Source organism: Nipponia nippon, unplaced genomic scaffold (genome assembly GCF_047370975.1).
Source record: "Nipponia nippon isolate SJK-2023a ecotype South Korea unplaced genomic scaffold, ASM4737097v1 scaffold_4, whole genome shotgun sequence".
Classification (NCBI taxonomy): Eukaryota; Metazoa; Chordata; class Aves; order Pelecaniformes; family Threskiornithidae; genus Nipponia; species Nipponia nippon.
Genome location: NW_028262358.1, coordinates 22,103,837 through 22,175,925, shown reverse-complemented (window position 1 = coordinate 22,175,925; position 72,089 = coordinate 22,103,837). Strand labels below are relative to the sequence as shown.

Here is a 72,089-nt window from a genome sequence, read left to right as displayed (position 1 = left end):
ACATCTTCAAAAAAGATTTATTTTTGAAACATTGTGTGACATATTTACCAAAATGGAAAGCTAAATGAGGTAAAATCACAAAGTTGGTATGAGACAAGATGAAACATACCTTCATCTATCCAGTTCCTTATCAATTCCCATAAATCATGTTGATTTACCTTTAGAAATTCACAAATGCCTTCAATGTGCCACAGTGCTTAGTCACTATGACAGTGTACAGACTGGGAAACAAGTCACTGTGCTACAGAACACCCTTCTGAAAGCACACCCACGACTCTCTTCCAAATTCTCATCCAGGATGACTTCTCACTTCAAAGCAGTTGTCATGATCTTCTTGCTCCCCTTCATTTTTCAAAAGAGAATGTAAAGAAAATTTCACCTAAGCTGACAAGTCTACTTTATGATAACTCTGCTGGTGAACTACTTGTAAGGACTTTTGCAAGCACTTAATCTTGGTTGCCAAAAACATTATTCTGACCATCTGGAAACACGGCTCACCATCAGAAAAGACTAAAACAAACCTGATTGCAATTAATATGCTGTCATTATTTTGGTCACATGAACATTCTGTTGCAATGTGGCCCTCTTTTATGCACATCAACCCATCAACTCGATTGGGTCGCTTCTACTGTAACTCCAAGTATCTCACTAAAACTCATACAACCCATATTACATCTCTAGAATAGAAAAAATCTGCTATTTTAATAGCATATACAAAACAAAACTCCAAATCCTGTGTCTGCTTAAAGTGATAAAGGAAAATGTGACTATTGATGACTCCAGGATAATTAGAAGTGAAAGAACTTTAGCTTGCCAAAATTACCCTATCAGGAGCCTTATACTTCCTTAGACTTTTAAAAATACGATCTTGCTGACCTTCCTTCCTATTCTTACAGCTTATAGCCAAAATTCTGGGATGGCAGCATCATGAGTTGTACTGTAAAGCATATTTAAGGACAGAAATCCAGTATATATAATATGTTTGAACTCTGTAAGTAACTAATAAAGTAAAACATACAACCCTTTCAGGCAAAGAAAAGCTATTTGTGATTCCTATTTACCACTCCAAAATAAAGTGAAAAAATAACATATTCTCCATATAAAAATGCAGAGACAAGCCCTATGTACAGAGATCACTTCAGCATAATCTTTGAAGAACCTGCATGAGGCGAGGGATAGCTATAAATAAGCATGTATTCAATACTTAGTGTTACCTTTTGATGCTGCTTTGAAATGCCAGATATGCCCAATATAAACAGAATGGAAAAACAAAATTGCATCTAGTGGTGTCAGATGCAATCATTTTCTTGAACACCACAATCCACGTGCTTAAACACTCAGCATTTCTAACTTGCCTTCTCTGCTGAAACACTGAAATACCTCACAAATATATAATGTAATAATGTATTAGCAACACTCAGCTATGTTCACGATAGCATTTGCATTGACTTGGTATCTGGAAGTGCCCATCAAAGTCAGACCCCATACAAGGCACTACTCAAAGAAAAGAGAAAAAAATGTTATCAAACTAAGACAAGATGCCATAAGAGCATGAAAAGAATGGTGCAGCCAAGATGACAGAAGCAGTATGAGAATCTGCTTTTATGGCATCACTGAATGTCTACAGGTAAAGAGGGGCAATCTATACCATCCTCTGCTGCTACATCTTTGTACTGGAGCCTGATGTCTAGAAAGGGGGATAGACAGTTGTTTTCTTAAAGGAAGTGACTTTTTTAGGGGAAAAGCAGTGACTTCTTTATTCCATTATATTATTTTTTTGTCTCTGACAAAATAAGGTATATTGATGATGCAAAAATTCTGTGGGCATTTATGTTGTGAACCAGAATGGTAGAGCACACTTTGAGACGGTCTAAAAAACCAGATGATTTCCCTACAGTCCTTTAAGAAACTAATCTCGAGCTTAAATCACTGATTATCTCTTGCATAATTTATCTGTTCCATAGAACTGGAATTACTCCATAGAATTGTGGCCTGCAATCTCAATGAGAAACCATATGCAAACTTTATCCAAACATTTACAAAGGGCCCATTTGTTTTTAGCTTCTGTCGTCTTCTTCAGCCTTCTTTAATGTGAGAGTATCGTGATCCATTATGTTACTAAGACAAGGCAACCATCTTTGCGCTATCTTAATATGACTAATGGCTACTCCATCCCTGAAATTGTTATTTTATGTAATTGAGAAGAACTGACCAGGACTGTATTGTTCAGAGCTCATGGAAACTTCCTCCTTGAGGTCACTGCCTAGTTCATATCTAGTCCAGGCAGATCCCGACTGGTATTTGAATGCATAATGCCGACAGAGGCTCTGACATATGATCTTATAGATATATATATATAATTGATAATGGCAATACTGATCTACAAGGTACTTCTGTTCCTTCAGGAGATCTGTTGCCATGTATCAGATTCAACTTGCTCAAACATGGGACACAGCGTTTATGAGCAATGCTAGAATTTGCATCTCTGCTATGTTCGCCTGCATCGAGTGGGGATGTCTAGAGTTGTTTGAGAACATCAGCCAAATATCCCATGCCAGGAAACATGGAATAATTTTGTAAGTATTGTAACGCAAAGTGAATATAGTTTTGCTAATCATTCCCTTCTATTTGGCTTTCCTGAGGGTGCATTTGGAATACTATGTCTAATTTTGTCCCTTCCTCCATGCAAGAAAGACACTGACAAACTGGAGTGAGTGCAATGGAGAGCCAACAAGATGGTGAGACTGGAGCACACGAAGTAAAAGGAGAAACCGAGAAGGTTAGGTTTGTTCAGCCTGGAGAAAAAGAGGCTAAGGATGGGATTTAACTCCTGCCTGCCACTCCCTTATGAAAGGGTGATCATAGAAGAGACAGAGCCAGACTCTTCTCAAGGCACACAGCAAAAGGAAAAGAGGCAACAGTCACAGGTTATAGGGAACAAAATTCTGTCTGGACATTAGAAAAAAAAAAAATCACAGTGAAGGTAGTGCAGCACTGGAAGAGTCCACAGGTGTAAAATTAGACACCTTCACTGTTGTGAGAGGAGCCCAGTCACGGTTCACCAGCAGACATTCTGGTCTGCAGGGCCTGATTTTCTCAGAGGGAGTAAACACCAGCTGTTTCCACTGAAGTCTGTAATATGTGTCAACCTTTATTACTTTGAGGAAATTAAAGATAGGTCACTGAAGATTCAAGGAACAGATTTTTAAAACTCCTTTATGGAAGGTACTGAACATTGAGGACAATTGCAGACACATCTATCTGTTTAGATACCCTAAAACTGTTGCTAAAACACCACAGAAAATTAGGCCCTCATTGTTTTACATGTCTCTTTTGTTAGTTACAGATCAGATTTCTTTTGCTATCCCACAGTGCTATACGCAGTGCTGTGTTTATTTTCCAGGTCAAGTAGTTTCATGCACTGGAAATTTAACTTTGAAGAAATAATATGAGAAAAAAAAAGATAATCTTAAATCTACCAAGTTTAAAGGGAAGGGAAAAAAAGTTCAGTTCACATGATTAACTGTCATAAGCACAGTACATACCATCAGAGGTGCCAAAGCCCAGCTTGAAAGGTTTTAAATGTTTCAAGCTGTGCAAGCATGCGTTTCTTCAAACAGGCAGAACTGATTATGATGATCACAGGCAAAACCTTAGTTAAACAGAGGATGTGCAATTTTTGTAAATCGTTATACAGCGATTACTAACTATTGAAATAAATGGCTTGCATGTTTATTAGCATTAGAGTCTTTTTTCTCCCCTATGTATCCCTGGGAAGAATAAGGAATGTTGCAGGTGATGAAGACAATTTTCGTCATCAGCACCGGACAGGCAATGAGTCTGGAGAAAATCAAACTTGGTCAAGTGTTCTTTAGATTTCAAAAAGTTTGGTAAACTTTGGGATAGTTTTCATTGCTGAATAACTCTTTTCTAACAGTTAAGGTCAAAATGCCACAAAAATGCTATTTTTTAATTTTTTTTTTTTTTTTACCCCTTTATTACCAAAAATATATACATTCTGGTCATACCAAGGAGCTGAATGAACATTGTTCCTCACTGTGGCAGTAGCTGTACACACTCCTGTACGCTCAACATTTTAGATGAATGAATGGAAAGAAGCACAGGAAATGTTGAAAATAGGGATAAGGTCATGAAATCCATATTATATTTTACTGTTCATGTTCCTAACTCTAAACAAAACCTTACTCAGCTGAGCTATATATATTTTTAAAAAACAATGTATTTAAACTGGCACAGATCATTGTTTGGACACTCCTAAATCTTGTTTAACTTGCACAAGAGACTGAATTGACAAAAAGGTATGAAGCAAGCTAAGAGTTTAAACAGAGCTTCGTAAGGGCTCTGTCAATTTGTCAATTTAAAACTTAAGTTAAACTGGCATCGCTTAAAGACTGTAAAGGCGTGTATTATTCTAGCCATGTTGTACCTCCAAAACAGTTAAATGCTCACAGCCTGCCTCCAAAACACCATCTTCACCATTCACCAGCAGATCAGAGAGATGAAAACATCTGGAAGTGGACAAGGAAAACAACTGAAGATGGAAAACCTCTTTACCTAGAAGATGATGGGAGTTTACATCTTCAATTTAGGTGACGGCTAGTTCTCATCCTTGCTGGCAGCCTCCTCCCAACCTACAGCCAAATGAATCAGTAGTTCCCAGGAACAGAAAGGTCTGCCTGGGCAGATCAGGTTGCAAACTGAGGCTTAAACATGTGCTTGCTGTGTTGTATATCCCAGAAAATTTAGGAACAACATTGTGAACTTCAACCTATCAAAACAACAAATGATCAACATAACTTGCTTTCCACAGAAAGACAAGGGTTTTTCCTGAAGGGTCTTGTTTTATTGTCTTACCATTTGCTCTCCCAGATGGAGACACCTGAACGAGGTCTGATTTTCAATAAATGGGGAGTACCTGCCCTTCTTTTTAAAATGCTGCAGCCGTCACCATTTCAGATTACAATGCAGCACTCAGGTTGTGATTCACAGAACTGTCCCGTGTTAGGATGGACCATGTTTAAGTCCACTGAAATAAGGAGGTGTTCAAACACTATCCTCATTAAGATATGTTTAATGTTTTCCTGGTAGGGATTCCTGACCAGTTAGATTCAGAGCACCTTGAATAAGCTGGAATTATTTGCTCCATTTTTTGGAATATGAGCAAATTTGATTTGTTCAGGGTGACAAAACATCCTGACTCCTATGCCTGGCTCTTAGTCATAGTTTCTCCTTCCTTCCATTTCATGATCTATTATGTGAAATAGGATCTGTAACCAGCAATAAAAGACTGGGTTTGTTTTATTCTGTAGACTGAGCATCTCATAGTGAACTGATGCACCACTTTGCCAGCATCTCACCTCCTCTCTAAATACAGAGACACACACTTCCATCTATCTATACTTAGTTCTTTCTCATACATGTACTCTTTACAAATATGTATCAATTTCTGCGTGCGTTATTCAGAAGAATATACAACCTATAGTATATTGAAGTTGTCATTCTGCAGTATCCTTAAATATGTAATGGAAAAAGCCAGATCCAAAGGGAAATCTAAGAGGTTGATTAATACCAGAAAAGGAATAAATAAGATTGGAAACAGAGTGGATGCCTGAAAATCTTACTTGTTTCTACCTAGGGTCACTAATTTAATTTTCTCCTACCGTCCATGTGGTTTTTGTTTTTTAATTTCCAGGAATTCTTGACTGTTTATTCTATAGAAAACCAATGGGATTCTGAGGCCATGGTATGTTGTGGGAAATGTCTCAGTAGTATATGTTCTTTGTTAAATGTTGCTGAGGAGCTGCATTGGTGTAATTGAATAAACACTAACTACCCCGCTTTTAAAATGGAGTGTAATCTGCACATCAATTAAAGCCAAATGTCGGCTTAATGCTTAAGACATTGCTATGTGTCATCCTCCCCGTATTCAGCAAAGAAGTGTTCCATAAGTGCCTTGAAATCAAAGTGCCAGTGTTAAAAAAAAACTTCAAATAGATGTGTGAAGGCAGATGGCTTGTTTATATACAATTTTAATGAGAACAGTGTTTTTCTAATAAAATGTTGTGTGATTCATCCAACATGTAAAGCCCAACAAAGGAAAACAAGGAGCGGGCTATACGCACACACATACCGGGTTGTGATTATGCAAAGTGCTCCAGCGCTGGCCCCAAGCCTGGCCAGCGATGTGCTCCCTGCCTCCCTCCCACCCCAGCGCCCGGGCTGCCTGGGTGAAGGCGGGGAGCTGGGGCTTCAGCCTCGCACCTGGTAAGACGATGGCCACCCTACTCACTTTTCCCCTTGCCACATCCCTCCCTGCTTCTAACAAAATCCTAACACTAAATATAGACGTAATCATGAAAGAAATAACAGAGGTGCTGCTAGTTGGTAGATGTCTATCTCTGATCTATGTCCAACTTCACTTGTCCTTCCCTGCCTCCTCCCATTGCTAATATTCCTCCCAGTGCTTCACAGATGTTTTCTTATCATGCTACTGAGTGGTTACTTTTCAAGTGGCTTCCCAGAGCAGATGTTCTACAGACACGTGCTCTTTAGCCTTCTGTTGACATTATGTCTCTTATAAAAGAAGTGTTACTGCCACACTACTTTTAAAAAAAGGAAAAATAAACCCCAGGACTTCAACTAAACAAACAAATCACTGGGGTTTTTAAATACCTGCTGATAATATTATAAAACAACCCTGATCAGCCTGGATGCTGTAGTTATTATTGTACATTTCACAAAGTAGCTCTTTCAAAATGTCTCTTGCTCAGAAAGCTCTAGTCCCTATCTAGTTGCAGGACAACTCATTGAACACTTCACAATAAAGGCTACATGAGAAATAAAATGTGGCACAAATACGTTTACTGTTTAGACATATGCTATTTCACCACTATATTTTGATTATTTGCTTTAACAGAAAAGTCCCAAAATAAAATATGCATCATTTGGTTTTATGCCAGCAGGTGAATTAATTCACACTCAGTGAATCCTGCCTCTGCTCCCTCCACCAAGTTCATATGCTGGGGCATGTTCTTTTATTTACTTGGTTCTAGCATCTTTCTATTGCACTTTTAATATAATGTTTCATTCCAGTTATTAATGCAGATATATTCACTTGCTGCAGTTCTGCTCAGGTTTTCACAGGGTGTTTGGAGGTGCTGCACTTACACCCAGCTAGTTCTCAGGTCAACACTTCAAAATTAGTGAGGAAGAACTCATTGCAGAGAAGTATTGTTGGACACTGGATTTCAAAGAGAAATGTGCAGCAAAGTAGTCATGTGGAAATAAAATTGGGTTGGAGGCACTATCTGGGTGGAGAAAATAAACAAATATTGTGTAAGTTTGGGATCTACGACCAGTGGCCAGGTTTCCCCAGAGAGTATAAAACTGGAATTGCTCCATGAATTAAAACTTGGGTTCATGTGAGCTGTACCAGTTAAAACCAGCTGAAGAGCTAGCTCACAGCCCACAGCTTTTGGCTTTGACCAAACTGCACATCCCACTACATGCCCTTGATGTGCAAGCATGGCCTTGAAGAATGAGCACAAGAGCAGAAAATCTTGACTCGAGCCACCTCATGCCTCTGCTCCAGTTGGCCTTTCTATACAACCAGTTCATTAAACAATACTTCAAGTGCCTGATTCATCCTCTTTTATGCCAGTGAAATTGCTGGATCCAAACCAGCATAAAACTGGAGCCACACAGGGCTCAATTAAGCCCACGGATTTTGAAAGGGTTGATTAGCTAATGCTTTTACAGTTCTTGTTAGTATAAAGCACCAAATGTGTTTCTCCTGCAAAGACTTTTCTGACTTCCAGAAACTTAGGACACGGGGCTGGGGGACAGCAGCAGTGTGACAATGACACATAATCAGGGAATGGGTTTTGAGATAGGCTATCCACCAGGTAGCCTTCTGTAACTCTCTGAGACTTCTGCTCTGAAAGGCAGCTTCAGTCCTGCACTCATCAGTTTAGGAAAAATGAATCCAACTTTTTCTGTTGACAGACTCTCTCTCCTTAGCCTAACACCACTCCTTTCTCACTGTCCTACATACCACCAAACCATCTGGGGTGGTGGCCTGTGCCAGAACTCACACCAAGTTGTCCAGTTGGCCAGATGTCCCAAAGGACAGGACAAATGCCTTGTATCAGATGTCTCTCCATCCCACTAATAGTTTTGCTACACTAAGAAAATAGTGCAATGGTTTAAAAAAAAAACACCCCAAAACACAACAGTGGGATACAAGCAGTTTGGAAGCCAAGGTGAGGAGAGAAAGAAAAAAAAGGCTAAATATAGTTGTGTGTGTGCATGCATGCATGTATTTACTCACAGACACACATACACACACTATATATATAACATTCTCTCAAAATATATAAGATGGCAGACAAATTTCAAGGGTGAGCACAGAATATTACCAGAAAGCATAAGAGAAATAAAGTAGCTGACTTTGAAGAGTGGAAAGTACTTTTGATTGGATTTCTACTAACTGTGGGAATGCTACTAGGGGAAAAGTGGGAAATGTTTAAGCAACTGTTGGAAAGAGTGCAGTTGAAATTCTTCCCACTTCAATCTAAACAGGGAAAAGTGCAACATAGGCCATTGTGGTTAGGTAAGGAATGAAATGCAAAGAGTTTTACAAGCAGAGAGCTGAAAGCTTTTAAAAAAGATAAACAAATCTGGTACAGAGGATTTGGAGGCACTGTATGTAAAAATAAGCAGAAGTAAGTTAAAGGATCAAATTAAAGGAGCAAATGGAATTACTGAACGCTAAACTACATAAATATTTCAGCTGACAACAATGGACTCTTTAGACATATTCACATTAAAGAAAAAGGAAAATATAATAGTGGTCTCCTAAAAATGCACAAAAAATGAGAAACAGGGACAAAGGAAATGGTCTAATAATAGTATAGAGAAGGAAGGGAAAAAACAAGGATTATATTACTGTTCCTGATTTAGAGCCCAGTCCTACAGGAATCGAAATGCATCTCTCTACTCTTTTAAGGGCAGATCTTTATCCACACCAGGTGGAGGCCAAGACAGAAAGGGCGGGACAAAGTGTGCCACTTTGTCCACCTTTTCTCCCAGTTGTGACTATGGGGCTGGTTGATGCTCCTGTGCTTGTAAAAGGAGGCATGAAACTCTTGCAAATTTTGCCTGGCTGCAGTGATCCTAAAGGCACCTTTCTGGTATTTGTGAATCACTGGGAGTCAGCTGTTTGCTGATCACGTACTAAATTCAGCCCAACTTGATGTCGGACAGCAGGGTGCTATAAAGCCTTTATAACAATGCTTTAACACCCTTTACTCCAGAGAAATCCCAAGGTAGCTCAGCAATACTTAGGTAACTCCCCACCTATTTTGTTTACACCTTGTGTCCATGAAAGGAAAAATGGATGCTAAGCACTAGGACAATATTAAACCTCAGTAAAACATAACAGGCTGTGAAGAGCTATGAATGACAGCCAGATAGTCAGCAGCCTACAACTTTTGGACCTGGAAGACTTAATTGCTTTACACAGCTCTCTTCTGTCATATGCACCTTCAAAGCAAGACACTTATGAAGAGGAGGATTTACAGAGGGAGTGGGCTGGGAAGGTTGTACCCTCCTTTGCATCAATATATGCTCATGCTGTTTGATGGAGAGACACACTGCGCTGCAGTGGATAAACTAGTATTTTTCTTTCAAGCTCCCCATCTGGCTCCACACCTGTTATGTGTTAAGCTTATTTTCAGTGACAATGGAAAACATTTAGGATGACCTAAAAAATGTGTACAAAATAATGAAGGAAGTGATAATGATGCACATGGTAAAACATTTTCCCAGCCAAGAGGCCCAAGAGCCATGAAATGTGGCAGAAGCATTCTAAACATAAACACTAATAAAATCTAGTAAGAACCTTTTTCACGAAGATAAATAAACACCTGCGATAAGCGGTCGCACTGGGCAATAAAAACAAATTACAACAGTGATTTAAGTATTTTCATACTGCAAATAAAAATGTAAAACACTGGAAAGTGGGAATGAGATAAATGTAACAAGAAAATAAAAAGAAGACACTTGGACATGACCATGTGCAGGCTGCATATGGAATAAAAGCAACTGTAAAAGAGCAACTGTTTATTCTTATTAGAGTTATCACTACTTTATTTATTCTTCTGACACTAAATTATGTGAAGCCAAAGCCAGATACTTACAGTGGAATTATAAGTACATACATGCTTACAAGGTTTGCAAGAACAAATCCTGATTTCTTATTTTGAGCTGTCACTGTTGAAAACGTTGGCACTGACATATTATGCCTGACCACTCATGAAGGATGTTAATCTTTCAGAAGTAAGATCACTGTTACCAAGAATATTTCCTGCTTTGAAAAACCCGCCTGACCTCTCAAACAGATTTGCTGTATTTAAAGTTAGCCCTGAACATGAACTCCAAATCCAAAACCTTAAAGGTATGGCTCTGTCCCTAAATTTGAAACTTAGATCCTTCTCTGGGCCTGGACCAATTGGTTTATTGGTGTCACACTGATTTACACTTGCTGAGTGTGTTGTTCTCTATGTTTATTCCCTAAACACAAACTGGAAAAGTACATATACCCTGTGCCCAAAATACGTATGTTTTGACATTGCCTTTGAAAGTAGTGTTAAATCTTTAATATCGTTAAGTACATTCGATTTCTTCTTCAACAGCTCTACTCTCTCTCAGTTCTGCTAACTTTTGCCTTGCGGCGCAATGCTCACATGTTCAGATACTGCCCAAACATGCTGGACGACAACGCTCTGTTTACACACAGCACAACTCTCAGTGCAAGTTTCTCTTCTCAGCCTTCACAAGAAGTTTTTCTGTTGTTCTCAACAGACTGTGTCTCAGGGCAAGATGCAACATGGTTTCGTTATTGCTTTGCTTGGATGATTGCTGATTACCGCCCACTATGAATGTGGGGGTTTGTGCCGTGTTTTGGCCCAAGTGTGCTGCGGCTCTTGCCCCATGTCCCACAGCCAAACCAGCAGAAGATAGTGATGGCTGTCATTCCCCATTGTCCTCTGCCAGCTTGGAAACCAGCCGCTGAGAAGCTGCACCTCACTACTGCCACTGGACAGTGCTGAGCTATGTTTCCATACAGTGATTAATTCAATGAATTTGGTATGCAGAAATGTCTTGAAATTGCATTATTCCAGTGAAAACACCTGGATACCCTTAGGAAACAAATATAACAACACTAGTATTGAGAAAAAAGAATCACTAGGAATTTTAAAAGGGAGAAATAATTTGAAGTCACAGCTTTTATGTATCAGAACCAGCTTGGTTAAACAGATCCTTTTGTAGTGTTATCAAATGCTCTGGCACATGGATGATATGCAAACTGCAGGTTTCCCGTTCTGCTACAATATTAGGGCAGGACTTCATTCACTGAAGGTTTTGCTTTAATATTAAAAACTTTGATAGGTGTTTTCTATGCTGCTACGAAAGAAAACCGTATCAAAAGGAGTCATAATTGTATGCCACATAAATTAGATCAAAATCTACAATTTTGATGCACAGTCAGTAATGTCTCTCTCCTCCTTCCTCCCCCAGCTTTTTGAGAAGACAAGGCACTGGAGAACTTGAGCATCACTCAGTTTTCTTGCTTCTTCCTTAATAAAATATAGTAAAATCAAAAGCTTTAGTAAATCCACACACCCCACCCTCACGTGTCAAAAGGCTGAAAGGTACCGATAAAACTCAGAAGTCAGGGTGTCTAAACCAGTAATTCTTCTACAACAGTATCACAAATGCTCTATTATCAAACCACTTCAGCTGATTCAAAAGTGTCATAGTGGCCTGGACTTTTGGAGCCTTTCTAAAACTGAAGTTCAGAATTACAAATGGTCATACAATGCAAGAATCAGCAAAAAAGCTTTGCCTAACAGTCCCATTTAGTAGTATTTCAAATAGCTACCATACGGAATGGCAGTGACCAGGGCAGAGAGGAGTAGAAGACAATTGCACCCCAAAATCTACTCAATAGGATTTTATTTGTTGTTTTAATTAAAAAGAATAAAACTGCATTCCTAAGCACTGGCACCAGGTACATAACAATTGCATATACTCTAAGATTCCTACTATGTATCTCTCAGTTACCCATTTGAGGACCATACCATCTAATTTCAGTACTCAGTTAATCAAACCAGGGTGAGAGGGGCAAGTGTTTCCAGTACTTTTCTGTGGAAATGTCTCATGGCCCATTCTATTAAAAAAAAAGTGAGATTCTTTTTTTTTAAAAAAATATATATGTAAATCTATATATATAATATATTATATACATATATAATTTCTGTATTCAGTCAGTAGAGCTAAGTTCATATATGATGTCATGGAACAAAAGAAAAGGAATGTGATGATGTGACAAAAGTATTTATTTTCCATGTTCCATTGCTATGAAGTCCTATCTTCTGAAGCTTGCTGCCTATAACATCAATTTAAATTTGATATAACAGGACAATTCATCAAGAGCATCTTTTTCACACCAATGGTCTCTAGACCATTTCTCTACACTCATAAATTAATTAGGACCAACCATCTCCGATAACAATACAAGGGTTCAAAACCTGCAGTGTTTCTTTAACTGAAGTACAAGAACAATTTGTGCTTACAGTCACTGTGACAGCATACCCAAAGGTGTTATGTGTACATATAAAATACACCAGAATCTGAGTCGCACCAGTCTTGCCTACGCACTTGTACCTATGTGTATAGATGATAAATGCCTGTATCATGTTATGAACCTCAGGACTTTTTCATTCTCTGTATCTGAATAGCAAAACACGTGATATAAAAGCCGTATCATGATTAGTAACCGAAGCTAAGCTCAAATCCTTACACATTCAAACCGCTGTCTGAGCACTTGCAAATTAGTATTTGCTCGTTCCAGATCTTACTGCAATATTTTGGATGAGACTCTTCAGTATAAAATACTGGTTTTGTTCATTATAAAAGAAGACCATGACAGAAATCTCTTACCTGATCCTGTACTGAACTTTTGCTTAACTTAAACAAAACTTAGATAGCAGCCACTTTTACTTCCACAGTATCTCTAATAAATAAATACACTCATTTGAAAAAACTTCACCCCAAGTTCGTCTTGGTCTTCTTCTTAAAAAAAGGCATATTTTTTCTTCCTGACCTCTTTCCTAGCAAAGACAGATAGGTTGTGTGCAGAGTTTATTACAAGATTGATCAAGATAATTGAGGTATAATTTTCTCAGCTATTTCTGTCATCATTTTTAAAGGCAGAGATGATTATGTTTCTCTTTCACCCATCTGGGAAAACGCACTGTGTTCTCATGTAATTTGAACATTTCAGCAAGGATGTGAGACCATCTTTTTGGATATAGCTAATAGCTCTGCCATTAGGCCATCCTCTCTTGAGACTTCATTTTTCTTATTAATAATTGTCAACACTATCTCTTTTTCAGAAACAACCAACCACACCTAAGTCTTCTCTTCCTCTCTGGCGCAACACCAGCCAATACTAAGACCAAAATGTGGCTATGGTTCTGAAGATCCTTAGAGATTCACTTGCTCCTTATGAAAATCTTCATAGACGATCCCTTTTCTATAGCACACTTTTTCTTTTTAAGAATGATTATTGAACATTTATGTTAAAACAAGCTTCTTTTTTTTCTAAGGTCACCTTAAAATTAAACTCCAAGTCCCATATTTTTGCTGGAGTGACCATACGCAAAATTCTCTTCTCATTTATGCCAATCTTCCAGTGCCATAATTTAAGTGAATTACTCTTAATTGCATCTAACCTTTCAGAGAACAAGAACCTGACTGTCTGCTTTGTTATTTTTCATTCGATCCTTTTTTTCCCTCTGTGCTACTCTGTTTCTGGTAACTGTGATATCAGTTACCACAAGAAGCATTCCTGTTCTGAAATATACATTTTTTTGATCCAATATTAGATAATTTTCCAGATCTGAGATGATAACACTCTGTTTCACTGTGATCACTTATATTGCAATCTATTTTAACCACCAGTTTTCTACCCAGGAATTTTGTATCAGTAACCTCCATTCCTTAACGCTTCAAAAGGTTAAGACTTCAAGTCAAAGTTTTTGCCTCTGCTTACCATGAAGGTAAAACCAAGACATCAAAGAGGTCAACACATGCATGAGTGTATATTATTGCGTATATAGTTTGTATTAGTGGTTTGAACTCTGACTGCTATGTTTCTAGAACTGGCAGTGATAAAATGTTCCTACTGGATTTAAAACCAGTGATTTCCAAGTATGTTCGTGACATAAGCATATCTCAGCTTCAGTGTCCACACCATATCTAAGCATCTGTGTCCACATTAAACAAACATTCTTGGTTTTATATATATTCAGAATCTTTGATGTACCTTGTGCACCAAATCCAGTCATTTTATAAACATAAGCAAATATAGCTGCTTGCTCGGCATTTGACTTAGAGTAATAATATTAATAAATTTACACTGTTCCAGGTTACTCTTTAATAAGTTTTTTTTCTCTACTACGAAAAATAAGGCATTTGAACTAAATTGTTTTGTGAAAATAATCACAAAACTGAAAAATAAAATCAAATTAAATTGTAAGGTTTGAACATTTGGATCATAATGCTGGCTTTTAGTTAAGCAGGATATTTTCAGGACTGTAAAAATCTCTTTTAAAATGAACCACAAATTATTCACTATCTATCTGGAAAGTTCAAAGCACTTCAGCGTTTTACCCAAGATTTTGCCTATTCTGACTGGCAGCAAAATAAATATGATGGGTGGTCTGTTTAAGGCACCTGTCCAAGCCCAATCACATCACATTTTCATAGTATCAACATTTGAAAACACTATAGTTGTTGCATCAACAAAAGTGCACAGGAATATCTCCAAAGCAGATGGCAACTAGCACATCACAAAAACATGCAGATTCCTGAGCCAATTTATATAGCAAAACAGCATCTACCACAGAGCAAAGGGAAGAATAATTAGCATATTCAAACGTTCAGAACTTCCCAACATCACATGGTTTATGCTAAGGACCATGAAAAGTAATTGCTCTCACAATTCATTTGAAAATATTGCCTAAATTTTGCAGACTGGAAATCACAGAAATCCAGACAAGGATCTTCTTAATTCAAACATTTAAGTATTTTGGTGTCAGTTCTTTTAAAGCAGTATGGTTCTAATTAATGTATTACATTTTATAGTAATTCACAGGTATCTAATAAAGGCCACATATCAAGACAACAGTGAGCAATCTGCACCTATGTAACACATAACGCTTCATGCCAAATTTCTTCAGATACTGCATGCCTTGGTCTCTTTGCAATTGTTTCTGAAAACACTGATTACATTACACAAACATAACTTGCGTGTTTCACATTGTCTGAAAATCTAATTATTTAATTTTGTACATAGTTCTCTCTGTGTTAATTGACTCAGAATGGAGTCATCCAGTTATCCACAGGTGGCCCGGTTTTGCAGTTTTCACATGCACAAGAATTCATTCAGATATGTAACGGAAAAACTGCTCTACAGCTAGGCTTAGAGCAGATCCAACATCCCGGTGGGTAACCTTTCTACAGTGACCTGTTCATATTTTTCATACTCTAATTCCGTAGCTCCTCTGCTGCAGGAAACAAAACACCTTATTATTGCTGGCTTGATGGTGCTGATTTTAAAAACGTAGGTACATTTCAGGTATGACAGAACTCGGTCATAACTGTTTTGTTGTCCCTCAGCCACCATACTCCAACTCCTAGAGTATACAGATCTGAACTGGGACCCAATTAGACTTCTGAGAGACATCATTTTCAGTGGCCTGCTAATAACAGCATGGCCATGACCTGGAATCCAACAACACAAAACCAAAGTAGATATTTAGGATGTGCTTAATCTCACCTAACTTGAGATGTCCAGACTTCAGATGGATATAGCTGAGCTCATGGCCACAGGCACCCTTTACAGATCATAGAGAAGACCCCCTGCCTTTACTGACTACAGAAAAGGCCCAATCTTACAGACACCCAGAAAAAGATACCTGCATCCTTGAAGTCCCATTAAACAAAACACTAAGGACCAACCATAGATTTTATCCTTAGCGCATAGAAAAAATAGTTCATCCAGAACTTATTATCAGAGATTGCAGAACTACTCTTTTACAACATATTTCATTTTAGAAAAATAAATGAAACATAATAAATGTATATATGATAGTCACTCTGCATATTGGTTTTATATTCAATCATAAATTTATACATAGGAAAAATGTATTGATGGATATTGTATGTCCTTATACCATATCTGATCTACGCTGAAAAAGACAGACACACCACAGTGTTTTATCTTAAGGCATCACAAATTTTGTCTTAAAAGCCTGGAGTACAGTATCGCAATGTTCAGCTTACCTCAATAGTAATATTTTATATATATGTATGTATATACATGTTGGACGCTCTGTTTGGAAGAATTTGGTGCACTGACACTAAAATAATTTAAAACATAGCACATTCAATCTAAAGAAATGGGGTTTCCATTAATCCACTGTCTGAAAGTGGAACTATATATGTTTAGGACACCCTCTGATTTCCAGTCTTCCAAAGGTCTTGGTGGCTGATCTTGTCAAATAGTCACAACATTGTACTGGAAATGTGAACAAGATACACATTTTCCCAAATGAAATGCTATAAATTTAGGCCAATATAAACCTGTCAGAGTTATCCCTCTACAAGTTTCACATCAGGGTGTGGTGCTCCACAGCTGAGGAGCTGAGCTAATAAGTGTTGAAAAATGAAAAATGCTGCTTTATGGCATCACGTAAATTGGCACAAAAAAAAATGCTTGCACCTACGCCCCAGTTTTGACAAATAAATGCCAAAATGTGGAAGCCATACAAACAAAGTGCTACTGGTATGAAAGCAGGAGGAAAGCAACAAATACGTCTGTCAGGGAGTTCTGTATTATACGTTTCCAGTGTTGATATAAATTTCTACATTTTACCTGCTCAGGCTTAGAAGGGGTAAATTAACTAAAACCAATGTGAACACAGATACTGTCTACTTGCAGATTAAAAAAGTGATTTCTGCCATTTCCATGTTCTAATGTCTTTACAGGGTTGTGAATCCAAAAGACTCTTTTGTCGGGTTCAACTTATCTTTGGGTCAACCAGAGGGAGTTACTTCAGACTGACAGTAATGTAACCAAAACCAGATTTTAGCATTAAGAAAGCAAATTTAGATTTTGTTGTGATTGTATAAAGTCTTGCCAATATATTTATATGAGCAAAGCCCTCCTTCAGACTTCCAATTTATACTGGCAAAAGTACTCCACATCGACAGGAGATACTTTGGTTAGATAGATTGCATTTCTATGGAGAAAACGAGAGAGCTTGCTAGCACAGCTATGTTATTTGAGAGTGTGATATGTTTAACACGCCTGATTCACATACACGTGAATGCAGAATGGGGCAGCACAGATCTGGGCACACTCACTTATGAACTCCAGTGAGGTAATCTCACTAGAGCACTCCTGTTAATTTCAAGAATTCCTAATTCACAAATCAGAACTTAAAAAAATAAGTCAAAATTACGAGTTTTAAAATAGGAATCTTAGGGTTTTTTTCTTGTATGTCTGGATTTTAAGGTTCATGTTTTCACAGCATCTTCCTCAATTCAGAGTGCATATGTCCTTTTAAAGCGACAAGAACCTGAGATTCATATTCAGTAACATATATGCACTGGTCCTCAACAGAAATACCAAAACACAGAACGAAATCTCAAGGTGTAACAAACTTGCCAGATACACAGTTTAAATCAACGAAGGACGCTTCATTCCAAGTCCAGAAATTTTACTGAAGGCTGTAATAATATTGTGGTCCCAGTACCAACATCTTCCCACAGGCAAAGCTCTAATGGAGCCAAACCCTCCCATGGAGCTTCAAACTTCCCCTAGAAGTCCTGAACTCCCAACTCCCATGGCCAAGGTGCGTTCGCTACCCAGGGTAAGCATCTTTGAAACACTCTCTAATATCTAAAGCTGCTTCACCAGCAACTGTTAAGTCAATGTAAAACCAGTCATACCAGTTAGCAGCCATAGCTCTAATCACCAACGAATTAAATAAAAGGCAGACACCACCAGTCCACATATTAATAGAAAGCAGCTTTGCTATTTGCTGAGAATACTGTCAATGTGTTTTTGGTAAGCCCCGAGCACGTCTGTGAGATTCCTTGGGGAATTCTGGTTGAGGAACATCCCTCCATGCTCCAGCAGGCTATAAGCTGAACAAGATGGGCCAAGGAGCTTGCCTGGGAGATGACTGCAGATGCAGCAGCTGAGTGGATGTCCAAATGACTCAGAAGCAGCAAACCCACTGCAAAGAACAAGCAGAAGAAACATACAGGCACCAGTAGTGTAGCCAAGCCTGGATTTGTTCTGGCAGGCTGTTGGCTAGCTGCAGGCTCAGATTTCTGAAGAAGGGAACTGCCTCCTGTTGTCCCTGGGACTGTGCCCTCATTTGTTTTTAAATAAATTGGATGGCATGCAGTAAATATCTGGCTCCCACTAAGAAAATTATCTCACAAGACCCTAAATACCAATTATCTCTTTGGCCAAAAAGAACATGATTTGTTTATTTATTACTTGTTTACCTTGCTGTGGTAACTAGAAACATTGGGTCAAGATCCCATTGTGCCAGACAGCATTCAGATGCAGAACGCAACTTGCTTTTCTCTTTGTGGACTGATTTCCCCCACCAAACTGTATGGTAAATCATATCTGTGATGCACAATATGAGGGATGTAGCCTAGCCAGGGAGCATTTTTTCCTAGTTAGGAACAGGAGAACTCGGCACCAAAATATACTTCTAACTCGACAGGAAAACAACTTTTCAAAATCTACATACTTTTAACATTGCTCATTTGCTAAAAAACTCAGATTTTTTAATTAAAAATATCAATGGAAATACATTTTTCATTTGGCTTGGTGAGGGCATGAATAGTTTAGCATGATAAATGGACCACTACGCTGTGCACCTGAATGGCAACCCCTATAGCACGTCCTACCTCTACTGCAGCAGTTGTGCAGAGAACTGTTCACAAGAACTTTTTAGAATAAACTATGCCAAGATGTACACTGAAAGGGGAGACCTAAAAAAACCCCATGCCATATAAATTCTATGTCGAAGCACTGCCATTGATTTCCAATGAATGAAACCACCTGCAAATTTGAGGATAGTTGCTTATTTTTATCAGATCATAGCAACTGGCACGATGGTCTTAAAAACAGTGGACAGACCCTTCAGCCTGTAAAAAACTGGGAGAAAGATAGGAGAGGGAAGGAATGTACAGAAGAGTCAAAGAAATTCAGCATTTAATTTTTATGCCTTAATAATGAAGAAAGCAAGTATAGGATAGCTATCACTCAAGCAATAAAGATTAGATAATAATGATGTGGTGATGATAATGTCACAGTACTAAGAAAGAAATAAAGGGGATATGTGGAAAGATCCAAATACTTGATACTTTTACTTCCACATCAAAATCCCTGCTTCTGTCAAAAATCACCTAAATGTAAATATAATCAACTAGAAATCAGGTATACTTCTTTGTAATCATCAATGAAGCATCTGTGGATTAATTCACCTACTAAAAAAACCCAACAGTAACCATACAATACCTACAAACTACTTTTCAATGTGGGGTGCAAGAGTCTTAGTTCTGCACATAGTTATAGGAGTGTTTCTGGATGTCATATACGTACACATGCTGGACATAAAAATTACTCTGCAACATACTGTTTTCAGTTAAAGCTAATTTTAAAGTGCAAAGCCATTTTAAATGAGAAAAATATCAAAATGTTTGCAAGTAAATTAAACTCTTCTGGTTTCTTCTGAATAGAGTCAGTGTGAGAGAACGGAGTCGAAACAGTGAGCACTGTGAGCAAGAGCCTATCCTAAGGAACAAAACGCAGCCCACGCTTAACATTTACTTTCTTTAGAAAACTTAAATATGGCCACATATTTACATTTCGGTATTTGTTTAGAATTAAAGTCAAAATTTAATCCGTTTATGTCATTAAGCCCAGAAAAAAATTAAAAAGAGAAGCAATTTCAACAGAATATGTTTTTAAGGGTGTGGGAGGACATTTTATTGATGCTGTGAAATGTAACAAATTCCTTCCTTTTGGAGATGTTACATGGCAGCAGTGAAAGACTTGTAAAACACCATAAGCATCAACACTTAAGCATATGTTAGTTTAACAAAATTTGCAAGCTATTTTCATATTGTCTATAATTTTCTACAGTTATTAACATACTGTTAATTCATTCAGGATAGTCCTTTCAGTTAGTAAGGCTAGGCTTTAGCAGCAGCCATGATTTTCACAGGTTACATCTGCCTGCTTCATAGGTTTCATGGATTTGGCCCAGGGAAATAGTTATAACCCTTTTCTAGTTCTTACTCCAATCATGTTCCCTCCTTCCCCTCCTTCTTTGGGTAGAAGGCAAAGCTGGCAGGGGAGGGGACTCAGTCATCCCTCTAACAATAGAAAACTCCCAGAAATTAAAGAATCATCTCCTGGCCATTTCTGAGCACTTGATTCAGATCTAGCACAGTTAGAAGTGGTTTTTTGCTGTGCTTTTTTTTTTTTCCTACTGTCATTAAAATACATTTTTAATATTATTAACAGTCAAGATAATTAATATACTTAAAAACACCCCAAGAAAATATTTTCCTCTGGTATAAACAACAAGTTATTACAGTAAATTTGTTGTCCATCAGAATTATAACTCAGCTGTTTTCCATTTAAGTTTGTTCAGAGCTCCTATGGTCTCACAAGTTTCTATGTAGTTGTCCATTTTGTCTTTAATTTTTTAAAAATATTGGTCTTTCCCCTGAAGCCCTGGAGTCCTCTCCACTCAGGGAAAGGTAAAGATAGCCCTCTGCTTGTTTTTTAATTGAAAGGAAAGAATGAACCTTATGCCTTGACTGTTTCTCTTTAAAAAAAAAACCCACACACAAAATCCTCCAAACCTGGAGTACTATTTTTGCATGGTCTGCTATTTTATCCTTTGTTTTGTTCCTGGCACCAAGCTTTATTTGTTGGTACAAAGAAATCTTGTACCTCCAAGCTTGTAACTCAGAGGCAGGGAACGACAAACCATAAGCTTTAAGACGGCTTGATGATGGTTTGTTGCCGTACCTGTGCAGAAGAGTTATTCCAAAGCCACACATCACCTTTGTTCAGTGATCCTTCACATATAATAGCCCTCAAAAATTACAATGCTCATGAAAGATGGCAAGATAAATTATTACAAATAAGTATAATTAAATGAGTGAATATGTCCTATAATCATGATTAAACTTCCCTGCTAAGCTAATTTAAAAAAAAAAAAAAGATCCTTGATGTCTTAAATACCACAATTATTTTTGTATACTGCAAGTCAAATAAAAAGCTAGGTGAGTCTCAGCTATTAGGCAACTGGCAATACTGACTTGTTCATGGTGGCACTACTTTGCTGAGATTTTGTATTCTTGAATTGGGCAACAAAGACCGTAGAAAATTTTAGCTATCTCTCTCATCCCTCCCCACTATGCAATTTTCTCATTTCCCCAACTATCAAGATTTTTTTCCTTCGATTTACTTCTTGGACCGGCTGTAGAATGCTTCTAGATATATTAAAAAGACAGCTGCATCCATTTTGAAGGGGCATCATAACACGCCATTTGTCAATCCACGTTTAACTGCTGCCCTAAGATTTCATGGCCTAAATATATAGGAAAATAGTAGTCAGGACAGTAATTTGAACAGAAATACAAGCACAGCATGCTCTTCATATTACACACACACTGATGTTTCATCTACTTAACCCACAGGCCATTCTGAAGGTAATAACACGCTACCTCAAGAGGCTAAGGTTTCATTACATGTTTAAGGACTAACAGGTGTGCCCCTATGGTTTGCCAAAATACTTTATGATGAACTGCAAAACTAATCCGTAAACTTGCTGCTCACCCCCTGGCTCGCACTGCACCTGGCTAGTGAAATGGCAATAGCAGAGTTTATGCCTGGTCATCCTTGTTCCACTGACGCAGACCTCAAAGCACCAATGCAGGTGGTTAATCTACACATCACTAGGAATAAAAAGTCTTATGACCTTGAAAGTGTGTAGGTTCCCTAAAAGTGCAAAAGCAAGCTCCTACTCCTTATCCCCCTACAGCAGTTCAGTAGAAACGACCAACAGCGTCAGAGTAGTTGTGCTGAGACATGGATTAAGGTCAGACAAGCTCTCTAATGTCTACGGGACCTTGTCAACATTGGTCCTTGCAGGTCCTTCACCTTCTGAAGTGCCTCGAAGGAGCCATCAGGGCCCCTGCCTCATCTTGGTTCGCTTGCCAACCAGGCCTTTACTCTTGAGAGCATGCACCTGGTGAGGCTGAAGCCTAATCGCTTTTACACACACACGCACCCCCCCACACACACCCCCCCCCACACACCCCCCCCCACACACCCCCCCACACACACCCCCCCCCACACACACACACACGCCCCCACACCTTTTACTATTTGATCCTCAGTTCACCTGCCATATGGCATTTCTAAATACGGGGTCTGCAGTGATATGGTGTTTTCTATAAATAGATTTTGGTAACAAGGCATGGCGTTAAAAGTGAGAGCTTTTCTGGTTTGGGGTTGGGAGAGCTGCCCCCGGGGGCAGCAGTGCCTGAGGGGAGCTGGAGACGGAGGGCCAGGGCAAGCGGTACGAAGCTCCGGGAGCGGCCCCGAATGCCGACCCGGCGGCGGGGCGCTGCAGCCGCGGGGCCGCCTCTGCGCCGGCGCGGTGGGTCGCGCCACGGGCAGGGCCAGGCCAGGCCGGGAGGAGGAGAGCAGTGGGCATGGCGGCGCCCGCCGCGCTGCAGAGGAGCGTGGTGTCCCCCGCGGGCAGGCACACCGCCTCCCTCATCTTCCTGCACGGCTCAGGTGGCTGCTTTCCCCCCCTTCTCTCCCCTGCTACCCCGCGGTGAGGCCGGGCCGCGGGGCAAGGGCTTGGTGGGCGTCGCTTCCCGCTGGGGAAGGGCGCAGCGGTGCCGCCCGTGGAAGGCCGCCCTCCGACCGCGGGGCCGGGCTGGCTGCCGCCGTCTCGCCGCCTTCTCCTGCGCGGCGGGGCCCTCCCGGGAGCGCGGCGGTGGCGGGGGGGCCAGGGTCGGCCCCCTCAGGCCGCGGCGACCCGGTGCTGCGTGAGGGGGCCTGCGGAACGGGCCGGCGGGCACGGCTGCCGCCAGGCTCGGCGGGGCTGGGAAGCGAGGAGAAGGGGTGTGAGGTGTCCCTGTCCCTGCGTCCCTGGCCTCCCCTGGGGACAGCGAGGCGCTGGCCGGCAGGGAGGAGCCTGCGTGGGCAAAGCGGTGTGCGAGTGCCTGGAGTGGGTCTGCCCTGTGGGCTTTCCCGGGACTGAGGTGGGCCCGCGGGGTGCGTTTTAGGGACGGTGCCGTTACACACCCGCCTGGCTTTCCTCACCATGAGAACCAACGCGTTCCAGAAGATATTCTCTTAATTTGTCCACTCGTAAGGGTAGCCACATGCAAAGGATGATTTTCATAATTAAAATGGCTCTTGGCGTTCTTAGGATCAGACTGAGAGCATTGCTGTCACCTTTTAAAAGCCAGTGTTAATAGACTGACTTCTCTCTGTTCAGAAGGGTTGTGGCTGTGTACAGACTGGCTTCATGGCCACCATCGGCAGAAGGTAGTTACCTGCATCGGTGACCAGTCTGAGGGCGGGAGGGGAGTGTGTGTTTTGTTGGGGTTTTTTCTTAAAGGTTATTTCTGACCTGCTAAATAACAACAACAAAGTCCACACGACTTAAACAAACAAACAAACAAAAACCAACCCCAAAAAAACAGTGATCACAGGTCTCTATTAGATCAAAGCCCTGGGAACCAATTTGAGTGAGCTGTCCACATGCATATGGCAACGTGCTCAACTCTTTCAGTGTCTTTTTCTTAGTTTTGCTTTTAGCTGATGCTTCTATTTAGTTTAACAAAGATGTACATGCTTATTAAATTCGTTTCATTTTTATAGTCTAGTTTAATTTTGCTTTTCTCAAATCCTGTGCATTAAAGAATGAAAGTGGAAGAGTTCATAAGATGCGTTCAGCTCTCTTGTTAATGCTAATGCTTTAATGCTTGAGGAAATAATTTCCTCTCATGTTGGAGGAGTAAGGGAAGATTATGGTTAGAGGTTGATTCCACATGTGGTTGAAGTACTCTACAATTTTTCATTTTTGATATGATTTTATTCATAGTGTTTGCAATGGGGAAGTACAAGAGTGCTTTTATTTGGTTTTGTTTAGGAGTTCCGCAGAATAGAATTTAAAACAGAAGTAGCCGCAGTGCCGTTGCTGTGGGCTGGCCTGTAAACCTGAATGGGTGCCTTCTGAACAGCGCTTGTGATGGAAAGCGGCAGTCAAATGGCATGAATCCATTTTTGTTCATAATGCTTGCTCCAGACAAATTATAACAAGTGGAGAATGTAAATGCAAAATGGTACAGAAAAACATTAGAAAATTCCCAGTACTGTACATCAAATTTAGGTAGAGGATCCGTTTGGTACTTCAGCTGCGAAGGCAAACAGACATAACATGAATAATAATTTTTTAGACTTAGGTTTACAACTTTGCATGTTACATGTTAAGTTTAAACTTTGCACAGAAAGAAAATTAGGAAGTTCAAGCTATATTTGAAAGGAAAATAATTCATATTTTACTTGGAGGGGGAAAAAAGATAATATTGGTGCCATTAGTCCATTTCAAGTTTGGAAATAGACTCAAAGCATAATTGTGCATCATTTGCTTCTTTTTAGTAGTGTTCAGAAGAACATATAATGCTAAAATCTAAGAAAATCCTGAAAGACAAACCTTTCAGAAGGTCGTTGGCATTTTTTTTGGTGTCACGGTCTCTTCTCGTTCTCTGTCTCCTCTGAATTCTGTTCTTACCGAATCAAAATGCATTAGCTCTGCATGCAAGTGCTCACAGTGCATGCGATAGAGTATTTGGGCCATGGGAACTCTTGACACACAGAAGGTCATAGCTAAATTTTCTTACTTAATGAGTTTTCTATGAACTTTTCATGGACAAACTAGCTTCATTAACTGTAAATTAATTTCTGCTGATCTTGGCAAAGCTTAAGAAATGTGAATAAATAATCAAAGATGCATTCTGCACCGTTCAGGACTTCATAAAGGCCTAAGTAAGTCCCAATTCTGTAAGCAATCAGGTAGTTGCTTAGGTTGACCTACCTGAGTGTTGGTCCTGTGCAAGTATTTGCAAAGCCTAGACTTCTGCTTTCTAATTGAAAAAATAGAAGTGTATAGAAAAATTTTATTCAAGCCTTCTTAAGGTATGTTGTTCATAAGTAAGGTGACAGCAACCATGAGGAAACCCTTGCATGTCAAGAGTGTCTACTAAGAATCGATGTGTTTGGACTTCAGACCATGCTGCTAACATAAGCAAAGTGCTTGTGGGAATGTGTTCTGAAGCATGCACTGAAAGATGTAGCTTTGATTTTACTGTTTAACGTAGCACAGAATAAGATTTGTGTCAGTTTTGTGACCCTATTGCTTATTTGTCACTTGGAGTATTTAGGTCAAACAGAGAGAACTTCATGGTTGTGTGACTTGTGCTAAACAGGAAAAAAAAAATGCTGGGTTTGGATCCTTTTGCCTTCCATTTTAATTCTGAAGATGCATAATTGTATGTGTAAATAAAGATGAATTAATTTTGTTTGAGTGCTAAAGCAAGAGCAAATCTTCTCCATTGGGGAGCTACAGTCATTGTAACAATAAATCAGTATGTTCATGTGACATTGTTCAGATGAACACATGTAACATGGCAGTAAGTCTGGCTTAGGGCAGTGGTATTTTTTCTTGTGCTTTGGCCATTTTATTGAGAAGAATAGAGTGAGTTTAAAGTCAAACTGACCAATTTGAGATAAAGTAATAGAGAATACTATTAACTCAGTTTAGCAGTTTGAGTTGATAATATGTTGGAGCCTCGACTTCAAGCAAGGCTAAAGTCCTACGGCATGAGTGGCAGTAGTGAAATTGCACTTTACTGGATCCCTGCCAAATTTTTAAGTTGAGTATTACTACATGTTGTGCTACTACCTACTATAAACCGTGTTCCTTGATGGACCAGTTTCGTCAAGCTTGACGCATTGTTTAACTCTTACTGGAGGCTTGTGTGTGCATGCTGTTCAGCAAGGTGGCAGTGAAGTTATAGTTGAAGATATCAGTGACAGAAAGACAAGGTCTAGAAACTGTCTGGTGTATGTATGTATATTTGTTTGAAAGGAACATGTGCTGTCTGCATAAGAATTAATCCTGTATATCTGTTCATAGCACTTCAGTCTGCAGGGGTTTTGGCTATAGGCTGAGTTGATAAGACTAGGAAAAAGCACGTTGAGAGTCAGATCTCAACTAGCTTTCAAACAGAACTGTGGGATTAAGGTTTTTGAGGAGCCTGCCAGATGTTTTAACCCAAACTCATCTCTTGAGCACTTTTACAAAACGTTGGGAGTGTTTGACTGATACTTCCCTTAAAGCCTATGTGTAATATTAGTATAATTAAATGTGAAGATCCTTTTTATTGTTCTTGACTAAGTTTTGAAGTGGGTTAATATAAAATTCTGTAGTAAAAGTAATTATCTTTTCTAAGGGGAGCAGCAGGTATTTTATCTCACTTTCTAAGATGTTCATCAGTATTTTTTGTTTATCACTGTTATCAGCAAATAAGGTAAGTTGCAAGTAAGAGGTAAGTCCTTGTCCCTGATTAGGAGGTACTTAAGCCATTGGATGTAGTAATGTGTTTATTAAACTTATGCTGTGGGACCTCTTAAGTAGCCTGTTTCTAGGAAGTTTTGAGTCCATCTTCATTGGAAAGGGGATTGAGGTTATTCTAGAAAATTCTTTTAGCATTTTTGAGGATTAACTTTGTGGTTTAGAAATCAGGTCAATCTGGTATAAATATGTTTGATACTATATAGTTTTCTTTCTAAATGCACAGAATAATTCTTGTTGTACTCTTCCATGTGATACAGGTGATACTGGCCAAGGTGCAAGAGCATGGATAAAACAAGTTTTGAATCAAGACATGGCTTTCCAACATATAAAAGTAATTTACCCAACGGCTCCTGCCAGGTATTGTTTAATATATTTTAACTGTAGGATTAAATTACTCTGTTCCAGAACTGTAAAATACACTTGTGAATATTGGTACAGACTGTCATAACACTTCCTTCTTTCTCGTGTATATGCTTTTTTGCAAAACGGGGGCTCAACAGTGCATTGCTGCCCAGGGACTGTGATTTTAAGTGGTTAAGAGACTAAATGGTTAAGACATCACAGAAGTCAGTCTCTAATTCAAATTCAGGTATTGTCCTCATAGTATCTTTCCATCTCCTTGATATAAATAGAAGATGATGCTCCAATGTGTGTTGTAATGGCATTATAGAGCCATGTTCTGGATCACAATCCTACCTCTGTTGACTCCTATAAATTAACTACTAAAATATTCTGTTGTATTTAATACCAGGTTTCAGTTCTGAAGGTGGTTGGTCTTTTTGGCAAGCAGGATATGAAAGATCTTCAGCTGCTGGGGAAAGGACTGGGAGTTTAAAATTACAGATTTCTTCTAGTTTGAATCCTGACCCAACTGTTTCAAAGAGAATTGAGTTCAACATTCGCTGCAGGCACAAATCTCATTATTAAATGGCACTGTGTTCAGTGGTAGACCAGAAATATAGATAAAAATATTTACCCTTGGGAATTTGAAAGTTAATGAGGTCAAACCTAAAGGCTAAAAGTTGGACACCTCCCTCCATATTTAGCTATCTAAAGGCATGCCCTTACATGTCAAAGATGTTTATTTTTTCTTAATACAAATTCATTTTTAAGGTGTCTGTAGCTCTAAGTTAGGAAACTGTTTCCTTGAAAGGTAATGGGGCTTAAGTTTCTTTCTGAATTTATGCGTAAGTGTGGATGAATGCTGAAAGGAAAAGGAAATTGTGACATTCTACACGGACTTTCGAGGTACAGAGTTTTGAAAGTCAGAAAAAAATTTCTTGGAGGCTATAAACAAGTATAATAGCAGATTTTGTCTGGCACTCAACTAATACATGAAAAAAAACTTTCCTTGACCGTGTATTTTTACGATCTACTTAGGCAGGAAAAGCAATTGAGAGATTGCAGTGTGAATGTACTCACTGTGTTACAGAAGAATCAAGCTGGTGAGTGAAGTCTTTGAAGCAGTGTGTTTTGGGTTAGTAGGTAGTGAATATGATTTTCTGTAAATAATGTGCTCGTTAGTTCATTGATGACAGGCTAAAGTGATGCTAGAATTATCAGTGGCACATCACACATACTGACAGGCTCCATTTCTTCCCTATCAACACAGCAGGTACTGTAGAAATGCAGGAGGTTTTGCTTCCCTATGAAATGATCTTTCTTCACATGTTATATGCAGCCAAAGCACCTCAGACCACATCTGTTAGGCCAGTGCTTCACTTTTCCATCCCACTGCACTGCTGGGCTCCAATCCTTTTCTCATTTGTTTTGGTTTTGTTGGATAACTACAGATGTAAACTGTGTAGAAATAATTAACCAGCAAGATCTCCTGACTCAAATGAGTGGCATTTATGGGGAATTTGTTTTTATCTTAAGACTTTGGGTTTCAGTACTTCAGTAAACAGATGGGAAGAAAGATAGTGTTGTAATTAAAAGATGTGAATATAGAGTTAATTCCACTCTTTTTTGGGTCGAGGTTACTCTTGTTCTACTCTAGAGCTGATAGAGGTCACGCGTGAGTTGATTCAGAAGTGTTTTTTAGCAAAACTGTGGAAAGTTGTATATTCGAAGAATAAAAAATACCCACACTGTCTTTGACTGGCAATATGAAGTACACTTGGGAATATTAGCATACAGCCCTCTGTTGCTGATAAGCACCATTAACTGACATAGTGAAATAAACCAGATGCCCTTAAGTACCATAATGTTTGCCACTGTTTGCAGCAATGCTGAAGTGAAGTTTGTGAAGATATGTGTTATTGGTTGAAACCGAAATAACAGAAGCCTGTACAGACCCATTTCATGTTGTTTTGGTATTCATGTCCAAAACACTATGCTTTTTGAAACATTTGTAATGGTTGCACTCCTTTCTTCCACAGAAAGGAAAAACAAGGCCTAGAACATCCAAGCTTGAATGACAGACATGAAAATAATATCTGCATTAGCAACTTGAATATATGATCTGATTTTATGTGTGTGTATGTATATATGTTTTGATAAGGATTCCAAATGCTTCTCACACCAATGAGGGAACTGAGCATCCCTGATAATGAGACCTATAGGTAGACAGTTACTGGTGTGCAGATATGCTGAAGAAGGTTCTGATCTTGGCTTTCATCGTGTAGAGACAGAGCATTATGCTGGTGGAAAGCTATGCTGATGTGAGTGAGAGCCTCTGTGGGTGGCACAACCTGCCCCTGCATTGTCAATTATAGGAGCAGATTGCAAAGCTTGCCAGCAGGTTTTTACACTGATGATGAAATAAAAGAAAAGCTTGAAGTTAGGCAGGACCGTAGTAGGATTGCTTGGCTAATATGCTCTTCTGGCAAAATACTGTTAATGTGGATGTAGTTCATACTCTATAAACTGTCTTTTCCAGCGTAACTTACCACATACACGTTGAATGTACTCCGTCAAAATAGTTACGCCAGTAAAAGCAGGTTTGATGATATAACTGCAATGCTAGAGGCTTTGGCAGGATAAACTGCAGGTCAGGAATACCTCTTCATGTTTTTGATGGATATAATTGTGCTGATAGATCTATAGATTTGGCCTTATGCATTCTTCACCTCTATTAAATAGAGTTCTGAAAAGCAGTGGAATTCACATTTTTTTCAACAAAACATTGAATTTTTTTTTGTGGAGGGTGGATGGGGTTTACGTTTACATCTTGTTTAGATTTTATCCCAGGCACTGAAACATACATATTTTTCATTTAGTACAACATTAGAGGTTCAGACATGTTTCAATTTTAGTCAATATGTTTGAAAATTATTTTGGAAAACCAGCCCAGCCTATAATCTAGAAGAATTGTAAAACATGTTCTCCGGCTTTGTTAGCATTGATTTCGGCAAACCTTCCGTTGGAAGTTTTGGGAAAATGGAGAGGATAAAAAATGGAGAGGATACTTCCATTCTATGGGTAAAAGCAATAGAATGTTACTGAACTATATTTTAGAAGATTGTTTTTTACTATTCTCTATAGGTCTCTGAAAAGTTACACTTCTTAAAAAAGGCTTACTTTTCTTTAATCATTTTTATAATGTGCAGGGTCTGTGTAGAGAATGATCACCAGATGTCCCCTGGACAGGTAAAGTGTTTGCAGCATTTTGTCACACTCATCCCCCATCACTTTGGAAAGCCCTATGAGTCTCATATTTGTTTGTTTCCTGAGCAAATATAACAGAATGTAGATAGTGCAATTTACTATTAAAAAAGAAAAACTTGCAAAATTTCTAAGTAAAATGCTTATGGTAAAAAGCATGCTTAGATAAAAAAGGGAAAACTGTGGATTTGAAGCCTCAGCGTGATGTAGTGAGAGTAGTGGCACCTGAGTTTGGAATATGTTTGAAAATTAAATGCATGTAACTGGGGCATGCAAATTTTGCTTTACAAATGAAAATTTTTAGACATTGCTTAGAGAAGTTCTGGTTTTTCTCTGTAATGTAGGCAACTGGGATACTTAAAAATGAGTCGAGAACTTGTTTTAATAGGTTGTTCTTTTAACTTTATCTGGCTTTCTTTCAAGATCAGTGCTTCTGTGCATAGATGAAACTTGTTACACGCAACAGAATTCTATTTCCTTTCCCTTGTAATGCTAATGTATATCTTTAATTAAAAAAAAGAATCTCAAATTGTAGCCCTAGCAGCTGATGCAATCCCTAAAGCCACGTCTACAGTAATAAAGGAAAGGGTTTCCTTTTTCCTTTTTTATTTGGGTCAGGATGGCTACAGCTTTAAATACTGTTTCAGCTGCTACAACTGTGACTTAAACATTAGGTTTCTATTGAGTTTCTAAATCAGAACTGAATACCACCCAATTTAACTTTTTTTTTTAATAGAAAGTGATAGTTTAAATTGGCACTGCAGGAGCTAACGTGGTAAAGTTAAAACCATTTAGGCTCCACTTGTTTTAATAAGTATGCCTTACCTTCTATAATTCCCTTAAAAATCTAGGTCAAAGATTCTTTGCGTTGTCTAGCATTCCATTCTGACAGTCCTTCTCTTTTGCAAGTCAGAAAGTAAACTATAAATACTTCTTGGGCTATTTTGTGGATCTCTGACATTCACTCAACATACCTTTCTATGTCCAATAAGTCTCTATGCAGACTTTGTTGTCTGGTTTTTTTTGTTTTGTTTTTATCCCCCCCCCATTTTTCCCTGATTTCCCCTGTCTCTAGGTATGTGTCTGGTAAGGACTGCTCAGTATTATATGGCCTGGTACTCCATCCTTTCACCTAAGTTCACATCTTTGCTCGGCTCATGGGTGGAAATGAGTTTCATCTCATCGTAGTCCCCATTTGGCTATATCACAAAACCACCAGACAGTTTGGCACCGTTCAGCTACACTGGCAGTCTCTACTTGTGAGAGGCCTGGGATTGGAAAAGCAGCAGGGGTACTGCAGGTCAGACTTGAGATGGATTGGCGGAGCTGTGAGGGGAGCGTGCACAGTGCCTATCATACTATGTTTGGCTCAAGCAAATGTTATTAATCCTTCACTTTTGTAAGCCCTAACCTCATTCATAAATTTAACACAAAGAAGTCTTTTTAGAGGTGGAAGTTTGAGGGACAAATGGAAAGGGTTTTGGTTGGCATCATGGGGTGGTTCTTTCATCTCCTTCTGTAAGTAGAAATTTAACATATTCTGCATAATAATGATGGAAGCATGCTTGGATAAACTTAATATTTTCCTTTTATTTCTCCTCTTGCATTAGGTGGGGAAAACATATGGATATGTATACGTGCAGTGCTTACATCATATATTAAATACCACGTGGAATGCAATAAATACTTGTCAGAGGTACTTCAGTCATGCTTCGGGAAAACAAAGTAGAACATGATGGCAATAATCTTGGATTTCTAATCCCTTTAACTGCATCACACTCTTAGACATCCTTCCTCTTGTTTTCCGTCACTCAACCTTTTTCCAATACAGAAGAGACAGTGGTTTTTATATGGCCCTTCCAGCAAACAGTTATGGGATTCTAAGTTATGTGTCATTCCGTGCTCTTGCTTTACAGCCGTTTCAGCGGGTTCTGTGCTTAGCTCATGTCATTCATCCATCCTCAGTGTTGTTTGCCACCAGCTTGTGAAAGATACCACTCTGAACCCAAGCGTGTCTTTCAAACCCTGTAATGGAGAATGATTCAGATTGGACCCTGGTTTGCCTCTTGCCATTTTCTTTCAGTGAACTTATAAAGCAGCAACTATTAGCTGCTTGCTGAGGAACTGGCAGTGTCTAGAAAAGGTCACTGGCAGGTCTAAAAATGGTCTTCTCAACCATAACATTATTGCCATTTCTCTGATTAGTACAAATCCCCACAATTTACACCCACCCCCCAAAACAAAACAAACAGTCACTCAGAATTTGACCTGCTGAATTTTATGTCAGTTTCTATTGCAACTTCCTTTGTCTTGAATGAATAAGATTTGTCCGAAGTACCAAAAGCTGTCAATGTAGTATTCCTTTAGGTAACTATCCTGTACTGGCTCAGTTAGCTCTCCTTTCAGGCAGTATACATCCAGAACAACTCTATCAAAAGCATTTGCATGTGGGTGAGTGACCAGGCACAGCCTGTTCTGTGGAACAGACAAAATTGCTCCTCATGGAGATCACTCTTGCCTGCCTTATTTTTGTCTGGCAGTGTGCTCTGTAGATTTTCTTGAAGGGATGCATGGACTCCAAAAGACAACATTACAATGTCTTGTGATTCTGTGCCTCCCAACTGAGAGGCGATGGGTTTGGGAAAGAAGCAACAGTGAGGATTTCAAAAATTTTGATCTTTCTTTCTTTATTTGAATCTTGAAGCCTAACTTCAGTATAAATTCCCAGTTCTGTCTGACATCTCAGGAAGTTCTGTCTGGAACTTAAAGAAAGCTGTAAGCCATCACCAGTGGTCTGGGTTTTATGTGACTGCATTAGCAGGGTGATCATAGTACCGAGTGTGAAGGCAGCAATACGGTTGTGCATCAGGAGGAGGAGTTGGGGGAAGAATATTTACTACTTATCAACGTGCTGTCTGCTACTCTTATGTTTCTTCTTTAAAGTAGCCAGTAGTGCTGGCTTGTCTTTTAACTTAAAATGTTGGACAGGGACAGTGATTTACTGGATAACGAAGAAAAACACCTGTAGTTTTATGTGCATTGCTGTGCTAATAGCATTGTTTTGGAGATAGGATTTGGCATGTTTTTAGATCTGAATTTGAACCTTGTATAGCATCATTCAGTTGCTCTCCACTTCTGTTCACTTAATATAATTTCAAACTATTTAGGACAATTCTAAATGTGATTAAGAAGGTCTAGAGTATATAATCCATGCTCCAGGAAGGTGGAAAAAGATGGTGTTACTGCTTCCTGCTTTCATTATATTTTCATCGTTAGTACATAACTTACGTTAGCAGAAGCTAACCTTTGTTTGTGAAAACTTGAATCATAGAATCATTTAGGTTGGAAAAGACCTTTAAGATCATCAAGTCCAGATGTTAACCTAGCATGAGCTGTATTAATGTTCACCTAGAATGATCTGTATTACTTTGAAACTTTGCAGTGAAATCAACAGTGAGACTTACCTCTACCTGAATACATATTTAAAAGATTGAAAGGATGATAAATACTTACAGAGATATTACAGGACATATTTTCCTTTTAAGACATTCACATATTAGATGAGTAGGATATTCTTGAAGCTGCAATCTCATGCAAGAAGTGTATGTGTGAGAGAACAATTGTAGATGAGTGCACACCATTAAAAAATAAGACCTATAAAGTAATCAGAAAACATGGTCTAGAGTGATTTGAGGATGTTGGGAAGCATTTTAAAGATTCTTTTCCTCACGGTGCCTGCAGTTTCTTCAATGCTGTTTGATATTAGCCATGTCTCCTTTACATCTTCTTTTCTCTTTATTTTTAAATGTTAAGAGTTAGTTCAATTCGTAGGAAGTTGTGTTTCAAATGTCTCTTATAAATGAGTACAAGTTTGGAAGTTGGATATACCCAGAGAGAGGGTTCTTGATTCTTGTTTTCTTAATGGATTTGAATCTTGTGTGTGTTCCAGAGCAAGCAAAACAAAACCACACATCCTCTTTAAAACAACAACAAACAACCCCACACAACTTGGAGCTATATATTTTCATTCCAAGTTTCAACGGTACATGTTTTAGAGACATGGGGCTTTATTTTTCATATCATTTAAAAAAGAGAATAAAGAAAGTGAGGCACAGAGGGGGAAAAAATCATTGGGACTAATGTTACAAGTTTTGATTAAACTTAGGAAAGCAAAAAATTCAAACTTGAAGCTGACCATTTGGTCTGACACTGTCGTTAACTGACCATGCTGATCTTACCAGATGGAGTTTTCACTCCACTCTGTATTTCTTTGCTTTTGTGTATTTCAGTCCAGCCTCTTGTGTCACTGTAATATAGGGATTTTTTAATTTTTTTTTTTATTTTGTGGTTTAATTGTATGAAAAAATTTTGTTCTGTATTCTTGGAGCTGTACAGATGGTTCCATGCCAAACATATTTGTTTACCGTGGTAATGTCTGAGTTGTAGTGTGCCAGCTAATAAAGGGATTTATTTAAGGAACAAGGTGAATGACTAAAACAGATGTGCCAGTTGGGTGAACCATTAAAAGAATCTTATTTCTCAGCTTTATGTAAAGGTTATTTTTAACGCATTTCTGAAAAATCAAAAGTGTTTGCAAGGATGTTTTTGAGACAGCTGAAAGCATCTCATCTGTTTGCTTGGGGGTGTTTTCCTGTGGGCTTAAGACACGTTAATCTTTCATCTATCTTATTGAAGAATTTGCAAAGATAGCAGGTAAAAGTCCTGAGTTTTGACATCTGATCAAGTATTATAATCTCATCATGGATTTTGTCCTGTTTAAAAATTGTATGTTTCTGTCTTTCGGTTGTGGGGAAACCTGTTTTAATGTTTCTGTAATGTAAGTGTAAATTTCTGTAATGTAATACAAATACGTATCTTCATGCCACGGAAATCCTGGGTCAACCTGCTGTAATAATACTAAAACCTTACATATCTTTTCTCCCAGAAATAAAAGGTACTCTGGTTTTACTGGAAAATGAAGCACTCTGGCTGCTAAGCATTTAACCAGGATTGATGTAAAAGTGTTTGAGAGAGAAGCTAAAACCATGAATTAAATGCTGTTTGCCCAAGCGCTTAGTCTGTTGTACATCACATTGTCCACGTGTCTTCCAGAAACTCCACCGATTCAGCGGTTTTTGGTATTTTTGACTGGAATGTCTCATCTTAGAAACTGACTTTGGTGAACTAGAGATTTGTAATCTTGTTTCTTAGGTATTGATCAATTCATTTGGGAATAATCCTGGAGACAGTGGTAATACTAAAGTTAAAAAAAAAAAAAACAACCAAACAAAAAAAAGCAAAAGCATGTTAATAACATTTTTTAAACTTAGCTTTAGCTTGTTGGGTGTACAAAGTATTTCACTGAATTTCCTTTAATTTAGGAATTACCTTTTTTTAATAGACAAGTAAGGGCTAACTTGAAAAAAAAAAAAAAACAAACATTAATTGTGGAGCTTAAGTGTATGGTTTGTTTTGAATTAAATGAGGGGCTACTTAAGGCACACACTGTACTAAACTTGACCACATACTTGTATGTCATTTTGAATAACAGTAGATTGTTGTGGTTTTTAGGTACTCGTTTCTGAAGCTGTGCCCAAAAAGATGGAACAGTGTAGTCTGTCTGTACCTATCTGTTGCTGTTTGCCTCTTTCTTTATATTTGGTTTACCAGCTTTAAAGTCATGAACTTTATTTCATGTTCATGGCACCAGGCAGAAGAAAATCTGTGTTTTTCTCATTTTTGAGTTGTGCGACTGAGTAATGCAACCGGTATACTGCTTCTTGTACACTCGTACTAGTGGCAGTATTTCTGGTTTAAAAATAGTGATTTACATATGTGAAGCATTCCTGGTATTAATAAAGGCAGAATTTGTTCCTTCATTAAGAATAATTGAAATAGTGGCTTTCTTATTTTAGGTTAGTTGTGTTTTTCTTTAATCCTAGTACTGAAAAAAATCCAGAGAGAGCACAGAAGACAGTGTTAGTATTTTCAGTGGGTTCCCATCCAGACAAATTCATCAAAGACTGTCTGTTTGTAGGCAATGATTGTAATATGATCTGAGCTCATCTGAGCTTAACTAAAAATGAAAAATGTCCACCCTGATTAAACATTGCAATTAAGGATTTTAGGGGGCTTGGTTTTGAGATGAAGCATCGATTTCAAAGCGGTATGTTTGGTATTAAATTGTAGAGCCATTGCAAGGCAGTTAGATCACCTTTCTTGGGATTTCAGGGCTCTATTCATCTTCTTTATTTAAAAACAAAGAAAAGGCTGCTTTGGATTGTAGCTTCCTTGATTATCTGAGATTTGGGCAGCATGTTAAAGCACTTAAAATACTAATCTGACAACACAGTATTACGGGGCGGGGTGGTATCATGATGTCTCTTAATTTGTGTCTGTGCATCAATCCAGTAAGCAACATGGCATTTCTTTCACTTATCTTTATGAGATATCTGACCCATTAAGGTGAGGATGGCTGTATTTATTTCAGAAAAAGAAAAATTGACAGAAGGAAGACACCTTTGTAAATACCTAGAAGTTCATGATACCCACCTCCTGTCGATTTCAACAAGAATAAGACAACTGAACCCCATAAAGTTAGCTCCTGCAAAGCTGTCTTGTTTAGCAGTTACTTCAGTTTGTCCTCTTCCAAGGTAGATTTCAACCCGAACTTTGTTTAGGATTAAGAACCTTTTGACAGGGTTAGGATTTAAAATGTTTAGCTGACTTGATCAACCTTGACATTGAACTGACGGAAACTTGCATTTGAGACAGCTTCCAAATGCGCTCTTTGTTCTTGAAGGACAGTGTTTTGAATGCAAGGAAATGCAATGTGACTGGATGTGAATTGAGTTAGACCTGAAAGAGGTTCCTTCTCTCCTTTGCTGGAGAGAAACTGAATTGGTTTTGTTTATCAGGTATGCTGAAGGCTTTTGATCTTATGTTTGGTTAATCATTTGTTTTCTTTCCTTCCACCACTGCAGGCCATATACACCTATGAAAGGAACCTTTTCCACTGTGTGGTTTGACAGGTATAAGATCTCTAATGATTGTCCAGAACACATTGAAAGTATTGATTCTATGTGCCGGGGACTTACAGACTTAATCAACGATGAGATAAAAAACGGCATTGCAAAAAATAGGATACTAATAGGTAAGAAAGACTTACTTTTAATGTGTTTATTTTAATGCTTTTTAATTGTTAAGAGATCATCTACTTTGAATTTACTCCATCCTGAAAGTTCGTGAGAATGCCTTGCAACTGCTGAACAGCCCCTTCAGCAGCCAATCCTCAAGAATATGGAATTGTTATTTAAACCTGTATTGGGTGGGGAATGTGGCTAACTGCAAGCAGGCTCCTCAAAAATGTAACCTAAAACTGTTTTTATTGTAAATAATCATTTGTAATCATTATTTAAAATACAGGGCAGGTAGTGATTTACTCTAAAAAGTATGTATTTTTACTATTTCCTTTTAGCCCTTTTCAAGGAATGAAGAGCATACTTTCCCAAAATTACTTGTGTTTTGGAGAGTGGAGATGTAGCATATAAATAATCATGAGCTTCTCCTTAGTGCTCTAATCATTTTGGATTAATTCTTGGGGAAGAAATTTGCATGTTACATGTCACCAAAGATTAACACTTGATAACAAATTAAGTATTAGCTGTCATAGTTCATATGTGTCTGTCTTCCTGGTCCTCTTAATTCCCAGAAATTTCTAGTAACTTTCACAGTACTTCTGTGAAACAGATGGTGGGATTTTGAGGCACAGGAGTTGAGGGAATGCAGTAGCCTGTGTCAGAGAGGGAATGAGAATTCACGAGGCCTTGGCTCCCTGTCCCATCCCTAGACCACAAACTATTTCAGGTTGAGGAAAAAACTCTTAATGTGGGAACTTAGAAATTTATGGCCAACTGAGTCATGCCATCAAAATCCTGTGTGTTGGAGGCACTGCCATTCAGCCTACATGTTTTCTTGGTCCAGCCCTATGTTGCTCTTTGAAGGCCTCTGTTTACTTTCCCTTTCTGGCTCATTGCCCTGGCTGCAGAATGCATTGTTTTGGATGGCTGTCAGCACAGCCTCTTTTGATCTGTCTTTCCTGTGCTATACCTGCTGGCTTGGAAACAGCTGAAGAAGCACAGGTGCTTTTCTGTAGTGTGAGCTGGGAGGTGTTCTGTGTACAGATCCAACTTGCTACTAACCTTTTCTCTTTTCTCTGTAGCCTTCAGAATTAGATCTAGTGAGACTGCAGAGTATGAAAGTTGTTTTACAAGTCATAAGCAGAGTAAGGAAGTTGGTATGTACCAATTGTTTCAGCCTGTAGATTCTTTGGAAGTCCCCATCTGTGTATTTGCATTCCTCATCTGTAAATCAGAAATAATTATACTTATTTTGTCACTCTGAGAGCTTTGGATTTCAGGCTTTGAGAGTAAGGCACTGTTTCCTTGCCTCTGTGACAGGGACTACATGCGTACCTTCTCACAGTTGGATCTAATATTCGTGTAACAAACAAAATAAGGCAGCCCTGAATTAGGTCCACCCAAAGGCAGAAGGGGACCCATCTAGATGCATAAGAAATTTGCTAGTGGAAAACGAATTGTGTCACTTGTGGCAGCGCAAGATTGAGTGCTTTTCCATGAGGACTTTGTGCCTTGTCTGCACTGGTTTTGATGATTAACCAGTGTGTGATGCAGTGCAGAATGAAGCTTAGTGATCCTGTAAGGTTTCTGTGCATAAAGGTTGGGTTTAGTATCAGTCTGAGTCAGCCTAATGTGATATTCTTAGTTGTTTTAGACAGGACTTTGTGCAAATAATTGCCCATCTTCTGGCATTGTCTCTTACAGGAAATCAGAAATTCTGTAAAGGCACCTGGCAGCTTTATAATGTTTTTGATCAAAAGAGACTACGAGGCCAGGGTTTGGTTACGAAGATGTAGTCAGTACGTCTGCACCAAACTGTAGCCTCCACTGTAAAAGTAGAATTGGGTGGCCTGAAATATTTCTGAGTTAGGGAAAGATTGGTGTGCCAGAGGTAGTGAATGATACGGTCATTTGCTTATAATGTCGAAGAACTAAATCATGTCAGGTCTTGTTAAATTTCTCTTTGAAAAAGTCAGGAACATCCATCTGGCACAAGAAGAGGAGGCTTGAGGTAACAAGTAGGGAGCCGACGGTGGATTTGTGAGTGCTGCTGCAATAGAGTTGGAGGAGGCGGCCTTCTTGAGGTGAAGGGAAAGACTATTAGAGCAGAGGAAACCATGGTGAAATGTTGCTATGAATATTTCCCCAGTGCATTCAGTGAGGTGGTATCGTGTTGGAGATCTGTAATAGGAATACTGGTATGTATCTTATTATAGAAATCAGAAAAAAAAAAGTTGAGAGAAGAGACTGGAGGACTCAGGAGTTTGTGGAGAGCAGTGGGGGCCTTTTCGGGTAGGTCACAGAATCCAAGAGAGCAGAGCAGTTGCATGAAGAGGGAGTTACATGGAATGAGATGGTTGTTAAAGAGTTAAAGAAACTGGGTTGTGGGACTGTCTATTTTGTAATGAGTGGGAGTTTTAATGAGTGGAAAGAAAACAAAATGAATATGAGGAGGGTAACAAGATTGAAGGTTATGGTTTTATATGGAATAGCGGACTAGAAATTACAGGGTGAGGATGAGTGTCAGATATTGTTAGATGAGGGCAAGCAAGGTGTTAGGCGAGCAGGAAGGTGGGTAGCTGCTGACAGCTCAGAGGTGTGGGATAAGAAGGCAAGATCTGAAGGAGCACTGTGCAAAGGAGAGAGAGTGGGAAGAGAGGGGAAGCAGGAGCAGGCGCTCAAGCAGTGGAAAATGAGAAGCCCAGCACCTGGTGTTCTGGGGGATGATTCTCCTTCTGGAGCCATTCAGACTTTCCACAAGGCTCAAGATTGTGGGTACAGTAAGATCATTTGTTCTGAAAGAAATTATAGTCTGTGCTGTTTGTTTCAGTGGCAGTTAGCTCTGAAATCCACAAGTGGCTGCTTGTAGGGCAGGACTCTAAAGCTGGGGGTGGAGTCCAGGTTGTGCAATGCCACTCCTCTTTTTCTATATCAAGGAAAATATCGGTGCAGCCTTGTTTTTAACAGCTGCTCTATGAATCTACTTCTAAAGAATCAAATTACTTAATTCACTGGAGGTAAATAAAGTCTCATTATTAAAACCTCCATGTCAATTTAGTGTAACAACCAGCACACAGTAGTACATGGCTGATCTACCCATTCCTATTTCCTGACAGTTTCATGGTTTGCTTTCCTACTAATAACAGAAGTCTTTTGAAGGAAGTAGACTTCTGGTTCATTAAGGTTTGTTTCCCCTTGACCTTGAAGGAGGAAAGTAGGGAGACTGACTGCGGTATATAATTATTCAAAAATAATTATATCATCCCCAGAATTTGATAGTGGAAGTCACTCTTTAGCCAAACATTCCTGTTGAGTTACTCTTGCTGGTCTTCCTGGCTAAAGCACTTGCAAATAATACTTTAAGTAGGTTTATATTGACTTTGGAGATAAAAGAGGATGATAAAATTAGTCAAATTCTGACACTTGGAGCTTTGATAGTATCCCTTCTTAAAAACTGCATGTATTTCTTCTTTATAAATGCCTGAATTCATTGCTAAATTAGCTAAACAAGCAAATAACCACAGTTTGAAATGTGGGACAGTAATTTCTTTTTCTCTTTAAAGCTGAGTTGGTTTTTCAGGTGGTGGTGGTTTTGTTTTGTTTTCTTGTGTTTGTTTTTTAACTGGTTCCATAGTGATAGTGCACTGTAAAATAACTCCACTTAGGTGGAAATTGTCAAAGATTTCAACAATCTTATTCAAGAATATGTTAGAAGCTCTTGAAAGAAATGGCCACTTCACTTCTGGAGCATTCTGATAGTGCTCACTTTAGTCAACTACACTTCAGTGAAAGGCAGTCTTTTTGTTCTCTCTTTTGGTTCTTAATTTAGTGCTACTTTCCTACTTTTACAGGTCACTTTTTGTGTAGTGCAGAAATGCTGATCCAAGCACATTGGTCTCTGCCACCTGTAGTCACTTGTGTAAGCAGCCAGTGAAAATAAACTTTGCATAACAGTCCTGTAGATTTGACTGTATGCCAAAACACATGCATGATTCCTGACCCCTTGTACTGTAACAATAACACAAGACACACAGCCACTTTTTGTTTACTGCTAGGCTTCTTACATAGCTACTGAACCATGGTGGAACTAACATGAAAGCTCTGTGCTTCTTGTAAATATTAGCATTTCCATCTCTCTCAGTGTGTGTGAGAATGGGATGGGGAGGAAATATCTTGGCTTTGACATCCCAGAGAGAGGATTTTGTAAATATGGGAAGATAAAAAAAATCAACACTGAATCATTAAAACATTGGGCAAACTACTTCACCTACAGTGTTGGTATTTTATGTCTTTGGCTTCTAAGCCTTTTGCTGTCACTCATCCTATCTTGTATCTTCTGTCTTTATTAGGAAAACACTGTCTTTCATTTAGAGGCACTTACTACCTTGCTCTCACAGAGTAAATTCATGGTGTTATATTGCCATTTGTCACTGCAAGTCAGTTGAGATTTCTCTTTCTCTACCACCCATTACATGGCTTTGTGGTTTATCTAAATTATGCCTGTGAGATGCTGGGCTCAAAGCAGTACTGTTAGTCCATCTCCCCCATAATACCAGCAAACATTTCATTAATTTTCAGTGTGTCAGTGTAAATTTGCCTTGCATTTGTACTTAGGGGAAAACATTTGCTCCTCTTGTTTGTTTGCACCTGAACTGGCCATTGATTTTTCTTTTGGATCTCTACTACTCTTTTTACTTCCTGATGTGCAAGCAATAGGCATTAACAAATAAGTGTTTGTTTCCTTCATAAATCATTGAGTAGGAGGTACAGATGCTAATAACTTTAACCAGAGAGCAGGATCCACCACTTGTCACTTTGTTTCCAATCTCTCAATGGTGTCTGTATTAATGAATCTAGAAATGAGGGTCTTTGAAAGGTGGCACATTCTCAGTTTCAGTCTGCATGGTGAATGACAGGCTTAGCAAATGCTAGTGAAGATTAGGAGTAAATAAGGCTCGCAGCAGTAAGACTAAAAATAATTCAATCATGATATAGTCATCACATATTATCATCAGATAATGGCTTTGGGAAGAAAAGAATTATAAAATGAATCGAATTCTGATCTTTTCAGCCTGAATAGAAACTCTATTGAAAACATACGCTTACTCATCTTTACTAAATGCCTGAATTCAGCGCAAAATTAAACGGATGGATGGGCTTTTAGAATGCTTGAGAGTCATGTGTAGGCATGTCACAGGGTGCACATTAACTTGTACTTTCTTCACAGTTGTGCCTACAGGATCGTAGAAGAGCGAGGCTTAACAACATTTGCTAATCCATCTTCATGTGTCGGTGCAGGTTCAGCTCTCTTTAGAGAAATCCTTACCATTGCTTTTCTGACTTGTTCTAAAAGATCTTCATTAATGGAAGGTTCACAGCTTTCCAAGGCAACCTGTTCCTGTGCTTCGCTATTCTTCACTTTAGAGAACCTGTTTTCTAGTTTCTTTTCTGTGATTCAGTGTAAAATCACGAATACCATGAGCATAAAGAATAGGTTATTCTCTTCCTTTTTCCATGTTGTGCGGTTATGCTGACTGTAAAAATGACAGGTAAGTGTTGAGGAGGACAGCACAGCCCTGCTGCAGAAACAACCAAGAAAACACACTAGGTAAATAAAGCAAGCCATAGATGTGATAGAGTAGCATCTTAGGAAAAACTGATTTGAGACTTTTCATGGATTTTATATTCCTTCTAGTGCAAAAAAAATATGATTTCTTAGGTACACATGTTGGGTTCCCCTCTACTACCCATGTCAGTTGAAAATAAAACCATAACTGGTTCTGGTTTTACTGCGAGTTGATACATTAGAAACTATTGTACACTTGTTTTTACAAGAAAGTGGTAAAACTTGTACCACTTCAATATGCATTTCAAAATGTGTTTTGGCTGGTGAGAAAGTTGGATAGCAAATTGCTTCATGTTCCTAACAAGAGGAAGTGGCAGAGCCAGTCAAGGGAAGTTGCCTTTGTTCCTGTAAAGACTCTTAGTTACTGAGTAACAAACAGAATAAAAAGGCTATCAAAGGTGGAAACCATTCATTGCAGTTCTGCTAGTGTGTCAGGTTAGTGTTTAGTGAAGTTTCATGAGTAGATTAAAAGGAGAAAATCGCTTCTGTGAGGAAATTCACTTGAGACAAAGTACATGTTTGAGCACTTACACAGGAGCAGTGTTCAGGGAGTTCTGTGGAGAAGGGAATTTGCTGTTCCACTGGCATTTGTACTCTTTGCTGATATTCATATATGAACACTATTAAATGTATATAATACTTCCATTCATAGATGAAAAAGGAAGTATCAAAACAGAAAGTCAGCTTCTTTGCAGATGATGTGTAGAACAAGGTCTGGCTGTTACCATTAGTAAAAGGTAAATCACAGAAAGTCCGTAGGGAGATCGGAAAGTAAACTGGAATGTAGCTTTAGGGAAAAATTCCTGATAAGAAACCGATTGAAGTAACTCTAAGTTGAAATATCTAAAGAAAGGAGAAATTGAGAATGAAAAATTCTGGGAGGATGGAAAGAAAATGAGGCAAGAGTATGTAATGTATTGTGATGATAACAGAACAGGCAAAGACGATTTCTAACTGTGCTAGTGTAGCCTTACACAGCATAAGAGTATTTCTCTCCTTGCGCTGTGCTGGCACAGGCACTCTGTGCTGTAGCATTCATCTCTTGCCACTTCGTTACCAAAGCTGTACTGACAAATTTGAAGAAACACAGGGAAGATGAAGAACAACTACTAGAGAGAAACTAGTGAAGAAATATTGCTTAAAATCAACACCCCACCCCTACACCCAAGTCTGAATCCTTATCTCCTCAAAGTCTGGGGCTTAGCTTCTCTTCTGCTTTTGGTTCTGTGCTGTCATGAAGCAGTTTCTACCTCTGCCACTCAGATTCATGTGAGAAGAGCTCAAGGTCTGTCTCTGCAAGGAGCAGAAGATCTGTACTCAAGGCAGATGGCAGAATTCATGCACTAAATGTGATTAATAACTAAAATTTGTTTCCTACAGCTGTGTTTTCTAGTGTGGAAAATGGCTTTGGTCACGTTTTAAAATTATACTGGAAAGACCAGAAAAGTGATCTGGTTTGTTGTTTCCTAGGTCCATAGTCATTATGTATAACAAATTGACTAAGGTATTTTACAGTCAGATCTATATAACTTGGGAGGCAATCAGCAATGTCAAACCTGTGTTTGTTAGAGGTGTGTTTTCTGTAAAGAAGAATGAAAACCTAAAGAGCTTTCTGAACTGAGGAATAGGTCATTGCAGGCATGGAAGTGGAGCATGGGGGAGAAGGCAGAGTTTTTAGCATTCCCTCATGTATGTAGGACACGAGAGAGACTAAATAAAGAAACCTTTGTGCTAGATAATAAAGTTAGTCACTTTCTGAGATACAAACCCAAACATTGTTAGACAAAATACAAAGAAATGAATAAAGCTGATGTTTGACAGTAGGTAAATATTTGGTTTCCTGAACTCCATATAATGTTGAAATGTCATCATGGACCAGATTATCCTTTCAGACAGATACAAATGAAGAGCAAATTAATATAAATTAAGATCTTTAGCAGAAGTGAGCTCAAGGTTTCATACAAACACTTTGATGTTTAAAAGGCTCCTAAGGCCATTTACAAGCTCTGGAAGGAACGTTTTATCACTGAAAAAATGGCAGCTGTGATGAGGGTTTCTATTTTATTCAAGCAGGAATAAATTACATATAAGGAATTCAGTCTCTGTTCAGTCTGTGTTACATCATCATGTGGCTGGGATTACCTTAACATAGTTACAGATGATATTCCAGCAAAGAATGTTTTGGGTTTTGTAAAGCATTGCATGGGAGTTTCCTTCTAATTCAAATTCTTTGATTTGGAAGTGTGACGATCCTGTGATTTCACCAGATCTTTCTCAACTAGGAAAGCAAGTTACAAGCAGCTTTCTTCTTACTGCAAAGGGGTATTGCCTAGAAACCAGCACTACACAGAAGCAGATTTGAGGTCATAAATGCATACTTGAGTGAAGTTTCTTTGCAACTGAAAGTGCTTTATTTAATTGAGTCTGGTTTTTTTATGTGCTTACCTTTTAGCCTGTGAATAAACCTCCTCTGTAAGGCAGGAAAGTTAATGCAAATAGTTAATGCTTTTCTGCACTGGTATCCTGAGCATTGTAGAGCAAACACATTAGAGCATTAATCACAGATCTCTTTAAAATTAGATACAAGAGCAGCCCTGAGGAGAAGGACTTGAGGGTGTTGGTTGATGAGAAACTCAATGTGACCTGGCAATGTGCGCTTGCAGCCCAGAAGGCCAACCATATCGTGGGCCGCATCAAAAGAAGCGTGGCCAGCAGGTCGAGGGAGGTGATTCTCCCCTGCTGCTGTGCTCTCGTGAGACCTCACCTGGAGTACTGCGTTCAACTCTTGGGGCCCCCAACATAAGAAGGACATGGACCTGTTTGGAGCAAGTCCAGAGGAGGGCCACGAAGATGATCAGTGGGCTGGAGCACCTTTCCCATGAGGAGAGGCTGAGAGAGTGGGGGTTGTTCAGCCTGGAGAAGAGAAGGCTCCAGGGAAACTTTATAGCAGCTTTCCAAACCTTATAGCAGCTTTCCAGTACCTGAAGAGGCCTTACAAGAAAGCTGGAGATGGACTTTTTACAAGGGCACATAGTGATAGGACAAGGGGTAATGGCTTTAAACTGAAAGAGGGTAGATTTAGGTTAGATATAAGGAAGAAATTCTTCTCTATGAGGGTGGTGAGGCACTGGAACAGGTTGCCCAGAGAAGTTGTGGATGCCCCATCCCTGGAAGTGTTCAAGGCCAGGTTGGATGGGGCTCTGAGCAACCTGCTCTTGTGGAAGGTGTCTCTGGCCATGGCAGGGGGATTGGAACCAGATGATCTTTAAGGTCCCTTCCAACCCAAACCATTCTGTGATAAGGGGAAAAATGGAAAATGAATGTACTTTTTGTGTGACAGCTGTTGGCAAATTCTGAATCTGTGTACACCCTTTGTACTTCTTGGAAATAGATTGGTCTCAAGCGAAGGGCTTGCCATGTTCTGCTCGTCTAAGGTTGAAATGTTGTGATGTCATTTTTGATCTTGATTAACACTCATGACACAATCTGCTTAGCAATGCTGTGACGTTTATGTAATCTTTATGCTGAGATCATTGGTGTACATAAGCTTACTTGTACTTTTTTTTGTTTTGCTTACGTTCTGACTATCACTTCATACATTTGTTTTGTGTAATATCTGTACCTGCCTCTTATTTTTCCTTAATCCAAAACTTGAATTCTTATAAAAGTTCTTGACTGAGCATATCTTTTATGTGCTATATCAAATTTACACTTACACTGAAATACTTCTTGTAATCAAAAAAAATTGTCTCAAACTACAAATGCTTATTCAAATTTTTGTTTCTGAAGCATTTACTATATGGCATTTACTCAGAGATTGTTGTGGTATCGAATGATAAACTTCAGGTTTTCCCCTGGAAAACCAAATTCAAAGAACTAGTCCTTTGTATTACATTTTCTCGTAGTAGTATGAGCCACATAAAAGAACCATTACCTAATATTCTTCTAAACAGAAGGTGACTGCATTGTCAAAGACTGCTGGTGAGTAATTGCAGATAGTGTTGCCAAATTCTGACTAACTGGGTACAAAATTTTAGATTAAATCATTTACAAACTAGTAATGAGTTTTCAATGCAGCTTTTTTCCTTGTATTCTAAAATACTTAAAATGGACTTCATTTTATATGTGGACAAAGTATACCTGTATTTATTTGTAAGCAAATGCAAAATGGTCTCTTAGAGTATAAGTGCTACTTTTTGGGTTTGGGGGTGACAGCATCATTCAGAATGATCAAAAGGAAATGAAGAAGTCAATGATCAGATTCCACAGCAGAGAATAAAGGAAAGTTCAGCATAACATGTTGTTGTTTGCATTGTAACTTTGCGTAGCTGTTTTATATACTTTCTCAGAAGGCTGTGTTTTTCTTTCTATGTGAATGTGGGGTCAGTGGTGTTGAATTTTTTGATTACTGTGACACTTGTGCAATATATTTTTTATTTTTTTCATTGAAGAATTCTTTTACATGTGATGAGAATGTGTCTGGTAGGAAATAGTGATGCAGATGAAAGGCTTGCAGTAGTATTTTCAGTATTTTTATTTTTTGTGAAGACAAGTTTATGCAAAATTTCAGGTGGTGTGAGCTGTGTGAGTTTTTAAGGCGTGCTCTGAACTTGTTTACCCACATTCATTCCTACTTTTCCTCAACTACCTTTGTTTTTGAACTGCCACTGGGCACTTAGACATACTACATTTAACTTTGAACTGGTTAAAGATTGATTCTAGGGTAAATAGCAGGTCCTGGCTTTATTTACCAGAGATAAACATCAGGGTATTATCAGCCCCCTGGGTGCCTAGCTAGGGGATCCCAGGTATATCTCCTAGTTTGAGGATAGAGCTCTCCTAATTCAATTAAGGACTGTGTTTGAAAAAGGAAAGCAAGACTCCAGTCTTTGACGTTGTGTGGTCTTGCTCTTCCTCACTAAGATCCAAGTTCTGTAAGTCAGGAACCTGCAGTTACCACTTTTGGCCGTGATTGTCTTAAGATTATAAGGTGACAGTAAGTAGAAAGAAGAATCAGAAATTCAGTAGAAATTCTGATCAGAAATTTGTCAGAAATCAAAAAATAATGTGTGGGAGAAAGAAAGGAAACACTTCATGTCTGGATTACTCTAGTGTTTTCAGGAAAATTTCCTACACAAATCCAGCCAAATCTTCCAGTCATAACATGGGATGGAGTGTGAGCTAGAAAGGCCTCAGACCTGCTGGGACTTGCAGATAAACATGCTGGAGGAGGATTCCCCATTAGAAACAGTCTCACTGTGACCCATCTAATAGTTACAAAGTGCAGCTGAGTTTGCGTGCGCCAGAAATTTTCTGTGTGGTCCCAGGATCCAGTGAAGTACCAAAGTTGCAGGGTGTCATTGGGCTCAGTTTCGGTGCTGCAGGGGCACTGCTTCCTACCTGGGTTTTGTTTAGCACCCGTGTCGAACTTCTGTGTAGCACAGAAGTCAGCCCCAGAGGGCTTACATAGCCCTTGCAAAAGAGCCATTCCCATTCTGAAGTCTCATTTTAATCTCTTCAGAAAGATAAGTTTAATGGTTTGGTATTTTGTCTAGTATTTTTGCATTTCTTCTTCAGTCCCTAATTTCATGTCCCTTGTGTGAAAAGGTCTGGGCTCAGAATTTTGCAACTAATTAACATCAGTTAACTACCTGGCACAAACCAATTGTATCACCAGTACCCTGGATGCTGTCCTAATCTTTCAGCTGGTTGCTGTCTCTGTGCTAGAAGAGATTTCAGCAGCCAGTCATTCTTCATGCTAGTCATTATCTGGATGCAGGCAATATAATAGCTTATGTACTGTGTCCTTGTGAAGTAATGTGGTAGTCTGGATTTCTTTCCTAATGAACAAGCATTTGTCATGTGAAAATCATCCCTGAGGAATTACCTCGCGTATGGAATTAGCACAGCTGAAGAGATGTATGGAACACAGGATCTCTGAATTAAAGGCCTTTGGTTAGAGCTCAGGTGGGGTACATTGCAATTTTTCCCTATTTATTATATATCCTAAGGTGTAACAACAAAAAAAACCTCAACCTCTGTGTACTAGTCTAATGCGCTGAATGTTCATTGATGTACAATAGCGATACAGATCTTTCATGTGTGAATGCTACTGGCCTAAGGGAAAAATAATTTGAATACAAAAGCAATGAGAATTATCTGTTCACAGAGTTTTGCTTTGTTAGCATCAGAGAATACATGGCCAGAGTGTTCGGCTACCTGGTAGGGACCATACATGAATGGCTTCTAAAGTAATGGTATTTTGGCTTTTTTTTTTACTTTATTTTTTTTATTTTTTCTCTCTCAGTAATGAATCTTGCAGTACTTTAGCTATGCAACTTCTTAATTGAATCATGCTTTGATTTACGATCATTTTAACCTTTATGTTACTGAAGCTGTTTTTTGATTGCATCGTGTATAAAAGAAACAAGTCTGGAGATAAAAATAAATTGGACGCTGGGTTACAAAGATATATAGCAAAATGAATCTTTGTTTCTTTTGTTGCATCTTAGGAGGCTTTTCAATGGGAGGTGGAATGGCAATGCATTTAGCATATAGGTTTCATCAAGATCTGGCAGGAGTATTTGCTTTGTCTAGTTTTCTCAATAAAGACTCTGCTGTTTACCAGGTGAGTGTGTGGTAGAATTTACAGAAAAACTGCTTAGCTAAAAGAAAAACATGATAATTAAAATTGAGTATAGCATCTTTATTCATCTGAGACAATTGATTAATATTCTGAACTTATGACGTTTCCTGGAAATAGATAAGCAGAGTATTAGGGAAGTGAGGCTTTAAAGCTGTCCTTACATGATGTTTTGTTTCTTTTTTGCATAGACAGTACAATTATTTTATTTAAAGTAGGTCAATGTAGAAGACAGATTAATGAATGAAATGCTTTGCAAGTTGTCCTTAGTTGTTAGAGAGTCCATGTAAGTGTAACTATTCTTTGAAAATTTGTGATGAATTATAATACTCGTGGGCTCCATCTGCCGTCATGAATTTTTTCTGTATCTCTTACTTAGAGAGCGATATAGACCTTAAAGTAAACACTATCATTTGTCAAGAGTTAGCACATTGGAATTTGAAGTGCAGGTTTTTTCAATATTTCCTTGTTTGCTTTTGTAGAGATAGTACAATATGACCACTAAAACACAGGTTAATAAATGAAATGCTGTGTAAATTGTCACCATGTAATCGTAACTATTCTTTTAAATTTTTTAGTGATGTGTCTGACAGTGTTTCTTCTCCATTTAGGCTTTGAAAAGAAATGAAACTGTTCTTCCAGAATTATTTCAGTGTCATGGAACTGCTGATGAACTAGTTCTCTACTCATGGGGTGAAGAGACCAACAAGATGTTAAAGTCACTGGGAGTATCAACATCACTTCATACTTTTCCAAACCTTAATCATGAGTTAAGCAGGACTGAAATAGAAAAACTAAAAACCTGGATTTTAGAGAAATTACCTGTGGAAGGAGCAAAGACAAACAAATAAAAGAAGATGCAGCTTTCATGTACTTCCTGATCTTTGTGGTTTTGAGTTCATGTGTGGCATGTATATGGGTGTCCCATATACATTATATAAGCACAGCTTCAGGTAGACACTGTTATATTCCATAAAGTTCACTTAAGTGCTAAAATGACGGTGCTGACTATTAACAGTCATTTTATCACATGGGTTTCTTTTTCTGTTTTCTTGTCCAGTTTTTAAATACACATCCACATCAGTTTATGGAAAATAATGACTGATAATATTAAAACCGTTCCTAAATAATCAAAACAGTATTCAGGAAGCATTGCTCTGAATTTCCCAGATTTTTTTTTTGTATGTGTTCCAAGATGGAAAAATACACAGTGATATGGTTGTCTTTCTAATGGCATTACAGAAGAAAAAGGCCAATTACTAAAATAATGGACTTCTACTTGTAGAAATACATGCCTATATTCGTTAGTCCACTGAGAGGAACCATATTGGCTTCAGTTGGATTCTCATCAAAGCAGAGTTGTATGTCACCTCAAAAAAATAACTGATGTTTGTGTTACATTTTTAAAAGTCATAAGTAGCTGTGTCTAGGTATACCACAGACTCTTGTTATTTCCCATTCTCGTCATTTCGTTACTCAGATCTAGCTTTATGTGAGTTGCTTGAGGCCTGTGTGGTTTATAGTGTAGGTTCTTAAAAAGAAAAAAAAAGTGCCATCATGATTGTTAAGATCTATCCTGTTTTTGAAGAAATCATTCTTTGGGCACTGTTCCTGTAGAAACTTATTTTTGCCAACAGTTTTATTTTGGTCTGCAAGATCACTTTTTAAATTAAAGGATGAGGATACTTGACTCCTCCATGAATATTTAAGAGTTGTAAATAATGATTGTGATATAAAGAAAACTTGTATTCCATTATTTTAATGGTGGATGATTCATCTGTGTGTCAGTTTGATAAATTAACTCAGAGTATAAATATCTATTCTTATGTAATTTTAATGCTTTTTTAATGTCCCCCCTCTGCCCCATTTTCTACTCCCCAAATTCAGTAATTTTATTAGCATGACAAGGTATTCAACCTTTTGCCAAAGTCAATAGATCCAAGTCTCTTGCTTAATCTTCTCCTTCCCCCTCTTCTGAAGAGTGGATCTAGGACACTGTTGTTTGCTCTGTCACAGCAGATTGCTGCCAGTATTGGCTATGACTCCAGAAGTGTCGGCCAGCTCTGGGGGACTAAGTTTTGTTCGAATCCTCATGCACTGAGACCTAAGCCAGCTTTTACCTATCTTGAAGAATAAGCAAAGGGGAAAAAATGTCACTGTTCAAGTACAAGGCATGTAATTGGCAGTAGCAAGTAACAACTTCCTGCTGCTAAGAATATTCTGCTTTATTTCATTTTGCTAGCATTAGCAAGTCAGCAGTCTGTTCTGAAAAACAGGATTTTAAATGGCACATGAAAATTCAGCTATTAGAAATGGTAACTGAAAAGCATTTTTTCCTGGTGCCCTAGGCTTCCTAATTACTACAAATTAAATTGAAACAGGTGTGTTCAGAGGCAGCTGAGCTAACATTGCCTTGGCCCAACTCTAATTACAATCCTTGACAAGTGAAGTTGTAGCATTTTAGAGATAATACATCACTTTGAGTTTTGCACCATTTTCTGCTCTTCCTGCAGTTCCTATCAGGAGGCTATTTGAACCACTAATGCAAGGTGGTAATTCATTTTGGTGACAGGTGCATTCAGATGGGAAAGTGGTGGGCTCCTGGCAAGGTGGCTTTTAACAAGGTCAGAGAACAGTGCAAACCAGTTGAAATAAGATCATGGAGGGAACAGAAATTATTACCAAGCCAAACCCAGTTCTTTTGATTCTTTTTGCAGTCTCAATAATTGCAAATACAGTGGATACAGAGTTTGGTTTTGTTCCCTTCATATAGGCTGAGAAGCAATTAAGAAGGCCTGCATTTCATGACATTCTTGGAAAACAGTGAAGTTTGCATCTGTTTTCTTCCATCTTCCTTGTCTTGTGAGTGAAATGCCAACTAATCAGGAGGTGCATTGTGACATAAGATTGGTAATCTGTTAGGTGTATGCTGTAAAGGGGTCCCAAATCTCAGAGTTTTGAGGTCACTTGGGATATTAGAGAACTTCTCAATAGTGTTTTCCTTCAGTCTGCAGGTGGCTACAGTGAGGACAGTGTGACTAGCCTGGCGCATTTGCTGAGGATGGTGTGGCTCTGTGTCCCAGATGCTGCCTAGCTCAGGCTGGACAAACAGACTGAAGTTTAGCCCAGAAAAAGTTGGACTGCTGGTTGGTGTTGAGAAGCAGCCAGAGGCAGTATTAGTCCTTGAAGACAGTGGGCCCGCTGTTAGATCTCTAGTCAAATGACAACTTTAATAGTCAAAATTAGCCCAGCTGCTAGACAGCATGCTTCAGAAGTAATACAGATAGGTTTTTGACTGACTGGGCTTTTTTGACCTAGTCCCTTTTTATTATACTTAAAAGTCATTTTCGAATTGATACTGGAGCACAGGGCAGGGGTTCCTTTGCCAAAAGAACATCTCAACAATGCTTATGGCACTGCAGCTCCAGGATCTGCCTGTTGAGTGCTGGGTGGAGTCTGAAGTGCATCGTAGAATGTTTAAGGATCAAAAAGAGTTCCCTATTGACTCACTGGTAGCAGGTGCCAGGGCATACAGAGCCCTGAACTGGTATCTCTTGTCAGTTTTATCTAGATTTAGGTGACAAGAATGGAAAAGAATGCAACTGTTTTCATTCATCCCTAATCTTTCACTCCTTGTATCTTTAAGGGTGTTTACATAGCATATGAAGATGTTAAGGAGATAGATGCCATGTACTCTTAGGAGGAGCAAACTCAGGGCGCGCTCTCTCTCTTTTTTCTTCTTTTTTTTTTCCCCCCTTGTACATGGGCTTTCTCCTGTTTCTGTCTTACAGATTGAAGGAGAAAAACATGTTTAAAGATACAGTCCTGTACATCATTTTAAGGAATAAATTGCAAGATTTCAGTGCCAAGCATGGATCTGTACCAGTTGAGCTCTGAAGATATGAGAACATAAACTAGAAAGGCGGCAGCTGTGTGCTGTGCTGATCCGGAGGAGGCAGGAGCAATTAGTTGGCATTTGGTTTATGTTCCTACTGTAACTCTTTCAAGGTCTTCCCCCCCCCCCCCCCCCCCCCCACAACTTAGAAAAGAGTTTGGCATTTAAGTACAAACTTCTAATACCATTTAAAAATATGACTGAAATAACTGAGTGAGTGAATCCATTCAGATTGATGTTACTTTGTTGGAGCTTGGTGCTGTTTTGGTGAAAAACATAATTCAGTAAGCAAAAGAAAACTAGTTTAATTTAACTCTCTTGGGCTCAGTTAGTATGTTCCATACTGCTTCAGAAACAAAGCACTAGTGTTTGGACTCTCTTTTTTCTTTCTAATTTTCTGACATTACACATTTGTATTTCAGATGTTTGAAATTTGTGACTAGATCATTGCTGTGAACTTGGGTGCCTTCTGAGTAATTAATGTGCTAGTACAGACATATAAAGCCAGAGAATAAATGTGAATAAGGCAGAAATCAGCTGATCAATGTGGGAAGCCAGAAGTCATTGGTAACGTAATTTTGACATTAAAGTAAGAAGTTTACTTAAATTAATTTCTTCTCATGTTAAATCTTTAACTCTAGCTTTTTTAGTAAATCATCTTTAAAGCCATTTAACAAGTCTCTACAGATGAAGTGAGCCAAGTGGGTGAATGTAACTTGTATTTATGAAGATGAGATCCAGATGGCAAAACACAGAAATGCAAACCTAGCGGACAACGTTAGAATGAAATTTGTTAAGACATAGATGGAGGAAAGCAATAGGAGTTTACTTCCCAGTTGACACACATTCTAGGACAGCTGAGAAGGTTTAGGAGATCTTAGAAGAAAAACCTATTTCGTGAGTTTTCTGACTTGAGTCAACCTTCATTGGTGACGCAGCTGGTTAAAGGTGCCCTAGAGAAAGGAAGTAACACAATTACCAATTCATGTAGTTTCCTACTTTTGTTTGTTTGTTTTCCAAACATCCTATCATTGTGGGAACCTGATATCACTGCTCAGAAGAAACAGCAGCTGGCAGCTCAATTTTCAATACCAATTGTCTGCTCAAATGTTTATACACTACAATGGGACTTAACAGCCTCCTGTTCATGTCTTAGTTACCAACTGATCAGTAGCACTCACCCAGCATGTGGGAGACAAGTGCTTTTCCTGTACAGAGCCTTGAGTGAGAATATTTGTCTTTACAAATGAGAGCCAGAAGGAAAAGGCAGCGGTTTCCAGATCCCCATTCTGTACTTCAGTGCCTAGTGTTAGCTAAAGACATGAGACACCTGGATTTAATTCCTCTGCCCATCTGAGCATGTTCACCTGTGTGCCAGGCCTTAAAATGTTACCTACATGGTCAATTTATCTAATGTCTTTAGTATAGCCTGTATCATCACTCACTATAACAGAGAAAGTATTCCAGATTTTCCTTTCTTAGGTGAGTACCTGCAAAAGAGTTATGCTTGTTCTCCATGTCTCTCTTAAGGCATGTTTAACTGTTGCAGTTGAAGTAGAGAAGACAGAGCATTCTGCATCAGTCTGCTGATCACTGGTTTGAGTCATTCCCTGTGAGTGTGGGATACCCACCTGCACCATCTCAGGCAGAGGGGGGAAATGAGCTTCTTCCCTGTGTCTTGGGTGATCACTGTCTTTACTGAACAGTTAGATGTAAAAAAAGAATTCAGAAGAGCCAGTGGCATGGATCTAGTAAGGGCCCTTATTCCCCAGGGCACAGCAGTGAGCCTGACTACCTTACCTAACATGCCGTCATTCAGATAGGTTTTGTGAGTTTGATTTGAAGTACAGAAATTCCACTCTCTTGTTAAGCATGTGAGGGCTGTAGAAGCTGCTTTGGTGAGGAAGCACCTGAAGTCTTTTGTGGGTTCATTGTGTAAATCCAGAGGCTCCTTTGAAAATGCAAGCAAAAGTTGGTTGCTCCTTATTAACTTAAGTTCTCAAAAACAGTTGTGTAATGAGTGTTAAACATTACTCTTGGGTCATTAATTGCTAGTAACAAGGAAGTTAGATGCCTGAGAACAAAGCCAATGAGATTTTGTAACCTGGGCCTTAAAACATAGTGAAGACAGTCAAAATAGACTACAGAGTATACTTACAACTTTTCCACTACTTCAGAGGGCTGGTATTTTGTGGTTGGAGGATATGTTGCTCAGGGTTCTTGAAAGTGCTTATTGTTTTAAATTAAATGCAACATGAAGGAGTAATAATCTAACACTCTGAAGCACCAAATAAAACCATAGAAGAATTAATTGGTTGCTTGTGCTCTCTTGGTGTAATTAAAGGTGTTTGTCAGAATATATACTGGTAGACATTAATCACATCAGATTGTAGTTTGAATTAAAAAAGCCATCAAGAGATGTTACTGTCATGTATACAGTAGAGAATTTATAAAAATATGACTTCTGCTGCCTCTTGGCCTTTAAAATATGGAGAACTAAATCAGACTGCAAGGCTTACCTGCTGTCATAGTTGATCTTAGTGTAAAAAATCCTTTCTGGAGCATGTTTCAGCCAAATACTGATATTCAAGCATGTGAACAGCCTCTGCTGCCATAGAGCCTATGGTTCCCGCTGATGGATCTATGTAGAAAGTCTGGCTTCAAAGATGGAGTTTGTTTTGTTTGAGTTTGGAGGGTTTGGGGTGAAGTTCTTAATGTAGCCAAGGTCTCGTGGGGGGCAGCCAAAATAATTATGAACCTTAGTCACAGTAGTATGCCAAAAATGCAAAGGCAGTGATTAAATACTTCCAGAGTAATAAGAATGGTTGAATGCTCAACCATCCTTCCCTTCCATGCCTGTGATTTTTAATTGCTAATCTCTAGCCCAGTTAGGGTATGCTTATATCTGAGGAAGGTCTCTCTTTTGGGCTTACCTTTTTATGAAGTGTAAGTGTCGTGGTTTAACCCCAGCCGGCAACCAAGCATCACACAGCCGCAGGTTAATGGGATACATCATTCTGGCAGCAAACTTCATTTATACTTAAAAGAAAATGGAGCTTCCCTTCATTCTCTTTGCACTGCAGAAATAGTAATGGCTGATTGATGACCTTCTGGGCAAGAACTATTGCATTAGTATCAATAGGATTTTTCCAAATATGCAATAATTTAAATCAGGTTTATCCATAGACCCATCTTGACGTAAGCCTAGATCCTGCACCTTTCAAAGAAATGAATGTTTTTCAGTGTTTCCACTGAACAGGTTACAGTCTAAATCTGCTAAATAAATGTCCAGTGAGGAACTCGGGGTTTGGAAACAGGATGAACCCTTTCTTTGGTATGTCTCAGAGTATTTTCCAGTTAGGACTTACAGGTGCCTGTCTGACTGCCACCTTTCCTTCCCCACTGGTTTGGGAAGGGAGAGGAAGCTTGTCTAGAAGTAGGTTCCCTCTCCCATTGGGCAATCAGCCTGCGGAGAAATGTTTGGTCCTATGACACGTCACGTCAGATTTACGCTGAGAACCATGCAGATTTTACTTTACAGGAAGAGATTTTTGTACTATGGACACCTGCAGCACGTACAAAGGTGATGTGGAGTGCCATGTGCTAATTTAAAATAATTTCCTCGGTAATGAACTGGATCAAAAATGAAGGACAGTGCTGCCAGTATTTTTAATATCTTGACATATTTTTTTGGAAACGATGTGGCCCATGCTTCCGTTTGTATTTATAATTTAGCATGACTCATAACCAGAAGTCAGAACTGTCCTGGTGAAAAGAAAAGAATGGATATTAAGATTACAAGTGCCAAGGCAGATTTTGTATATCGAAAGCTGACAAAAAAGACAATTTGCAGAGGTTTCAGTAAGTGCATCATTAAATCATCCTTGGCTCTTTCTCAATTGTTTTTTTAAAAACGATGCTTCTCTAAGCAAAAATATAAACATGTGAAACACTGAAGGTGACTTTCTTGGAAGAGCTGTTTTTTTCCCCACTAAGGAATTATATTTTTTCTGAAGATGTCCAATTGATTAATGCCAGACCACATGGAATTACTAAGTGAAATCCTCAAGATGTTCTATTGTTTTTATAGCACAACTCAGTCACCAGTGTTTTTCTGTATGTGAAAATATTTGGCAGCTGCTTTGACCAGATAGGCAATGGTATGTGAATTTCGCATTTTTATATAAAGACCCTTGGTTTCACATCTAAAATTTAAGGGTTTGCCGTTCAGGTAAAACAGTGGGTAAGTGATTGCCGCCTTAATTTCTGTAGATTGTCACGAGAAAGGAGAGCCTTGTGTCATGCTCCACTCCACCAGAACTGGACATACATGTTTGGTTTTCCTGAAGGCATTTTCAGACACAGCAAGCTGTCAAGCCTGGAATTGCCTGTAGTCCTGCTGGCCTCAGCAGCTCTCCCCATGGCCCACATGGAGACTTAGGTCTGCTCTCCCAGTGTTACAAGCAAGTTCCGTCTTTGTAGCGGAATCCCCTTACTATGTTTGGCGTGAGCAGTGCTGAGAAACATACGTATTGTATAAATTCCCTTCTTGAAGCACTACCAGTACTTTGCTTAAGCCACTGTAAAACTACTGGTATGCATTTGTTCATAGTTTGGAAAATACTGTTTTCATTACAGTAAACCAATATAAACATCAGCAATATTCCTATCAAACAAATTAGTTCTCATGTGAAATGTATGGTAAGTAAATTTGTTGTGTAGCTGAATACAGTGTTATTTAATGGAACTTGATTTGGTGCCAGCCAAACATATGGATCTTTAAATGCTTTCCCCTTGTGGCTATGTTGAAATCATCCACCAATAACATGTGCTGAATTCCCTTCCAGACTTGCAGGCTGGCTGCCCTTATTGTATGAGGTTTTGAAATGCAACAAATAGTATTGGTGAGGGGGGCAAAAAACCAGTGCAACAATTTCTGTTTTGTTAGTTATTTTTAAAAAAAAATTTGCCTGCCTAAAGCTTTTCTTCTCTCACCTCCCCCTTCCTTTCAGCCTGGAAGAATTTTGTTTTATCGTCAAAAGTCATAAAGGCTCTTTATGCCTTTGAGGATTTTTGTCTCCATTTCTCTTCTCCTTATTTCTTTTTTAGCAGGGGAAATTGATAAAACGGGAAAAGGGGAGATAAATGGAAGACAAAGAAATACAGGTAAATATTTTTGTCCTTGCCTTTTTACAATATTAAAATTATTACTGTAGAAATATATATTTCTGAAAAAAAATTTTCAGAAAACACTGCCTTTTTTTTTTTCTTATTTGTGACAGTCTGTGTTCTTTGACAGGAGGCAGTATTGGGAAAGCTACTTCAGCCATCACATTTTTAACCACAGAACTTTAATGGGCTAACACAACGGGTTACATTACACTTGCAGTAGAAGTAATAGCATAGATCCTTGTTTACCAAACGCTTCTGTGTGTACTTACATTGATTGCTGTGTGTAGTAGTATTGGAAATCAGTGTCATTCCCTTCTTGTAGTGAAACAGATACACAAGTGTCAGAAAGTTTAATACAGTGTTCCTCTATAGCAGCCAGTGTGCTAAGGTGGGCTTTAAAAATTACTGTATTGTAATTACCTCAAGTCATTTAAATTTAACTCACTGGAATTTTTTTAAAACCTTCCCTTTGTACTTAATCAAATGCTGAAGTGGTGCTAAGAAGGATGGGCCTCATTTTACTTTGTCAAATTCCCTCCAGTGCTATAACCACAAGTGAGTGTGTTATAATGATTTACATGTATAACATCTGCGTGCGCTGATGTCTCTTGTAGTTGAAATTGTGTTTTGGCTTACTGAGACAATTAAATGGCGCAAACTATGTTCCCAGATTTGTGCCCGGTGTCATATTCAGAGCTTTGAACATGTTTAGCTTCTGGCTGGCTGGCCAAACCTGGTAAGGTTACCTGACAGCGGCACGCAAGACTTGCAGGCACTCAAAAATAGCTTAACATCCAGCTCCAGGCACTGGATTGAGACCACCTTGGAGGGACTTGGCTTTAGAGAGCAGCAGGAAAATAAAACGTTCTTTCAATAAATAATTAGGAGGACCTGTTAATGCTATACGGAGTAGAGTAGAGTTGTCTGTGCCAGTTCCTTCTGTAAAATGGTGTAGTTCCTTTGGGACCAGTCGAACTGTGCCAATAGAAATCGGGCGAGGACCTGACATGAGTGGAGTTACGGGGGGTTTGACCCTGTGCCAGGTGAGGAGCTGCTTCTCCTGGATAGTAGTACATCAAGTAGAAGAGGATGTCGAACGGGCAGTTCAGCCTTGAGGAAATGTAGGTGAAATGGTGGCGTGATGCTGACAGCTGGAGAGGGGACACTTGGGTTGCAATTAATACAGCACCCAGTGGCAAGCTGAAAGATGTCCTTACTCCCTCAAAAACAAAGTTAGGGGCTAATTATAGATCCGCTGATGTAATGGGAACATTCTGACCCACCATTATTATCATAATCATAGTTGTAAGTCTGGTAAACTAAAAGGTCTGTTTTCCTTGCTTTCTGCGTACAAATTCCATTTCATAACATTTTGGGCTATTTCAGGGAGGTTACAGGGCTCTGAAGGTGATTAAACTTACTCAGTCATCAGCAGCTTGACTTGTAACCCACCCAAGGACTGCTTATAGTAGTATTGCTTTATTTTGTTATTTCTCTTGAAAATTTCTTAGCTGAAGGTGAGATGTGGTCTAGGGAGCCTCAAGTGCCCGACTGAAAAATGAGTGTCCTGTGCAGCTAATACGATCTGTTGTCTATTTTGTTAAAATCTTGGCCAGGGGAGAATCATGAGGAGGGGAAGCAGCCTGTGGGGACTGAGACTTGTGTGTCGTCCTCCTACAGGGCAGCGTGGAACAGTGTGTGTACGGTAGCAGTGTGCTTTGTGGGGCACCATCCAGAGCAGGACCAAGAATGGGGGGGATCATCTGTGCCCTTCTGTGACTTCACTGGGTTAATCCAAGCTCAGTCATCACATGGTTGCTGACACAGAGACTTTGTGTACTTTTTTTGCTAGATGAGTACACCAAGTCTGTCTGTGACCTTATACTTAGGCCCATGTTTCTACGAGAAAATTGTGGCTTGTGTCTCAGGCCATCTCTAGTGGCAATCAACTCCTGAACTGTTTCAAGGCAAAACCAAACTTTCAGTGTAGTCTGTACTATTACAGATGATTTAAGCTGATTTGTCAGCTTGCCCTGAAATGGTTTTGAGGTGCTCACCCTGAGCTCTGTTTGGTCTTATCTGGGAATAAATGCCTTGTCCCTTCCCAAGGTGTTTTCGGATCGGAGCCAGCTCATCTCCCTGTCCACTTGGTAAGAGCAGTGGGTTCATCTTGGAGTAGAAGTGTAGAAGGGGCAGGAGCCAAATGCTCAAGAAGTTTCTTCTGCCTGCAGGGGCGCATTTGGTGTATGGATGACAAGGGTATCGTGTCTGGTCAGCATCAGAGTTAACGTGAGCTTGTCAGCGTGCTGTTAGATGGGTTGGCTGTGAGTAGGTTATGATCTTGCCAATTCAATCAGCAGTAAGCTGGGCTTTACTTGCACAAGCCAGATGCAGAGACAAAACATCTACAACTTCTGTGTTTGGTCTTGCAACCTGAGGTGTACTGAGTGAGGTGCTGTCATTGCAGTATGCATGGATGAGAAACACGGTCCCAGAGGATTTGACCTTCTAGGAAGAAAAATGACGTGCACTACTGTTCTGTTTTGGTTTTTTAATTTCTTCTTTTTTTTAGGATCAAAAGCAGTGTATAATACGGTGAGGCAGGATAGTGTTTGAAGTTGACAGTCAATACTTGGGAAGCAGATACCAGAGGTACACAAGCATGATGCAATCTGATGAGACATGGTTGGAGAGGGTGAGGGAGCACAGCAGAGATGGTGAGTAACCTTCAGAAGAAAGACCCTGGGGGCCATAACCTCAGTTCAGAGAACACGTAATGCTTACAGAGGCCAAAGGGGGAGTAGAAAATATCAGAAGCCTTTGAGAGGGGCAGAAGGTTATGATCGGTTCCCCAGCCACCACTTGGAGATAAGCTTCTCTTTAGGAAAAAATCAGCAATATTTAAAATTTATATGATGTGCATAAAATAAAATGCTTTGTCAGCTGATCCCTCAGCCTAATGTAAAACATAGAAGGTTTTCAAAGCTTCATAATCTCTTAAAGTATAAATCAATGTTTTTACACTGTATTGAAATTACCATAAACTCCCAGCCTTTGTGATAAGCTACCACAGAAAGGACTAGAAGCCAGCAAATATTTCATGCTAATAATCTCACAAGAAACTCCTAATTCTTTCCCAAAAGACTGAAAAAATTGATTCCCAAATTCTGTTCAAACTGGTGTAGATAACTCTGGTGCTTTGGTTATACAGGGAGTAACTCTTTAGGTAACGGTTAGAAGATTGCTAGTTCAAAGACACTCAAAATTATGTTAGTTTAGCAAAGTGAAACAAAAGTCACACTGTAAAAAAGAGAAACTGCTCAGTCTAGTTTCTCTGTACCAAATGTGGAAAGTAAACCAACTGCATAATGGAATAAACGCAGAGCTAAAAACTCTTGTCATTTTGTTGCAGATTTCATGATTTTGTGATGTATTTCATAAGCTGTAGCTCATATAGAGTCATGATTATGTGAGAATTGTTGCTTATTAGCATATCAAGATTTTAGTCTGAATTGCAGGGAAATTGAAAATAGGCTTTAAAATCTCTAGAAGTACAAAGCAAAGGGAAAAACGGCTCCAAATTATCTTTAGTAAAAAAGATAGTGTTTTTTTTTTAAGCTGCTCATACAACTTCAGGATATATATCTGAGTGCTGTATTCAAGTAACTGTATTTGAGTGCGATGTTTCACCACCAACTTCAAAATAATTATCCAACCTCAAGAGAAATGTTTACTAAAGTAATATGACCAGGTCAAGATGGGGGTGATTCCACTGCATGACTTCACTGCCATGTGAATTTACAGGCATGTAACTTAAAACTTCATTCTTGCAGATAAACTTTTTTTTTTCTTAAGTCTTTATGAAGTGACCCTGGAAAGCATCTGATCACCATCCTCCTTACAATTTTTTTTTTTTTTTTCATATTGGGAAACTGTTGCCACTTATCCCTTGCTATTCTGTTCCTAGATGAAATCTAAGCTCTTCAGTCTTCCCTTATGTCATGTTTTGTGGGTCTGTATAATTTTTATTGTTCTTCTGTGGTTTACTCCTTTTTAACACATGATGCTCAAATGGGGTAGAGTACTCTGGATGAGACCTTGCCATTGCAAACTCGCACAGAATAACTACTGCCTGTTTCTTAGGAATGATGTTCACATTTTTAACACAAACCAAAACGACATTTGCCCTCTTGTAGCATAATGGTATTGACGCATATTTTATTTGTCATCTGCTATAGCCCCAGATCCTTCTAAGTTAATCTATATTTTGTAATAGTACAAAAAGTGACAAAAAATTATCTCTGTTCTTTTTTTAACTGAGCTGGCTTAAAAATTAGAAAACTGAATTTAACTCTCTCCTTCAAAAAAAGCGGGGGAGGGGGGGTAGAATTAGTTGTTGGGTGGAGAGCTTTTACTTCTAGTTTCATCCCAAAGAAAATTTTTATGGCTGAGTTATAAACCCCTGAAAATTGAAGTTCATAATGGAAACATTGGCAGACCTTGAACGGCACTGCTGTAAAGTAGTATGAAGCTTTAAGTTTTTCCACTTTTAGACCTGGAATAAAACTAAATTACAACACTTTCCATACAGGCATTTGATTTTCCCCCCCAGTAATTTCTGCTGGATCTGTCCAGTGTTTCCTGACTTCCTATGTTGCCATTGGACTTTTTCCTATTGACTAGGCTGTTCATTTCATTCAATCGGTAGATTTACCAGTGGTGATACTCAAACAAAGTGTTGTTTACTGGGGTAGAGGGTGCTAGGAATTGTAATGCTTGCTTGAGGAAAGTTACAGTGCAGATTTATGGAAGAAATTTACAGCAAATGGGGTTGGAACGAGTGTTATGGGACTCGCAAAACACGTGAAATGATAAGGGTCCCTACAATGTTCTGCAGAATAGAAATATTCTTCCAGACTCCATCCAAACCCACTGACAAAACAGATGCAAAGGCACTCTAAGAAGAGAATATCAAGATTGTTTTCCTTTCCCAAGGCAGGAGAAGTAGAGCAGCAATGTGATTTTTCATAGCATTGCAATATGCTAGGGTATTCCAACAGGAGCAATTTTATCTGAAAGTGGATGTGAAAGCAAAAGGCAGAATGGAAGTCAGCAAGCGGACAGGGCCTTTTTCTGGAATTATTCCTGGAGTCATTTCTCATACTGGCGCAGGCTGCAGGAAGCCAGAGATCAACATGTGGGTTATTTATAGCCATTTTCTAAATTACTTCAGTGCAAATGATCTGTTTAGCTACTTCAGCCCTTAGGGCAAGAGTTGCAACTCCACTCATTTGGCCCCTATGGTATTCCTCTTACAGGTTATGGAACCAGGGCGTAAGCAAATAATGTACCTTTGCTTTTCTGTTTTGGGTCCCTCCTTGAAGATGAATTTTTTTTTTTTGTTTATTATTATTGTTGTTGTTATTGCATCCCTATGAATCTGTGGTGGTTCCTGGCATGAACAACTGAGGGCTATGATATATTCCTAGCTGGTTTGTATTTAGCTGCCCTGTCGAGGCAGTTTTGCCTTCAGCCCTTTGACAACTCTCCAGGGTGTCGAGGCAGCTGGGACTTTGGCATGTGGATACACTCGCTGTTTCTGGAGTTCTCCATGGGCAGCAGGTAAATTTCTTTGGGCCATAATGGGAATGAGTCTAACACAAGATATGGGAGACAGGTGCCTGAAAATTAGCCTTAAGTTCATAGATAAAAGTGATGTCTACATCCCCTGGGTGACTGAGAATCGTTTCCAAATAGTGAATTAGCTTAGGTTAGATTAGCATTCCTGTTGAAGGTATTATCTACGTCCATACTGTTTCTGCACTTGCCTTTCCCTGGATGTAGGAGCAAAGCCTGTGATCCGTTCTAGTGAAAAACTCAATTGTTCTTTCCCAGTCACCTGGAAAACTTTGTGCCTTTATGGGGGAACTATAGTAATGACACTGAGCAACCAAGAAACCGGGCAACTCTGCTTTTCCTTATTTTTCTCCTTTCTCTACTGCAAAATAAGTGGATTTCAGCATAAAGCATCTCAAAAACACAGGCCCTTCTAAAAGGATTTTAGATCCAGAGAGGAGATAAACTGCCTCACCCAGATGTGACTGAAGATTGTACCTGTCATTTGCCAGAAGTTACAGTACTTGCAGCTCTTTACTGGATGGAAGCATATGCGAGCTCCATAATCTGCTGCAGGAAAAGTTAGTTCTTTAGCTTTCACTGAGGATCTGAGCTATTCCAGTTGACTTTGAAGGTGAATTCCAGTCGCTGTATCTGAGAAACTCTTGGTAGTGTTGAGCGACCAGTAAAGAGTGATAAACTGGAGCAAGTCCAGAGCGGAGCCACCACAATGGTTAGGAAGCTAGAGCATGGGAAGTGCTAGGAGTTGCTGAAGAAACGGGGTTTGCTTAGCCTGGAGAAGGCTATGGGTGGTTGAGGGGATCCAGTTGCCATCTTCCACTATCCAAAGGGAGCTTTTGGAGGAGATGGGATCAGACTTTCTGAAGGACACCATGGCAAAGGGACAAGAGGTGATGATCACAAGTTGTAACGAGGGAAATTGTGTTTGGATGTGAGGAATGTATTCTTCATCCTGAGAATGGCTAAGCACCATGAAAAGTACCTCTGTGGAGGTTTTCAACCTCAGCTGCACCTGATCTCACTTTGAACATTTTGAAGCTGGCACTGCTCTGAGGAGGTTGGAGCAGGTGACCTCCTGAGGTCCCTTCCAACCTAATTTTTTCTGTGAATCTGAATTCATTTTACCAGAGGTAGCATCAATATGGAAGGAAAAAAAAAAGTAAGTACCACAACTGAGGATTTGAGAAACAGGTACATATCTATATGACCAACTGAGAGAAACAGATTTCCAGCTATTTGCTTTTAGTGGTTTAGTTTTCCTTTGGAAAATAAAATCAGGAATAGTTTAGAGTCTGAAAGTGAGAAATCTAGTTACAATCAGAAAAGCTCAATATTTTTAGCTCCTGTTTTTCAAAAGTAAAACATCATTTTAAAAGAGTATATTTCCATTGCAAAGCAGAGAACGACAGTAATGTTTCTTAATACTCATTGAAAAGTATCAGTCACGTTCTCCAAGTGTGTTTGTGTAATGTGTGTATATTAAATATCTATAAACTTTGATTTATACATTTTCAGTCACTTAATGTACATCATTTTGCATTTTAAAAATTGTGAGCATGGAGTTGTCATATAGGATGTTTTGGAAAACAACGTGCTCAAAAAATTATAGAGCGTTATGAAACGTTACACTTACTACTGACTTTCTTTGTTTCCTTCAGCTGAAACACAGTTGTGGAAGGCAAGAAATGTGAAGAACTGTCCTTTTGCTAATATGTATAGCAATCACAGACTTGTCACTTTGCATTAGCTTTACTTTAAAGCGTACCAAAAAGATCGCCTGCCCTGTACAACAGTCTGACTTGACCAGATGAATAAAGAACCAGAGACACAGTAATCGGTGCTCCACGGTGCTCATTGTGGAGCCTCTGTTGTGCAGGAAGCCAGAAGGCAGACTTGGGATCAGAAATCAGGGCTTCTGTACTCTGGGTAACTCCAGCTCACTTTTCTCTGTCCTGCTCAGTGCGTTTGTTGTTAATACAAGAACCAAAATCAACCGAAAGCAGATAACCTTGTGTTATAGGATCCTGATTGTTTTTAAACACTGATAAGGGCACTTCGTAAGATCAGCTTTTGATTTGTAGCTGTTTACATTTGGAAGAGACTGAGAGATGCTAATGTCCCTTCTGGCATTTGTAGCTATTTTGCTTTCTGAAGATTTGTGGGTTTTACATGGCATAAGATCAAGCAATAACAAAGCTGTGACAGACAGGATTGCTCTTGAGGTACAGAATGAGTCTTTCAGCTCCAAACATGTTGCTTACTTTGCAAGTCAGTGTCTGCTCACTCCAGTAACTCCTTTTGCATAAGGGTCATCACTTCAGATGTAAGATTCTGAAAAAAAATACACAGTTGGGATGCATCTGTGAGTGGATGAAAGAAGGCTCTGATCTGGGATTTCTTTTCTGCTCAGGTAGTCTTTTTCCTGTGCCATAGATGTCCTCACAAGACAAGCAAACATAGTCTCTGTTATTAAGCCAAAAGGAGCAGATAAATCTGACAAATTTTGCCTTTCTGCTGTTTTTCTTTTCTTGGTTTATAAAAGGTCACAGTGTGAACCACTTCAATGCCTTCCACTGTTTTCTTTTGCATTTTATAGTGCTTGCATGATCTCAGTGAGGGAGCATATTTATTGTGCATGCCATTCAATTTAGATTCAACTGCAGCACATGATTACAGCAACTTAGAGGAAAAAACTGGAAAATAAGTCCCTGATGTAAAACTGGTAACTGAGCCAAAACAGTAGTGCCAGTTATTTCAATGCCTCACACAGTGATTTACGAATTCACTGCAAACACATTTAACGATTTATTGGGACAACTGTGCATATTAACCAGCTCTTTCAAAACCTTGAATGCAAACTTCTTTTGATGATAATTTTTCCTTTTAATATTTTACAGAGAGGCATTAGAAGGTGACAGTAGGGAAAGCTTGTGTTTGCATCATACTTTTCAGTGCCACCCGGGAGTTTATGCCTTCAGTCTCCACTGTATTATTTTATTTGGGAAAATATATGCAATGTCTCATGGAAGAATGAATACCTACAGGACTGATCTGAATCCTGTAGATATTTAATAAGCTGATGCGTAACCCATTTTTTTCACACACGTGTATTGCACATGCATGTGCCTGTGTGGCGCTCTTAAGCTGCTGAAGAGCGTGAGAAGCAATTTGTAGCTGGCATCACTGGTTGTCTTCCAGCCTTTGCCTGCTCTTTCCTAATTTGCACAGATTAAACCTGCAGGACTTATAAAGAAGGACACAGCTGAATGGATGATGGAGGGTAGCAAGTAAGGACAAAATAGTTTTTAGGAAATGTCTGCCAACTTCCTGACCTTATAGCAGCTTACACACACATAGGTTCCTTTTATTTTAGGCAGGCACTTACTTAGCTTTATAATAGTTTCTGTCACAAGCCTCTTGTCTGAGAAAGATATTTCCAAATTGTGCTTGTGTTGATGGTAAATGCAGAAGCTCTGTCAAACCTTTAAAACCATGTATGAGACACCAAAATACATTTTTACTAGAGTATTGCAGCTGCTGTCTTCCTACTAAACCTGCAGCAAGGAATGACTAAATGCCGCCTACAGAAAGTTTTAAAGGTAAATGGAATTAATGAAAGCTCCAGGTTATTTCTTTATGTTCAGTTTAGAGGCTAAGAGATGCAATAGCTCAGGCTTTTTGATGCAATAAGGTCCCATCCCACAACCTTATCTATATGATGGTAAGGTAATGCAGAGCAAAGTGCCAGCACAAAGTAGATAGTAAGAGCTGTCTACAGGTTGTAGGAGGAGGCTGGAAGTAAAGACTTGTTTTTCACACAGTGTGAAAGCTTGATCTTTGTCATTCCATGTGGCTGGTTACCTGCAAATAAGGTAGACACCATTATAAACACTTTGGAAGATATTCTTATTTTTGTAAATGTTCAGCAGAGCTTGGGTGGTAACGACAGTAGAAAATATCCCTTTATTCTCACTGCGTACATACCGCATGTGTCTAGGGCTCAAGTATCTCAATCCTGCTGCATATCTATTTTTAAAAGCTTTATTTTTTTATAACTTACAGAGTCTCATTGCACATTTACATGCTACAATGAGGTCATTTTTCTGGATAATTGGGAAAGTTAAGTAATTGCTTGAAAAAGTAAACATTTCTTTTAACGTCTATGAAGCAGGTCTTAGAGCTGTTTGATACCTATACTCCTGAAATTAAACAGTGGTTTACATCAACATGAAATCCATCTTGAGCTATCTTATGATGTCATGTGGCACTGCCAGGGCACACGCAGGCTACTTCAATACCCTTCATTCATGTTGGGGAGCCTCATTGTGATTTCACTTTTCCCTTAGACAGCGAAAGGCAGTGTATAAAATGTGGTATCCATATGATTTGTGTGTATTTGTAGCATACCTGTTGACAGCTTAAGACACCAGTGGGACAGACTTGCAGACTTTTCTATCTTTTATTGCCTTTATGCTCTCCAAAGCATAACCTTGTGGCTTTAAAGTAATTTACATGTTGGCATACTCATGTGGCAGCAAGATATTTTGAAACAACCCCCTTTTTTTGTAATTGTTGTATTTATTCAGGACCAAACAGAATGATCTTGGTCTGTGTCTAGGCTTCCTTATTTTATGTGGTTTAGGGTCATAATTCCCATGTCAGCCCTGCTGGTGATTGCAGCTTCTATGCTGATATGCCCAGCTTTCTTCTGGGGTGCTTTAGTACCTTCGTCAGTAGAATTTCCTATAAAAGTTTCCTAATTTATCAATCTCTGGATAGGATTTAACTATAAGATCAGGATTTGTCTTTGCACGTCAGAAATGTTGATTCTGGGATTACTGCTTTTAATGTAGCATCACAATCTAACCACTTCTTTGCTTCCACCTACTCTATGTAGTTTTTACTACATTATGTCATTTGTGAAACTCTTAGACTCAAGCTCCATCAGACAAGACTTGTCTTTTTGTCATCTCCATTTGATGACCCAGACTCTGACTGGGATGTCAGTTAATTATTTCTACTGTGGTTATTCCCAGTAAACAGTAGTATTCAAGTCACTGAGGCAGGAATGAATTTGGGTAGCAAAAAGTCTAATGTCAGTTTGATAAGAGAAGGGCAAAGTTTATGACCTAAAGATTAAAACACTTTTTAAATTTTGTTGCAATAAAGATGGGTGCACTGCATAGGAAAAAGGGAAATAATCTGGTCTCAGAGGCTGAGATTCTGCATAATGGAGTAGACAGTGGAGCCCTCAGTTACAGTATGAAGACTGAGAACAAATAAAGAGTTGGGGAGTTTTGCCAGTGTGGAAAAATAAGAAACCCAGGATGACTTACCACAAAGGCCAGTGAAGGGGAACCATGGCAGCTAAGCTTGAATAGTCATTCTTGACAATAGGGAGCACAAATGCAAGAGAAGAAACAGAAAACAAGTTCTAGAAGTGGATCCTCAGCAGAAGTCACAGATAAATGTAGCCCTCTGATGGGTGGTTAGATATCCTGTAATACCAGAAGATGCTGACATGTCCATCAGCTCCTTAATCTCTTTGATTAGTTCTGAATAATTCTTAGGTTAATATATGGAAGCTTTGACTTCGTTTGAATTTTTCTTGAAAAACCTGGATGTAATACACAGTTGTTGATTTGTATGCTCGGTGCAGCTTCAATTACTTTCTCCAAGGGAATCAGAACCTCCCAGGATTTCAACAAGTCTGGGTGGATCTCTCTTCTGGTAATAGAAATCAGTCACCTTGATTTTGTTTTTCTGAAATATCAGAAATACCTGCTGTAGACTAAATAAGCTTGTGTTGCCCTTGGAACTAGCTGATTGCACGCATTGCTTTCCAAGCCCTGCATAGGTTTATCTTTCAAACCCACATGCTCCCTCATAAGCATTAATTAGGTTTGCCACTGTACCTTACCATACTTCTGTAACTATTTGGTATGATGCAGAAAAAAAGTAGTTTCTAGCTCATTGCTTCAGGAAATGAAAGCATAATAAGCTCACAGCTGTTAAACTATGGTTGGCTTCTTTTGACATTTAGTGGCACCGTCAGCATTATGATGAATTGGAACAAGGCAGTACAGAAAATAAAATTGTGTGATTGCTAAGGGCTCTATTTTTGAAACAGATTTACACATAAGGAGTGCAAGTTACCAAGTAGTGTCTTAAGGATAAGTTGACCAAAAAATATTTCTAATAAGAGAGTTAGAAAATGTCACCATAAGTGTATTACAATTTTTTGGAGAGTTGTAGAAAAGCAGAAAGTAGAAACGCCCCAATTTTCCAAAGCGGAGCTACAGAGTCTTTGAGGTGTCTGGGGTGAATCAACAAAGAACATCAATTAAGATTCATTTTGCATTCAGCTACAGGCAGAGCTGTGCAACATCTATGAATACTGTACCCTTCCACTTCCAGATGACAGCTAGATTTCTCAGTTTGCAAGAGTGAGGGGAAAAAAAAAAAAAAAAATCCTACACTTAGTGACCTATTGTCAGATAAAGAGTGAAGCCTTCAAAGTGCTGCCAGCCCCTGAACGCTAGCCGTTAGCCCAGCTAACAGCTGGACTGTGAAAGTGCTGTCTTTGGTACGTATCAGTAAATGGGGCAATGAGGATATACATAGCAATGGACTCTGGGGGATTTATTTACATACTAAGAGAAAAAATGAAACTTATTTTGCACAGTAAATTGTGTAACGAAAGAAAGCATTAAAATTAATATATTTAGAGGGGGTGTTGCAGTGACAGCCTTAGAAAAGAAAGTCTTCCAGTTTATTCACAAAATAATTGCTATAAATTTATGTGCACTCTCTCTAGCTGCATCATTTGCTTACTGCTGGAATCTCACTTTTTTATAGCTTTGGGTCAGCACATGAAGCAATTGTTTGTTCTCTTTGTCATCAGTCCTGCAAATGTAAGCCGAAGGCATGGTTTAAGTGTAGGACTTCTCTAGCAAAGAAAGGAATTAGAAATAATTCTAACTAATTGCAATAGCCATGTTACAGCCATAAGCACCAGGGAGCCAAATAGAAAACTTAGTTTGTTGTTTTGTTTTGGTTTTGGGTTTTTTTTGTTTGGTTGGGGGGTTTTTTGTGGGGTTTTTGGTGGTGTGTTTTGTTTTTTTTTAAACAGGTTCGGTTTTTTTTTATCCTACAGCCATTAAAGGAGTGTTAACAAAGCACTTATTACAACACTTGAGGGTGTATATTTAACTTAGGGACAATATGTAATTTTTTTTCAAAAGAAATGATAGAACAAATTATCTTCCAGATTATGTTCTAGCTGATTTCTAATCAGACCCCTCCAAATATCTTTATAGTTCATTTAAAGACCCAGAATTAACCAAATCTTGAGAGAAAGTGCTGGCTCTCTCAGCACAGAATAGAGTTTGCTCATTAACAATTATGGTCTTTGAAGAACAGCCATATCCTGACTCAGAGCAGTCAGTTCACTGATCAAAATATGAATGTTTTTCCCATGCTCTCTGGGTAACCGCCCAGCTGTGCAGGCTGC

At 38.9% G+C, this 72,089-nt stretch overlaps 1 protein-coding gene across 1 annotated transcript; it reads left to right on the top strand.

Annotated features, from left to right (window-relative positions):
• Nucleotides 1-22,847: 22,847 nt before the first annotated feature.
• LYPLAL1 (lysophospholipase like 1) lies at nt 22,848-50,745 on the top strand. Its single transcript, XM_087777154.1, has 5 exons — nt 22,848-23,002; nt 27,116-27,215; nt 37,448-37,617; nt 49,742-49,857; nt 50,484-50,745. The coding sequence occupies exons 1-5, from the start codon at nt 22,918-22,920 to the stop codon at nt 50,721-50,723; spliced, it is 711 nt and encodes a 236-aa protein (XP_087633280.1). The 5' UTR covers nt 22,848-22,917; the 3' UTR covers nt 50,724-50,745.
• Nucleotides 50,746-72,089: the final 21,344 nt, after the last annotated feature.

Excerpts from the sequence above, each read along its gene's own strand:
- LYPLAL1 (XM_087777154.1), top strand. The coding sequence starts at position 22,918 with ATGGCGGCGCCCGCCGCGCTGCAGAGGAGCGTGGTGTCCCCCGCGGGC. Across the intron at positions 23,003-27,115 it reads CATCTTCCTGCACGGCTCAG|GTGATACTGGCCAAGGTGCA; the intron begins GTGGCTGCTTTC and ends CATGTGATACAG. Across the intron at positions 49,858-50,483 it reads AAGACTCTGCTGTTTACCAG|GCTTTGAAAAGAAATGAAAC; the intron begins GTGAGTGTGTGG and ends TTCTCCATTTAG.